The sequence below is a fragment of the Helianthus annuus genome, chromosome 9, assembly GCF_002127325.2.
Source record: "Helianthus annuus cultivar XRQ/B chromosome 9, HanXRQr2.0-SUNRISE, whole genome shotgun sequence".
Lineage (NCBI taxonomy): Eukaryota > Viridiplantae > Streptophyta > Magnoliopsida > Asterales > Asteraceae > Helianthus > Helianthus annuus.
The window spans coordinates 106,162,783-106,234,871 of NC_035441.2; the positions used below are offsets into that span (position 1 = coordinate 106,162,783).

At 37.6% G+C, this 72,089-nt stretch overlaps 1 protein-coding gene, 1 long non-coding RNA gene and 1 pseudogene across 3 annotated transcripts; 1 reads left to right on the forward strand and 2 right to left on the reverse strand.

Annotated features, from left to right (window-relative positions):
* Nucleotides 1-26,977: 26,977 nt before the first annotated feature.
* Nucleotides 26,978-29,035, forward strand: LOC110884766 (adenine/guanine permease AZG1). 2 transcript variants are annotated; one of them, XM_035977486.1, is made up of 2 exons: nucleotides 26,978-27,596; nucleotides 27,633-29,035. In XM_035977486.1, exons 1-2 carry the CDS (start codon nucleotides 27,172-27,174, stop codon nucleotides 28,924-28,926), a joined length of 1,719 nt encoding a protein of 572 aa, XP_035833379.1. In that variant the 5' UTR covers nucleotides 26,978-27,171; the 3' UTR covers nucleotides 28,927-29,035. The 2 variants fall into 2 exon arrangements, with proteins under 2 accessions (XP_035833379.1, XP_021988185.1); XM_022132493.2 differs by having other exon boundaries at nucleotides 26,979-29,035.
* Nucleotides 29,036-40,645: 11,610 nt separating this feature from the next.
* LOC110884767 lies at nucleotides 40,646-41,084 on the reverse strand. The gene is made up of 2 exons (XR_002561547.2): nucleotides 40,940-41,084; nucleotides 40,646-40,729 (listed from the first exon to the last, which is right to left on the reverse strand). It is a non-coding gene; the product is annotated as an uncharacterized LOC110884767 (long non-coding RNA).
* A 10,364-nt stretch (nucleotides 41,085-51,448) lies between these two features.
* LOC110881366 lies at nucleotides 51,449-54,323 on the reverse strand (annotated as a pseudogene).
* Nucleotides 54,324-72,089: the final 17,766 nt, after the last annotated feature.

Consider the following 72,089-nt stretch of genomic DNA (forward strand, 5'->3'; position numbering starts at 1 on the left):
ATCGCAAAGCAAATAAGCGACATGAAATGTCTAGTCAAAGTAACTGGGTCAGGATTAGTGTATCGCGAAGACATGCTCGCCTATAAGTGAACACTCACCCCAAGAGTTCCCAGGTAAGAGTGACTGGTCCGATTATGTGGATTTGTACGAACACTCTAGCCTTAGACAGAAAACCCAGGGTACAGGCATTCACTCTTCCAGTTCGCACATGTTCACACTATTAACCCAAAACTTTGACGGGATTTTTGAAAATCCAAAGGGGTTCAAAACCTTATAACAGAGGGTTCAAAACCTAGTAATCAATCAACCTAGAACAGATGATTAATTTTCAAAGCGGATTCGGAACCGAAGTTCGCGTTGTGGTTATCACCTAAGATGTGCATGTTTTAAACTCTAAACACAAGATAACTTGTGTTAGGGTCCTAGAAAGTTATAGTCTAGGTCAAAGCATTACTAATAACCTAATTCCCTATAACCAATGGCTCTGATACCAACTCTTCTGTCACACCCCGACCGCGTGTAACATGCAACCGCGGCGGAAAACGTCGGGGAGTGTTGTGGACAGAATTAATTGTTATACAACCATGGAAATTAAAGTTACATTTTATTTATTAAACATGGGTAGTACATTGTCTTAAACGGAAGTACAGAATTCAAATCACATTTATTCTAGTTCTATCTTCAGTTTTTAGTCTCTAAGGCACAGGTCCGCCCTAGTGTCGTGTTCATCGTCCTATGGAACAGCTCCTGAAAACACATGTGAAAGTAGGTACGTCAGCATAAAAATGCCTGTGAGATACATAGGTTTTATGAAAATGGGATTCATGACTTGAGTTTAAAGAATGTTTAATAACAGTCAGTCATGAACCTTGTAATTTGTCTTGCTTTGTAAACCATTTGAAAAACGATAACATCAGATGATATGTATAGATAAGTGCAAGGTTAAACGAGTAACCAAGTAAAATGAGTTGAATATAATAAGTTGTTTTGTAAGACAATATTTTATGAAAAGTGTGTTATTTGTATAAAATGTTATATGTCTAAACTGGAATGATTTAGATAACACGAAGATATGTAATATTATACAAACATTTATATATAGGAAGTACCAGCGGCGTCTCCACCATGTTTGCATCATATTACATACTCCTCGTTACTCAAACCATTTACCCAAACCAATCCACCATGTAAATTGTTCATGTATAAACCAAATGTCAAGTGTTATTGTGTAAACCATGTCAAATGTTTATGTTCAATGTAAACCACCAAATGTGTATGTAACTGTCAACGTGTTTATGTTCAATGTAAATCATGTAATGTGTATCCCAAAATGTATCATGTATGGTAAGCGAAATGTATCAACTTAAACCATATGTAAAATGCACAAAACAAGTCGTTGAAGTAACACGTGGTTTAAATCAACGTTATGTTCTGTGGAAAAATGCATGCTCTATTGATATTAACATTTATGCGGTATTGTAAACTATGCATACATCCAAGCCTTGAGACTGCGGCGATAAACCCTTAAACAAATTAAAGGTTTATCTAAGTTATGTATATCGAATTCGGTCACTCCTTCCAGTCCTATCAAACCCAGGACTTCAGGAATGGGAGTTGTCAATTCCTATGGTACCACTACCTACTAACGAACGGCGTAGCTAATGTTAATGAATGTATTGTCCCATGTTAAACAAACCAAATGTCATAACAAGATGAAGGCATGTGTTGTAAACAATTGAACTAAGTATGCTAAGTAAACATACGAAGCAGAAATGTTTATGTAAATCAATGTGCACATATGCTGAGTAAACATGTGCAGCAGAAATGTTCATGTAAATCAATGTGTCCATATGCTGAGTAAACATATGCAACAGAAATGTTCATGTAAATCAATGTGTCCATATGCTGAGTAAACATATGCAACAGAAATGTTCATGTAAATCAATGTACTAAGTACGCACACAATGGGCATACATAGCATGAAATGTAATGAAATCGTGTACTATAATGTACTAACAACATAGCAGGCATATGATGTGGAAACATGGAAAGCATGAATGTAACAGATAGGCACATGTGTTTCACCCCAAAATAGTTTAGAAAACAGTAAAAGAGGGGTTCAATGTACTCACCTGAGATTGCTTTGGAGTTCTTGTATAATAACCAGATAATGCTAAAGATCACGGGATATCAAACGACACCTAATAGGTAGCTATGTTAATATACCGGACCAAATCGGAAGGATCGGATAGTACGCGGGTTCGTAAACCAAACGAGTATGGAGACTCGTGTAATATGGTTTAACAAAGCCTACATACTAAAATGAAACTTAACCTAAGTGCTTACGGTCCATCACGACCCGTTTAGGTGGCTTATGCTACCCTAACGCGTCGTTCGCGTAGAACGCGTTCGGAACGCCTAACATCGCGACCACAAGGTATAACCTCGGAAGGTTATAGCTATGGTCACCTAAGGTGTTTGGTCGGATCCTAATGATCGACCAAATGGGTCGGGTTCGAAAGTATAAGCGATGGTTTAGATCGCTTACCTTACGACCCTATATAAGCACTAAACTAAAAGTGACGAGCTAAGCATGTTAGAACATGCTTAACTAAGTTTGAAAACAGGTTTGACATCAAAACAAACGGCTTTGATGCCCACGAGTAGTTTGGTTACAAAATATGCAAGAATGCACATTTTGGCCGAAACTACGACTCGTCACTGAGCCTAGATAACGTGGTGATCAGTAGGTATAGTCACTACGGACTATAACCATCGTGATCACGCTCACGTTATGAAGTTCCATGAACTTCGCATCGACCATAAGCTGGTCAATGCAGAAAGTCAACAAAACGTTGACTTTCGGACTCGAAAAGCGAATAAAAGAGCGAAAGAAGACTTACGGAGGGTCCCCGAGTGCTAATCTAGATCAAATAGCTCAGGTATGAAACAATGGTTCCAACTTAGAGCCTTAAGATCAGATTGTGTGGGTTTTGAGAAAAATGGGGGGGGGTATTTATAGGAAAAGTGGAACCGTTAGGATCGTTTTATCGAATATCGTGCCACGATCTTGTGCGTACATGTGTTACATTACTAGATTCACTGAATATGGCCCTTGGCCTTTGATTGGGTGAAAAGGCAATTGGACCTTTCGCCATTTGAAGAGCCAATCAGCATTAAATGTGGGTTCTGCTGTACTGGGGACCCCTTACGGACCGTATGGGCTTTGGCTTACGGTCCGTAAGCCCCTAGTTTGGCAGATTTACAGTTTTGGTCCCTGCAGCACCAAAACTTGGTATTTGATGCGTTTTTGGCACGTTTAAGCCCCGTTAACCTCATTTCAAAGCTCTAAAATGATGTTAAAGTATAGGGAACTGAAAATGTGCTCAAAAATATGTCGGTTCGTTTGGCCGTACGGTCGCGATGTTCGGTTAATTACGACGGAATGCGCATAAGCGCGAAAGACGATCCAAATTGCGCGACAAATGGATTTTTCTCATGCCAAACACTAAGGCATAATACTAGGATGCTTACATAAATTTTTGGATGTCCGGATGTATTCAGAACGTAAGTTACGCGCGAAAGTGCAAACTTGTGCACTTTTTGACACTTTTAGCCCTTGAATGATCCAAAAGTTTGTTTTAGCATACCAAACCCCTCAAAGCCTATTTCTAAGCTATGTAAAGGATATTTATGGTATGTTTAACTTATGGACATGTTCCGGAATGTTCGTTACAGTTTAAATTGGCATACTTTCGTAGTTTGTCAAGTTTAGTCCCTGTAAGCGAATTAACTTGTTTTTGCCATACCAAAGCCTTCAAAACTTATTTCTAAGTTATGTAAAGGTTATTTAAGGTATGTTGAGTATATGTTGATGTTCCGGAGTATTTGTCGCATTAAACTGAGTACGTTTACGTACTAGTTTGCGTATAATTCTCTAGAAAGCGATGTAGAGCTTCAAATTGAGCAAAAGTCAAAACATGAAAAATGTGAAACACAACCAAACAAACATTGGAATAAAATAACATTGTTTTATTGATAACTAAACTGTTCACAATGATTACAAGCACAAATGTTACAATTTTTTTCTTTGATGATGTGACCATCCTTTCACAACTATCCCACTAGCTAAGTAGTTGGCGTAGTCGGCGTACCATGGTTCTTCTCGGTATTCCACAATTTCTAAGGATTCCGTTGGGAACTTTTCATTGATGAGCTCGTCCCTAGTTGCCTCCAAAGCTGGATCTTCCAAGCGAGATAGATGATCGGCAGCGGTGTTTTCAGCTCCTCTTTTGTCTTTTATCTCTATGTCAAATTCTTGGAGGAGTAGAATCCATCTGATTAAACGTGGTTTTGCATCCTGTTTTTTAAAGAAATAACGAACGGCTGCATGGTCTATATAAACTATCGTTTTAGAAAGAACAAGATACGAACGAAATTTATCAAAAGCAAATACTATATCTAGTAACTTTTTTTCAGTTGTTGTGTAATTTTCTTGTGCATCATTGAGTGTTTTACTAGCATAGTATATTGGGTGAAAATGCTTATCTTTTTGTTGTCCCAAGACAGCTCCAACCGCAAAGTCACTTGCATCGCACATGATTTCGAAAGGTAATTTCAATCAGGTGCTATCATGATTGGTGTTTTGACTAGCATTTCTTTTAATGTTAAAAATGCTTGGTTGCAATCCTTTTCAAAGATAAATGGTGCATATTTTTCAAGTAATTCTGTTAAAGGTCTTGAAATTTTTGAAAAGTCTTTGATAAATCGTCTATAAAATCCGGCATGCCCTAGGAAACTTCTTATGGCTCTAACGGAGGATGGAGGTGGTAATCGAGAGATTGTGTCTACTTTAGCCCAATCAACTTCCATTCCTTCGTTTAAGATTTTATGACCGAGTACTATTCCCTCCGTTACCATGAAATGGCATTTTTCCCAATTAAGGGCGAGGTTAGTTTCCTCACATCGGGATAACATTCATTCAAGGTTATCGAGGCTTTGGTCGTATGAATCTCCAAAGATAGAAAAGTCATCCATGAAAACTTCCATGGTTTTTTCTATCATGTCATGGAAGATGGCCACCATGCAATGTTGGAAAGTTGCGGGGGCATTACATAGACCAAAAGGCATGCGTCGATAAGCAAAAGTTCCGTAGGGGCATGTAAATGTTGTTTTTTCTTAGTCTTCTGGAGCTATCGGTATTTGAAAGTAACCTGAAAAACCATCTAAAAAACAATAAAATTTATGACCAGATAGTCTTTCTAACATTTGATCAATAAAAGGTATGGGGAAGTGGTCTTTCCTCGTTGCCTCATTTAATCTACGATAGTCTATGCAAACTCTCCATCCGGTGACGGTCCTTGTTGGTATTAATTCATTTTTTTCATTAGTGACCACCGTCATACCTCCTTTTTTGGGAACTACTTGAATGAGACTCACCCAAGGGCTATCGGAAATTGGGTAGATGAGTCCGGCGTCAAGTAGTAGTTTGATGACTTCATTTTTAACCACTTCTTGAACATTTGGATTTACTATACGTTGTGGTTGTATTACTGATTTATAGTCATCATCATCAACATTTTGTGCGTGCACATGGAAGGATTTATTCCCTTTATATCTACAAGCTTCCATGCAATCACATTTTTATGCTTTTTTCAAAAGCGTAATTAATTTTTCTTTTTCTATACTAGTTAATTTTGAAGAAATAATTACGGGTAACTTACCATACTTGTCTAGAAAAGCATATTCCAAACCTTTTGAGAGTTCTTTGAGCTCAAGTGGTGGGTCTTTAGGAGACTCTTTATTCACTTGCTCTTTATTTTGGTCGAGAACTAAAAAGGTTTGTTCAATGGCGACCTCCTCTTCGACAAGTTGGTCGATTTCGTCCTCCGTATCGGGTGGTTCAACTTCATCTTCAATTAAGGGGTCGTCGTTGCCGATTGGATATTTCATTGATTGGTTAAGATTTACATACCTTTTGTCGGCCCCTAATTGAATTGGTAGGTTGTTTTGCTTCTGATTGATCAATGCTTGATGGGTTTTCACAAAAGGTTGTCCTAACACAAGTGGAGCATCATCAAGAATGACGAAGTCGGTTGGGACCACCGTTTGGTTTGTTTGCACTAACACATCCTCAACTACTCCCGTTGATTTTATTACCTTTTGATTAGAAAGAAAAATGGGGATTTGAAGTGGAGAGAAATCACTAATACTTAATTTTTCGAAAATATAGTTTGGCATTATATTAACACAAAGATCTTAATCAATTGTAATATTACTAATAAAGGTGCTTTGAAAGAAACATGGAACCCGTGTAATGTTAACTTCAAATTACTCATCTTTTATTAGCATAGTTTGATCGTTTGTCAATTTAATGCTAGCCATTTCGTCAATTTTAGTGTTAGTGTTTAATTCTTTTAAAAACTTATCATGAGTAGGTACCAAACAATGAAAGAGGGTGGCAAAAGGTTAATTTCTTGAAAAATTGACTCTTTTTGAAACTTATCGTTTTCGGACTTACCTCTTTCGTCGTTTGGTTCATGCTTTGGTTTTTCACTAAGTTGTTCTTCCATTTTTACTTCTTCAATTATCACTTCCTTAGTACAAATAGCCTCTTCCCTTTCGCGGGATTCTCTTATTAAGCCGTTCAAGATTTTTGAGACTTTGTATAAGGCTTTCGACTTCGGGGATGATAGTTTGTGGTTCGTGAAAGTTAGAGGGATAAGTGTACCAAAAGCTTGATTTTGGAAGTTCAAACCTTGGTTCCTCATAGTAATCGTATGAGGTGGATGGTTAGAAAAGGTCACAATATTGTACCGAGTGAGGATTACCGCTAATGGTACAATATTCTTCCTCGTAATCATCCTCTATGTAGTAGTGAGTGTAATCTCCTGAGTATTGATCCATGAGAAATCACTTGGCAGATTACAGAGTTTCGGGACCGGAAAACAAAACTAAAAGCTGAAACAGAAGCTCACCACGACCCCGTGCTGAGCAGACACGGCCCCGTAGTCAAACTCTGTATCTAGGAGTTTAAAAACTGTTACTGGTATTCTAGCAGCACGGGGGCGTGTACAATGGGCACGACCCCGTGTTCAGCTTGCTGTTATGCTAAAAATTCCTAAAAATTGAAAAACAAGCGCGCAGTTTTGAAAATGTTTTGAAAAATGTCACACCCCGATCTCCACGTGTCACCGGTGGGCCCGGCGTGGGGTACGTGACGTGGTTGGCGTCGTCATAGACAAACAACACAACATAATAATGCACAGCGGAAGCAGAAATAGATACATTTCAACTTTATTTAAAATGCAATAATAAACATCATAAGTAGTTGAAACGGATCCACAGGCGGATCAATAAAATAAGATAAATTGTTCAACAGTTTATTTGTCGTCCGAGCTTGCGAGACTATAGTGGACGCTCTTAGGAAACAGCCAGCCTAGTTCGTTTAGTACCTGCACTTAACCTTTTGGGAAAAATACGTCAGTTTACACTGGTAAATACAAATCAACTGACTCATTTTGAAAATGATTGAAAATTGATTTAAATGCACAAGGCATAAATATTTTTATTAACTTGGGATAATTATGCAATATAAACTTGTGAACGAATTACATGTACTCGTACTTTTGGTGGCCCGGGATCTGCTGTCCGGGCTAAAGATTAAATGACACACCACATTAAAGAGTTATACACGTCGGGTGTACGCCTACACCCCGTGCTCTGGTCGTGGCCATCTCGTAAGATAATGCCAAGGATATCCGGGACACGGTCAATAACCCCCCAAAGCCTAAAGTAAGACAAGACTGTTTAAACGAGTCGCACAAACTATTCAAGACTGTACACCCAAGGCGCAGGATTTGTGCGCTCGATCAAGCGGTATTCTATATACCGTACCTCAAGCCCATATAGGGAAAATAAGTCAAAATGTATTTACCTGAGCAAGTATGAATCACAATTGGTAAGTGTAGGTAGCTTTTACTGGGCCTCCTAATCTGGAACAAAGGTTTATAATAACCTATTAGATTTCTAACGGGTCTTTTATTTAAGCTTTAGCTTAGACCGGTTAGTTTTAAGGACGATACGGTACAAGCGCACGATTAAGCGAAAGACCGGATAGAATGTGATTTAGACCCGACAAGTTCGAATACTTGTATAATATGGGTATACTAAATACATTCTGGATTTTGAGATAAAAATGATAACGTTTGACCCGTTTCGGTCAATTTACGCAAACTAGTTACGTAAACCGAACCGAACGCAAAAAGGGCGTTACGGGTGGCCAAAAGAGTCAAATGCAAGTTCCCTGAGATAATATGCTTTAAATATGATATAATATCAGTAAGTTATGTTCTATTATGCCCCGAATAATTTTAAACTCACTTTATGCCTTAGAAGGGCATTTTGGTCATTTAAAAGATTATAAAAGAGTCAATTTGGAAATCTGAGTTATGGGTCTGAATTATACAGTAAATATACTTCATTTAACATATTATAACAGTAGGGTATGACCCGTATACGAAACTCATCATTTAAAATCAAACTATGAACTGTAGGGGTATTTTAGTAATTTCACAAGGGCTAAAACTGCCAAAACTGGAAATATGAGTTCAAACATTTATACTTACTGTTATTATATGAAAATATACTAAATACATCAGTAGGTATGAGTCTTATATGTTTAAAATGAGTATAACGCTTACTATGCGTTAAAAATGCTAAAAATGCGATTTAGAGCCGTTTCCGGGTTTTTAAAAGAAAGCTGAGATTTTTATATTTCCAGAATGCTCAAAATAATTTATTTAACCTATAAAATCAGTAGAAAAAGGTTTCGGGTCAAAAGGATGTATAAAACTCATTTTATGGCTTAAACGGTCAAAACCGGCATTAACCGAATCGACTTAGCGATCTATGATCCGATCAGCCAAAAATTAAATAAAAATCATCAAAATTCCCAAAATAATATATAACATCAGTGGGTAAAAAGTTTTGTATCAAAACGTGGCCTGAAATGGGTTATACGCGAAATGTGCCGCTTATGTAATAATAAGATATAGTTTTACGATATCGGCCATAACTCAAATTCTGGACCACCAACTGATCTCAAATTTTCGGTGCAAGTTTATAAATTAGAAATAAAGATTTCTACTCTTTCACTTTTCCAAAAATCACGTTTTATATCAAAAAGGGCAAAATAGTCAACTTTAAGCATAAATCGGAAACATGCAAATGAATCGGCTAAACATAGACTCAAGCAATAAAAATTCCAGAGAGTTTAACCAAAATAAAAATGGTCAAAAATAGGCTCCAATACAGATCTCAAACATGCATGTACGGATCCGAATCGATAGTCTACGAAAAAGTCGTTTTACAAGACTTTCGGTTCCGATTCGTATTTATACTAAAGATTGTCGAGTTGATTATGATAAAACACATTCTTATATTCATTATAGGTTATTTATGATGATCAAACTGATTGCATGTCATCTACATTACCATTTGAGCTATTTTTCGCAAAAACGATTTCTGTTGACTTTTTAGAAACAACTTTGACTCGACAAATAGCATGCTTAGAGTGGGAATCAGAGAATACCCTTTTGAGGGTTTGTTTCCCACATAAATACCAACATATATGTGGTTTCAATTTGAAAAATGACAGAGCTAAACTCGTTTAATCGAAAAGTCAAACTACAAGAACAACGGTTTTGACTTTTACTAATAATCAAAGCAAGAACGAATTAGAGACTGATATAGAAGCTTACAAAGGTCCTATTGAAGCTTAGTTAACACTTAGAGGTGGCCTTGTCGTTCAGAAATGCTCCAGAAAGCCTTGAGAGTGTTCTTGCAAGTTGAGAGTTCTTGTTTACAACCAAGTGCCCAAAAATATGAGCTTGTGATCTGATTTAAGGAGGGATTCAGAGGTTGTAGAGAGCTTACTGTTGTCCTAGGCATGCAAGGGAGTTTATTGGTGCAAAAGGAGGTGATATGAGCTGTTTACCACTTCAAATATGGACCAGATTGCAAATAATTCGCGAATTCAGCATCTGATAGGGTCACGTGGCCCGCTTGGGCATGTCCAGGCGGGTCGCCTGGCTTCTGCTGCTGTCAAACTTTGCCAAAAGTTGGCAGCTTTGGTCCCTGTCTTCGCAAACGATGTTTCGACTAGTTATCTTGACTCGTAAACCCACAAACTTGGTTTTTAAGAACCTTGGGACATTTACCAACATGGTAATGTCCTCGGATAACTTTGCGCTCAACCGAAAAGCCATGAAATTCGACGTTGACGCTTTTAACCCCTCAAGTACGGTTTTGGCCATAACTTTCTCATACGTTATCGAAACTTCACGAAATTTTTACCACATATTCTAGTGAGTATATTTTAGCATTACAATGCTTCGGGTCTGCCAAAAGTTCACTAAGAGGTATAAATTCAACATGTTGACACTTTTGGCCCCTATAGTTTGTAATTCCTCACTTTTGTGCAATTTCCGCTTCGTATGATCCATGAACCATCCGTTTAAGGTTATAAACATTATGTAGGGTTATCATAGAGTCTATTTATCCATTGTTGACACTTTGGACCCTTACGTTCCATAGTTTTCACCGTTTGTCAACTTTAGTCCCTCTAAAGTATGTTTTCACATACCGGAACCTTATGACACGTGTCAAGACATTATTGGACGAAATTTTTCGAGGTGTTACATCCTCACCCCCCTTAAAAGAAATCTCGTCCTCGAGATTTACTGAAATAATTTCGGGTATTTCTCTTGCACCGTGGATTCCACTTCCCACGTATATTCGGGACCTCTACGGGCATCCCATTTGACCTTAACAATAGGCACGTGCTTCCTTCGAAGCTTTTTCACCTGTCGATCCTCAATCGACAAAGGTTTTTCCACGAACTTCAAACTCTCATCTATGTGTATATCTGTATGCGGTATAACCAGTGATTCGTCAGCGAAACACTTCTTCAAATTACAGATGTGGAACACATTATGAATAGCGCTAAGTTCTTCAGGCAAGTTTAACTTGTAAGCGACTGCCCCGACACGTTCGATGATCTCGAAAGGTCCTATATATCTCGGGCTTAGCTTGCCTTTCTTTCCAAATCGCATCACACCCTTCCAGGGCGATACTTTAAGCAATACTTTATCACCTACATCGAAGTGAAAATCTTTGCGCTTAGGATCCGCATAACTTTTCTGCCTATCCCTGGCAGCTTTCAAACGATCGCGTATCTGCACGATCTTGTCCGTCGTCTCAAAAACGATATCTGGTCCTGACAACTGGACATCTCCAACTTCTGCCCAACAGATGGGCGATCTACATTTTCTACCGTATAAAGCCTCAAAAGGCGCAACCTTGATGCTGGAATGGTAGCTATTGTTGTAGGAGAATTCAATCAGTGGTAGGTTCTTATCCCAACTACCACCCAGATCGATCGCACATGCACGAAGCATGTCTTCCAAAGTTTGAATAGTACGCTCACTCTGACCATCAGTCTGAGGATGATAAGCCGTACTAAAATTCAAACGAGTGCCCAACGATTGTTGACGTATATCTAGTATCTCTATCGGAGATAATAGATACAGGTATACCATGCAACGCTACAATCTTATCGACGTATAATTGAGCTAACATATCGGAGCTATACGTCTCCTTGATGGGTAGAAAATGAGCTGACTTAGTCAGTCTATCTACTATGATCCATATGGTATCATTTCCCTTTTTCGTCTTCGTCAACTTGGTGATGAAATCCATTGTCACCATTTCCCATTTCCACTTGGGAATTTCAGGTTGTTGAAGCAAACCTGACGGCTTCTGATGCTCAGCCTTGACTTGCGCACAAGTCAAACATTTAGCTACATGCTCAGCTACCAACTTTTTCAAACCAATCCACCAGTAGTTTGCTTTCAAATCCTTGTACATCTTATCAGCTCCAGGATGAACGGAATATTTAGAGCTGTGGGCTTCCTGGAGGATAACATCCCGAAGTCCTCCATAAACTGGAACCCATATTCGTCCGTTTAGTCGTAGCATTCCATCTTTGTCGTAGGATAACTGCTCCTCAGTTACTCCTAACTTCTCTGCAGGATAGTTAGCTTCCAACACAGCTTCCTTCTGTGCAGCTAACACCCTTTCATTCAAATTATTTCTTATTTCAATGCGCTTGGCATTGATTCTGATTGGTTTCACCCTTTCCTTTCTGCTTAAGGCGTCGGCAACTACATTTGCCTTGCCTGGATGGTATCTTATCTCGCAGTCATAATCATTTAAAGTTTCCATCCATCGCCTTTGACGCATGTTCAATTCCTTCTGATTGAACAAGTGTTGAAGACTCTTGTGATCCGAATAAATTATACACTTGGTTCCATACAAGTAATGTCTCCATAGCTTCAATGCAAATACAACCGCACTCAATTCCAAATCGTGGGTGGTGTAGTTCTTTTCATGCACCTTGAGCTGTCGAGAAGCGTAGGCAATGACTTTGCCTCTCTGCATGAGTACACAACCCATACCAGTGTGTGATGCATCACAGTACACCACAAATTCTTCTACGCCATCGGGCAATGTCAACACTGGAGCATTGCTCAACTTCTTCTTCAAAATATCGAAGGATTCCTGCTGCTTAGGGCCCCAATCGAACTTAATCTTCTTACGAGTCAACGAAGTTAGGGGCGCAGCAATTCTTGAAAAGTTCTCGATAAATCGCCTATAATATCCTGCCAATCCTAGGAAACTGCGAATCTCGGTGGGAGTCTTCGGCTCCTGCCAGTTCATGACTGCTTCTACTTTAGCGGGATCTACTTGGATACCACGCTCGCTTACTACATGTCCAAGGAATTGGACTTCTCGAAGCCAAAATTCACACTTCGAAAATTTGGCATAAAGCTTTTCTTGATGCAGAAGTTTGAGAATACAACGAAGGTGTTTCTCATGGTCAGCTTGGCTCTTCGAGTAGATAAGGATGTCGTCAATAAAGACGATAACGAATTTATCTAGATAGGGCTTGCAGACACGATTCATGAGATCCATGAATGCGGCTGGTGCGTTAGTGAGCCCAAACGGCATCACTAGGAACTCGTAATGTCCATAACGAGTCCTAAACGCTGTCTTGTGCACATCTTCGTCTTTGACCTTCAGCTGATGATAACCTGACCTCAGGTCGATCTTGGAGAAATAGCTTGCTCCTTGCAATTGATCGAACAGATCGTCGATCCTGGGTAACGAATATCTATTCTTAATAGTGACTTTATTAAGCTCTCGGTAATCGATGCACAGACGCATCGATCCATCCTTCTTTTTAACGAACAAGATTGGTGCTCCCCAAGGAGACGAGCTAGGTCTAATAAAACCTTTAGCTAACAAATCATCCAACTGCGTCCTCAACTCCTTCATCTCCGTTGGTGCCAATCTATATGGTGCTCTTGCTACAGGCGCAGCGCCTGGAATGATGTCTATCTGAAACTCCACTTGCCTATCTGGTGGCAAACCGGGTAGTTCTTCAGGGAATACTTCAGGGTATTCTGAGATAACAGGGATATCTTCAATCTTCGGCTTCGGCTCATCAATGGTAACTTGTGCCATATAAATGACACATCCCTTCTGCATGCATCTGGATGCCTTGAGCATGGACACTTGCTCAGGCAATCCATGCTGGGTATCTCCTTGAATAGTGAGTGACTCACCAGACGGAGTCTTCACTACTACTTGCTTTCTGTTGCACACAATCTGGGCTTGGTTTTGCGCTAACCAATCCATGCCTATCACTATATCGAATCCAGCTAGCTTAAAGGGAAGCAAGGATAACGGGAAAGAATGATTCCTAATGGATATAACACATCCATCTAGAACAGTCGAGGCGGTTTCTATGGTTCCATCGGCTAATTCCACCTCATATTTCACACTTAAGGTTTTAACAGGAAGGTTTAACAATTTACAAAACTTATCATCTACAAATGACTTATCAGCTCCTGAATCAAATAGGACTCTAGCAAAAACATCATTTACAAGAAACGTACCTGTAATGACGTTGTCATCAAGGACGGCTTCCTTGGCGTCCATTCTGAAGACTCTCGCATTAGTCTTCTTTCCTTCATCGGCTTTCTTTGCATTCTTTGGGCAATTTGGCCGGATGTGCCCTTTCTCGTTGCAACCAAAACAAGTTGCATCCTTAATCTTCTTGCAATCTAAGGCTTTATGGTCTGTGGACTTGCAGATTCCACATCGTTTTTCGTGAGACTGGGATTTCGCTTCCAAACGACATTTCCCAAAATGGTGTCTCTTGCAGGTCTTGCATCTGGGTTTCTCACCCGATTGATGATCTCCTTTCTTAAATCCCGACCCTTTCCTATGGTCGTTGTTCCCTCTGTGTCGTTTCTCAGATCTTCGTGAGGTGTCATCCTCACGTTTCCTTTTGTTTTCCTCTGAGTTCTTCATAGCTCTCAATCTGACTACATCTTGAGTGAGGGAAAGGGATAGATCAGCTACTGATCTAAACATCGTAGGCCTTGATGCCTTAACGCTCGCCTTGATCTCAGGTGCAAGACCCCCAATAAAACGAGCGATCCTCCGCGGCTCCGGGATCACCAAATATGGCACTAATCGAGATAAGGTGTTGAATGTAGTAAGATATGCCTGACAATCGAGGTTCTTCATTACCAGAGATACGAAATCCGACTCAATCCTTTCGACCTCGTGCTGCGGGCAGAAATTCTCTTTGATTAGGGCTACAAACTGATCCCATGTCAAGCTGTACAGAGCGGCCTTACCGGCAGCTTGTAGAAGAGACTTCCACCATGCTAGAGCATCTCCCTTGAATGACTGGGACACGTACTTCACAACGTCCCTATCAGCACACCCGCTGATGTCAACAACTGTATCCATCTCATCAACCCATGTCATGCAGTCAACTGCTCCTTTTTCCCCAGTAAAATCTCTGGGTTTGCATGAAACGAAATACTTGTACGTACAGGACTTGCTGTGCGTATCATGCTTCAGCTTGATTTCTTGCTTAGGAATACTGCTGTGGTTGGAGGAGTGATTATCCCCTTCATCCTTCTTCGGCTCATTCTTCTTAGAAGGTGGCTTACTATGAGCCTCTGAATGAGTCTTGGGCTTGACATGCGTTACAGTTCGGGTTCTACTCCGAGTCCCGCTAGATTCCCTGAATTGCCTATCCATAGCTTTGGCAACAGCGTTTTCAACCAGTGCTTGCAGTTCTGCACCAGTGACGTGAATCTTTGTATCATCTGGGTGTTCTCCAGAATGACTGTTGGTCTCCTCCGATTTGGCCATGTAGCTTTAAGCTACATAAAAGGACAAGGTCTTATTTAGAAACCTAACAGTATTATCGTTCTAGACGATTTATTAACCATGATATTAAGAACCATAATAGTTAATTTATTTAATTTCATTCAGGGCTTTTATTAGCAACTATATTATGGAATGAAATATATATATTGGCACAATAGGCCTAGTCACTTCGGACAACTTCTAAATTATAAATTTAGATTTTTATAGGATTAGCATTGTATAATTAAACAAATAATCCTTTACTTGGCAGGGAGTCATAGACCACAACTGCCTTTTTGCTTTATATGACATAGTCATAACCCGTAGGTATCAAGTCACAATCAGACTTGTATACAGATATAATCTGTAGATAATTTATTAAAAAGGGTGACATGTGTGATTTTACGAATCACGCTTAGTCAAGAATGTTAACATGTTTTCAGATGTTAACAGAGAGTTGAATCTTTTCAACCAGGTTTTACCATATTGGCCAGGCCTTTTAATAAGACATTCAAGCTAGGTTTTACCTTACTAAGATTCTTATTAAATGGCAAATCAAATAAAATTTGATATTTTCCATTTATTTGAATATTATATTCATGCACATAAATAAAATGAAGAAAAATTTTAAATTAACCATTTAAATTAAAGTAAACTAATACAACTTTTGCCCTAAACGGGACTTTTCTCAAATAGCATGCCCACGCAGGGGCTAAACCAAACAACAACAACAAAACAAACAAAACAAACCCACGCAGGGGTTAAACAGAAACAACATACCCACGCAGGGGTAGAATAGGAGGAATATACCCACGCATGGGTAGAATACAGGAATAAATGTCCACGCAGGGACATGAGTAAAAGAGCTAACAACACAGGATTTAATAATCCTTCTTACTCTTACCCTTAATCAAGTCAACCGTCTTCTTGAACATACCGCGGTTGTGTCGGCGATCATTTTGCAATTCCCGTCGCACGTCGTGTATCCCTTGCAGGATTTCTTGGACTTGCGGTGGCGACATCATCGGCGCCGGCGGCGGTGGCTGATACTACGGTGGTTGTGGAGGCTGCGGCTGCTGGTATCCCTGCGGTGGGAATCCAAAAGCTGATTGTCCCGTAGCCCAGGGACCTCCAAAAGCACTCTCCTGGTTGAGAGGGTTGTAGCCTGAGGCTAACCAGTAGGGATCTCCCGTATAATCATAACCGGGAGGAAAAGTCGGCTCGAAAGGGTTGAACTGTGCTGCGCTAGCATACGCAGGGATGGGCTCTCCAAAGTTCTGCGGCGGTAGTGGCGCAATAGTCGCAGAAGTAACCTCTGAGACGGGATGCTGAGACTCTCCCATCTCTGACTCCTCGTGGAGCGGCGAGTAGCGGCCGCTACCTGAATGTCGAGGGGTGGCAATGTGAATCCCTCCTCGCGTAGACATACGCGCGTTCCTCCTTGGCCTCTGAGGCGGAGGAGGCAAAACCGGTGGTGGTGGTGGCGACGGAGTAATCACGTCGCGCCAAAAGGCCTCAGATGGGTCCTGCTGTAAAGGCGGCTGCTGAAGCTGCTGCTGCTGGGAGTGGTGCTGAGAGTGCATGGGAGAACTGTGATAAGACTGGTGCATGGGAGAGTTGTGGTGGCTGGGGGTATAAAACCAATTGTGCTGCTTAAACCTCTCCTCGTAGCTGTCAACACCATTGAATGGTGATCCCCTGTATGGTGACCCATCCGATATCTCAATGGGATGGTTAGGCGTGCCGGACGGTGGCAGGGAAGGGTCTGTGTCCTCGTCGACCTCCATCTCGTTACCACCAGAGAAGTGGTCTTCAGGTCCTAGTGGGTTATGACCCACTGGTTCATCCAAATAGGCATCAGGGTTATACAGGCCTTGATAAACTGGTGCTGGGTAGTGGTGAGGTGACTGGTGTAATGGAATGAAAGATCCATGGGAGTCGTGGGGCCCATTTTCAGAATGTGGCCCAAAGGAGTGGGGTAGGGATGGCGAGGTACTCAATGATACCGAGTGCCTGGCTGGCTCGGCGAATGATCTCCAAAGATCATGGGCTGCAGTGTTGTGCGATGCTGATGGGGCTCGCCTGTGCGAAGGCCCTGCCTCGTGGTCATGTGATGTGGCGAATCCTCCTCGTCCTCGCATACGTGGCGGCATGATGAACCTGTCAAAACCAAACAAGTTGCACAACAAAATATATAAGGCAAAGCTAATAATAAATAAAAATAGAAAAAACGAAATTTCGAACATTTCCTAAGTTCTTTGTCTAGACTCGAAAATCGAGGAATGTGCAATTGTGTAACTGAGATCAAACACAAAAGACTAGTGTTTAGTTCGCTCAGCGTTGGCTCTGATACCAACCTGTCACACCCCGATCTCCACGTGTCACCGGTGGGCCCGGCGTGGGGTACGTGACGTGGTTGGCGTCGTCATAGACAAACAACACAACATAATAATGCACAGCGGAAGCAGAAATAGATACATTTCAACTTTATTTAAAATGCAATAATAAACATCATAAGTAGTTGAAACGGATCCACAGGCGGATCAATAAAATAAGATAAATTGTTCAACAGTTTATTTGTCGTCCGAGCTTGCGAGACTATAGTGGACGCTCTTAGGAAACAGCCAGCCTAGTTCGTTTAGTACCTGCACTTAACCTTTTGGGAAAAATACGTCAGTTTACACTGGTAAATACAAATCAACTGACTCATTTTGAAAATGATTGAAAATTGATTTAAATGCACAAAGCATAAATATTTTTATTAACTTGGGATAATTATGCAATATAAACTTGTGAACGAATTACATGTACTCGTACTTTTGGTGGCCCGGGATCTGCTGTCCGGGCTAAAGATTAAATGACACACCACATTAAAGAGTTATACACGTCGGGTGTACGCCTACACCCCGTGCTCTGGTCGTGGCCATCTCATAAGATAATGCCAAGGATATCCGGGACACGGTCAATAACCCCCCAAAGCCTAAAGTAAGACAAGACTGTTTAAACGAGTCGCACAAACTATTGAAGACTGTACACCCAAGGCGCAGGATTTGTGCGCTCGATCAAGCGGTATTCTATATACCGTACCCCAAGCCCATATAGGGAAAATAAGTCAAAATGTATTTACCTGAGCAAGTATGAATCACAATTGGTAAGTGTAGGTAGCTTTTACTGGGCCTCCTAATCTGGAACAAAGGTTTATAATAACCTATTAGATTTCTAACGGGTCTTTTATTTAAGCTTTAGCTTAGACCGATTAGTTTTAAGGACGATACGGTACAAGCGCACGATTAAGCGAAAGACCGGATAGAATGTGATTTAGACCCGACAAGTTCGAATACTTGTATAATATGGGTATACTAAATACATTCTGGATTTTAAGATAAAAATGATAACGTTTGACCCGTTTCGGTCAATTTACGCAAACTAGTTACGTAAACCGAACCGAACGCAAAAAGGGCGTTACGGGTGGCCAAAAGAGTCAAATGCAAGTTCCCTGAGATAATATGCTTTAAATATGATATAATATCAGTAAGTTATGTTCTATTATGCCCCGAATAATTTTAAACTCACTTTATGCCTTAGAAGGGCATTTTGGTCATTTAAAAGATTATAAAAGAGTCAATTTGGAAATCTGAGTTACGGGTCTGAATTATACAGTAAATATACTTCATTTAACATATTATAACAGTAGGGTATGACCCGTATACAAAACTCATCATTTAAAATCAAACTATGAACCGTAGGGGTATTTTAGTAATTTCACAAGGGCTAAAACTGCCAAAACTGGAAATCTGAGTTCAAACATTTATACTTACTGTTATTATATGAAAATATACTAAATACATCAGTAGGTATGAGTCTTATATGTTTAAAATGAGTATAACGCTTACTATGCGTTAAAAATGCTAAAAATGCGATTTAGAGCCGTTTCCGGGTTTTTAAAAGAAAGCTGAGATTTTTATATTTCCAGAATGCTCAAAATAATTTATTTAACCTATAAAATCAGTAGAAAAAGGTTTCGGATCAAAAGGATGTATAAAACTCATTTTATGGCTTAAACGGTCAAAACCGGCATTAACCGAATCGACTTAGCGATCTATGATCCGATCAGCCAAAAATTAAATAAAAATCATCAAAATTCCCAAAATAATATATAACATCAGTGGGTAAAAAGTTTTGTATCAAAACGTGGCCTGAAATGGGTTATACGCGAAATGCGCCGCTTATGTAATAATAAGATATAGTTTTACGATATCGGCCATAACTCAAATTCTGGACCACCAACTGATCTCAAATTTTCGGTGCAAGTTTATAAATTAGAAATAAAGATTTCTACTCTTTCACTTTTCCAAAAATCACGTTTTATATCAAAAAGGGCAAAATAGTCAACTTTAAGCATAAACCGGAAACATGCAAATGAATCGGCTAAACATAGACTCAAGCAATAAAAATTCCAGAGAGTTTAACCAAAATAAAAATGGTCAAAAATAGGCTCCAATACAGATCTCAAACATGCATGTACGGATCCGAATCGATAGTCTACGAAAAAGTCGTTTTACAAGACTTTCGGTTCCGATTCGTATTTATACTAAAGATTGTCGAGTTGATTATGATAAAACACATTCTTATATTCATTATAGGTTATTTATGATGATCAAACTGATTGCATGTCATCTACATTACCATTTGAGCTATTTTTCGCAAAAACGATTTCTGTTGACTTTTTAGAAACAACTTTGACTCGACAAATAGCATGCTTAGAGTGGGAATCAGAGAATACCCTTTTGAGGGTTTGTTTCCCACATAAATACCAACATATATGTGGTTTCAATTTGAAAAATGACAGAGCTAAACTCGTTTAATCGAAAAGTCAAACTACAAGAACAACGGTTTTGACTTTTACTAATAATCAAAGCAAGAACGAATTAGAGACTGATATAGAAGCTTACAAAGGTCCTATTGAAGCTTAGTTAACACTTAGAGGTGGCCTTGTCGTTCAGAAATGCTCCAGAAAGCCTTGAGAGTGTTCTTGCAAGTTGAGAGTTCTTGTTTACAACCAAGTGCCCAAAAATATGAGCTTGTGATCTGATTTAAGGAGGGATTCAGAGGTTGTAGAGAGCTTACTGTTGTCCTAGGCATGCAAGGGAGTTTATTGGTGCAAAAGGAGGTGATATGAGCTGTTTACCACTTCAAATATGGACCAGATTGCAAATAATTCGTGAATTCAGCATCTGATAGGGTCACGCGGCCCGCTTGGGCATGTCCAGGCGGGTCGCCTGGCTTCTGCTGCTGTCAAACTTTGCCAAAAGTTGGCAGCTTTGGTCCCTGTCTTCGCAAACGATGTTTCGACTAGTTATCTTGACTCGTAAACCCCCAAACTTGGTTTTTAAGAACCTTGGGACATTTACCAACATGGTAATGTCCTCGGATAACTTTGCGCTCAACCGAAAAGCCATGAAATTCGACGTTGACGCTTTTAACCCCTCAAGTACGGTTTTGGCCATAACTTTCTCATACGTTATCGAAACTTCACGAAATTTTTACCACATATTCTAGTGAGTATATTTTAGCATTACAATGCTTCGAGTCTGCCAAAAGTTCACTCAGAGGTATAAATTCAACATGTTGACACTTTTGGCCCCTATAGTTTGTAATTCCTCACTTTTGTGCAATTTCCGCTTCGTATGATCCATGAACCATCCGTTTAAGGTTATAAACATTATGTAGGGTTATCATAGAGTCTATTTATCCATTGTTGACACTTTGGACCCTTACGTTCCATAGTTTTCACCGTTTGTCAACTTTAGTCCCTCTAAAGTATGTTTTCACATACCGGAACCTTATGACACGTGTCAAGACATTATTGGACGAAATTTTTCGAGGTGTTACAAAAAATGATTAGGCCGTCGATTATAAACTTTCTTAAAATCCTTGTGTCCCCGGCAACGGGGACAAAAACTTGGTGTGCGTTAAGCGTGATATGATTTTATTAATATTTTAAGCCTGTTTTATGCATTAATCAAGTTTTAAATTTATAAAACATGATATTGTACTAACACTAAACACACACTTGGGCAAGTGCATCCATCGCGAGCGTAGTATATAGTGTTGGTAAGATATCGAGGTTGTCCAAGGACACAAGAGCTTTTAGTACCGGTTTATCGTCAACGTCTAATCGATCTCACTTTTTGAAAAGAGTTTTTAAACATGAAAATAAATCTAAAAATTAAAAAGATAAATAAATGAAAAACAAATAGACAAGATAGAATCACTTGTATCCAACTCATCTTTAATGTACCCTTTGATGATTTGTGCACTTTCGGACTTTTTAAGAGATTATCTTAGTTATAGTAGTAGGCCCTTCTTGTGAAGGTGATGTTACCCTCAACCCAGTGGTTTGGGTCAGCAGGGATACAATCCCAAAGGGTCGGAATATTGAAAGACAATTAAGTAAGTTATTAATGCAAAAAGTGGTATGCCCCTCTTTTGAAGGTGACGTTACCCTCGGCTAAGTGGTTTGAGCCAGCAAGGATACAATCCCAAGAAGTCGGTTTAATATTTTAATAGTAGTTTACATATGAGAGGTTCAAGCTATTCGCACCCCCGCCATCCAATTCCTTTGGGGCATTGAAGGAGGTCCTAGTAAGCTTGAACCAAGTTCTCGCAAGATCTATACACTGAACGAGACAAGAACTTCACCAAACCATCCTCCTAACCCCTTTCCAGGTAGTTAACGCGCTTTATATAGACCGTAAAGACATGAATGAGCAAATCAATGACATCATGAAGAAATTGTAAAGAAAATTCACTTTCAACATAAGAAACTAGTTATTAAAGTCATTAATACAAAACTAATTAAAAAGTGCCAAAAGATTAAAAATCAAAAGTAATACATTAAAGACTTGTCTTCACCAGGTGATGTAAGAGATTAGCCAAATATGGCCTTTGATTGATAAGAACTCTTACGATCAACCTTGGATCCCGATACTACTACACACTCTAAGGATGAAAGATGGATGATGGTGGTGGGTGTTGGTGTTGTAGTGGTGGTGGAATGATGGCAAAGTGGGAGAGAAGTGGTTTGCCAAGGGATGCCTTTGAAGTGAATCAAGTACCCCTATTTATAGCCAGAACAAAGCCCCAGCCACGGCCCCGTGTCCAGTGAGCACGACCCGTTGCCATCTTCTTCTCTTCCTTCATTAATTGCATCTGTCAGCAGAGGGCCCCACACAACCCCGTGGCCTCTGGACACGGCCTTGTGGTCAACTCTTTTCTGTACTATCAAGATTCTGCAAATCTAAGAGTTGAACACGCCCCATGGTGAACTGGGCACGGCCCCGTGGTGGGCGTAGAAGCTTCTGCAGGCTTTGTCTCCCGTGGTCGGTTTCTGTTTTCTTGTTTTTGTCTTGGGAGATGCTACCGAGGGGCGGGCATGCCACGTTATTCCTTCTTTTTATATTTATGTTGGTTTTGGCTACTTATTTGTTCATTTTGTTCTTTTAAGCTCATTTGGTCCTGTAATTTCAAAAGGAAGAAAGAAATGTGCTTTTTCCAACATTAGTACTAAAGAAGGGTTGGTTTTATGCTTCTATTGATGTAATTATATGTTGCATTTTGTATACATCATACTGCTACTTGGTTGAGATCAAGTTCTACATCTGCATTTCCAAATATATGAAAGTTGGTTAGTTACCTATCCAGTTCTTCTTCCCATACAGGTCTAGCTACTGGATTTTGGGTATTTCTCTCAGCTCTATTCACTATTGCTCATTGTTGCATTTCCCTCATTCTTTTTCTCCTTTCCACTTTGGCTCTACTAAACCACCCTCGTTTCTTAGGGGGAAAAGGTTCTTCGGAATTGGCTTTAAAAACAAAGATTCCCTTGGAATCGCCTGTGTATCCGGAGGTTGGCTGGGATGTTCCTTCATCCATTGGAGAATGTGGTAGGTGACGATAAGCGTCAGAAGTAGCCTGATCACTCATACTGTAAACTTAAAGGAAATTGCCAAAATAACATAAAATAATAATATACATATTTACACAGAATAACACAGAAGTCCTTTCCTAACACAATCAGTTAAAATATTGGTATTTAAAAGAACACCAAAATGGCTTAAACCAGTGGCTCTAATACCACCTTCTGTCGCAACCCCCGATCCCATCTCGGGAGCGGGAGCCGCGAGCATGAGTCGGTGGTATTGGTGTTTATTAATTTGGCAGTGGAAATGAGACTTTAGGATCGTAGTTAGGAAATAAATTTCAGAGTTCCAAAACACCAAACTTTTATATTTAAACAAATGGGATAAAACCCATATTTTATTCATAATATCTTTATAAGGATAAGCCCTATTTGCTGAAAAACATAAACTTTTTATTTAGGTAACTTTATAGCCACTTTCTTTAAGCCTTCAGTGCTCCATAGCTGGCTTCTAATAGCTTTCACATCAAGTTACCTGAAACGCATTTTTAAATATATTTTATCAACAAGAAATACTGGCGAGTACATTCCAGTTTCCAAGAATAAGCTTTTATAACTTTACAGTATTAAGAGCGATTACGATGTTTATATCTACCCAATTACTCATTCAGTATTTGTCATGTTGGCAGTTACAATGACCGTGGTTATATTACTATTGGCTAACTCTTTGTCCAATAGTAACGCTTGATTAGTAGTGTATACACAACCCCACATACAGACAGTAATTGTAGAATACAAAGACTTAATCACTGTAAGTATAATTGACAAACATTTAGGGTTTTGCAAAGTATTTTAATATAATAGCTCACAAAGTGGGAGAAAAAGAGAATGACTCACATTGCAAACTTATGTTTTTCTACGGGCTTCCTGGTGATATTTCCTGATTATTTTCTTGAGTTTCTATTAAAAACATACAATGCACACGTTTTAGTAAAAATAATTCAAATCACATTAGCCATACAACACGAGACAGAACCCCAACGTACTTAGTCAGACAGAACCTTGACATGCGTTGCTAGGTTCTAGATCATTCGGGTAAGGTAACGAATTAGTGATCGGGGGTTAAAATACTAACAACGGGGCAGAGCTTCATGTTTTAGGGGGTATTTGTCTATAATTTTCGGATTATAGAGATAGAGAGAGAGGAAAGAAACATGAACGATTTGAGAATGCAGACTGAAGCTCAAATTATAGCTTTTCCGGGGTTCTCTCGCGCCCGCGACCTGCCCAAGGGGGTCCTCTTGCGCCCCGCGAGTGTCACTTTAGCTACGGTTAGGGTTGCTGAGTTAGCCCTAGGTCTGCCAGGTGTCATGCCACGTGGCACAATGGGTGTCCGGCAAGAAAAGGGCTTCTCGCGCCCCGGGAGAAGACTAGGGGAGTCTGTCGCGGCCCGCGAGCCACTCAAAATAATTATTTTATTTGTTTTTAATAAAACTAAGGTTATATGGGTTCGGTTTTGGACAAACGGCGTTTTCGACGGTTGTTATGCATCTAACATCTACTGGATTCTAAGGTCTATTAAGTACAAAGCTCTGATGAAGTGTAAAGACTGTTGAAGACCAATCCACTAAAGAAGTCAAAGAACTGCTGGAGGTCAAAGGACTGATCAACCTTTATGGAAAGCACTGCTAAAGCTTCATCAACGGTTGAGCCCATTAGATGATAACATCAACAACACTTTAGTAATCAGTGTTTATTTGTATCAGTGTTTTGTATTAAGCAGTTTTTAGAGTTAGTTAGTATTGTTAAATGTCATTGTCTAGATGACGTCAGCCAAGATGCCACAGTGATTAGAATTGTACTATAAATAGACAGTGTCCATTTCAGCCCCTCATGTTTTATTAATTAGAACAAAGAGACACTTTCATATGTTTATTATTTAACATTAAGCATCCAACAAATTCAAATTTTTTTATTAGTGTTCATGTGTATAATACTTACCATTTAGGTAAATATTAACATTAGATATTAAGTATTTTTAGGGGTGTTAACTATATAAAATTAATTTAAATTTAAAAGTGTATATTCGTTAATAATTTAACCTTCTATAGTTATATACAACAATAATTTATATTTATATTTAAATTATATATTAAAATATATTTATATTTAAATTACAAAATAATTTAAATTATATATTTATATATTAATAAAATAGCATTTGAATTAGATTAAACTCGTGCAAATTAGATCAATACCCTTATGTTATATATTAATTAATAATTATAGCTATATTCAACAATAATTTATATTTATATTATATATACATATATATATATTAATAAAATAATATTAGAATTAGATTAGACCCGTACGAATTAGATCAATATTCTTATATTATGTATTAATTAATAATAAAATTAGATTATTAGAAAATATCATTTATGCTATTACATTATATTAAAAATAATAATTAATAATAAAAGATCTATGTTAAAGAAGAAAATGTCACATGGTATAAGCTCGTTTATTACACTCGTTAAATATAAAAAAATCTTGACTGACTATATATTTTATTTAATTTATAGGTGTTATAAACCGTGTATTACATGGGGTAAATATAAAAAATATAAATCCTAAACTTTTATATAATCATTATCACATGGTTAAAGAATATAATAATATTATAATCTTATACATTCGTAATTCATGATTTTTATCACACGGGTTGAGGAAATATAAACTATATTATTATAAAAATGTGTAATACCGTTAATAAACATAAACTTAAAATGTAATAATATTATAAAGTTAAAATTAATTTATGATTTTAGTTTTAAAACATCTTGTTTTTCAATCTCTATATATTATGTATATTCACGTAACATATTTATAAAGATTTCTTCTTCTTAATCTTTATATATTATTAGTTAGTTATAATTGGTCACATAATGATACTTGATCAGTAATAGTCTCAACTAACTAGACACAATTGAAATTTGTCAAACATAACCATATTTGACCATGAGTAAGCATACGTTATCAAAATTCACCATTTATCAAAATGATTTTTAATGAATTAATGAACAACTGTATTAGTTTTATTTATAAGAGGTTAAATAAACCATAATTTTCTAATATCATTTTCTAATATTAGGAAGATGTTTTAATATATAATACTAATTAAAGTTAGATGGAGATATCATAAAAATTTAAATTAAGATAATTTATAGTAAATAGTAATAATATAATAATAAGGATGATAATAACAAAATTATTTTTAAATAAATTAAAAGTAAAATTGTAAGATTGAAAGAAAGATTGTCATGTGCCATTAATTAGAGTTTTTTTTATTAATATTTAGATTTAGATTTAGATTAGATTAATGTTGTATGTTCACATTAAAGTTGAAACCATGCATTTTGTGTCAAAAATTCAAATACGCTTATTGCATTGTTTATAAACACCTCCACTTTCATATTTAAAAATAATTTACTTTATCCTTCAAACAATCAGGTGTACATACATGTATCATTTCACAAGTTAAAACAAAACGAACTAAAAGTCCGAATCTCCCGTTGACCAAAGTTAAAAACCTATCCAAGTCAAATATATATAAACAAACAAAAATCTTAGACTAAAAGCATGTGAAATTAAACTTAGAAAAATAATCTTAGACTAAAAGCATGTGGAATTCAACTTAAAAAACTAAATAAATAATAAAAAAAGAAAAGAAAACCAAGATACCACCATTCATTCATTCATTGAGGTATAAGAATCATCCCTTCCAATCCCTCTCTTCCTAGTTCCTACCCATCAAATCCGTCACTATTTCTCCTTCTTCCGTCACTATTTCAATTCTCCCGTCACTATAAACTCACACGCTCCTCATAACTTCGTCACATATGAATAACACATACACGACGCTTTAATCTCCTACACCACCGGAAAAAAAAATGGAAACCGGCGGCCCACCAGAGCCAAAACCGTCACCGTTAACCCGACTCAACACGTTCGTCGCTAAAACCCGAGTCGGAAAACGATTCAAACTCACCGAACGTAACACCACCTTCACTACCGAGCTCCGCGCGGGCACCGCCACGTTCCTCACCATGGCCTACATCCTCGCCGTCAACGCCAGCATCCTCTCCGACTCCGGTGGCCCATGCTCCGTCGCTAACTGCATCCCACTCTGCTCCGATGCATCCGTTTCCGTCGCTAATTGCACCGGTCCAACTCAGCGAGTTATCCAACCCGACGAGTCATGCAAATTCGCCCCGGTTAACCCGGGGTACACCGAGTGTTTAACAACTATTAGAAAAGATCTTATTGTCGCCACCGTAGCATCTTCGCTTATTGGTTGTGTGATCATGGGCGTTTTCGCCAATTTACCATTGGCGTTGGCGCCTGGAATGGGCGCCAACGCCTACTTCGCGTACACCGTGGTCGGCTTCCACGGCTCGGGTAACATATCTTACGAAAATGCCCTCGCTGCGGTTTTCATCGAAGGGTTAATATTTTTATTAATCTCCGCCGTCGGCTTACGAGCTCAGCTAGCCAAACTAATCCCAAAGCCGGTCCGAATATCCTCCTCAGCCGGTATCGGCTTATTTCTCGCCTTCATCGGGTTACAAAACAACCAAGGAATCGGGTTAATCGGGTTCAGCAGTTCCACTTTAATAACCATCGGCGCGTGTCCAGCCTCGTCCAGAGTGTCAGTCGCGCCGGTGGTTACTTTCCCGAACGGAACCGTCGCACTCCTCCCTGGCGGTTCCGTTTCGGGAGATATCATGTGTTTACATAACCGAATGGAGAGCCCGACTTTCTGGCTCGGCGTGGTCGGGTTTGTGATTATCGCGTATTGTTTGATTAAAAATGTAAAAGGCGCGATGATATACGGCATTGTGTTTGTTACGGCCGTATCATGGTTCCGTAATACGGACGTAACGGCATTTCCGAAAACTCCACAAGGAGACTCCGCGTACGAATATTTTAAAAAAGTTGTTGATATTCATACAATTCAGTCAACCGCGGGGGCATTAAGTTTCTCCAATATCAACAAAGGGTATTTTTGGGAAGCGTTAGTAACTTTTTTATACGTAGATATTCTTGACACGACTGGAACACTATATTCAATGGCAAGGTTTGCGGGATTCGCGAACTCTAACGGTGAGTTTGAGGGTCAGTATTTTGCTTTCATGTCTGACGCGTCATCGATTGTGATCGGGTCATTGCTCGGGACGTCACCCGTGACGACGTTTATCGAGTCGTCTACAGGGATTAGGGAAGGTGGGAGGACGGGTATGACGGCGTTAACCGTGGCGGGGTATTTTATGCTAGCGTTCTTTTTCACGCCGTTACTGGCGTCGATACCCGCGTGGGCGGTGGGGCCGCCGTTGATATTAGTAGGAGTTTTGATGATGAGATCGGTTGTGGAAATTGATTGGGATGATATGAGGCAAGCGGTACCGGCGTTTATAACGCTGTTATTGATGCCGTTAACGTATTCGATTGCGTATGGGTTGATTGGTGGGATTGGGACGTATATTGTGTTGAATTTTTATGATTGGGTTCAGGGGGTGTTATGTAAATATGGGATTGTTAAGGGGGGTAGGAGTAATGATACTGTTGTTATTAATGGTAGTGCAGGGGGTGATGGGGTAGTTGTAGGGAATGGTGTGAATGGAAGTGATAAAAGTGTTGAAGTTTAGTGGTTTTTTTTATTAATATATTATATTTGTTATTTTGGCTTTTGATTAGTATGTATTTTGAATATAATGTCCATTTTAGAAACTATATATTGTCTTTTTCTCATGTTAATTATATTAGTTTTTATTTAATTAAACGTTATAATAATGGATGAAAATAAAAATTTCCACATCAATCTTCATCTAGTGAATAGACTTCAAGTTAAAACGTGTGAGTTTGTTTTATAATTTATCAAGATCAAGATTAAGATGTGAAATGACATCTATTTTGTAATTTACTCTCATTAAATGTTATATTCTATTAAGGTTTCTTTTAAGTTTGTTTTATTGGACGTAATCTAATCCAATTGTTTTCGGTAATTCCAAGTTCAATTTTGTCGTGCCGAAACCTATTGGTACCTTTTTATTTCGTATTGAAGGTTGCATATATCAATAAGAACCAAGATTCTTTCTATCTTCGTATGTTCATATTAGTTAAAGTCCATGGTATTATAGCGTAGTGACATCTTAGAGGTGAGATAATGTTTAGGAACCATAAGGCACTAGGTTCGATTCCCACAAATGGGTTTTTCCAAAATTTATTGGGTTTTCTTCTGAATTTGTGTATATGCGCATTATAGCCTAGTTGAGATGAATATGATCGGATGATTTCGCTACTAGTGTTTCGTTAGTGATAAAATATTTGCCGTTCAAAAAAATATGCTAAAAAATCTAGGTGTTATTCATAGAGAAACTTTAGAGTTAATTACTGTTTTCGTCCCTGTGGTTTGTCAAAAATCACTATTTCAGTCCATTAGTTTAAAAATTGCGATTTCAGTCCCTGTGGTTTCACTTTCGTAACCATTTCAGTCCCTGTGGTTTCACTTTCGTAATCATTTCAATTCATTATTCTGTTAAGTACATGGACTGAAATGGTTACGAGCTGGACTGAAATGGTTACCAAATTGAAACCACAGGGACTGAAATCGCAAATTTTAAACTAATGGACTGAAATAGTGATTTTTGACAAAGCACAGGGACGAAAACAGTAATTAACTCGAAACTTTAATTAAAATAAACAGAATTAAATGAGGTGGTCATAGACTCCTATGATTTAGGTTATTTCCAGTTTGACATGTACAAAGAGATGGAAGAGAAAAGACCCTACCTTGATGGATTGCATTAAAGTCGAAGGTCAAACATATATTGGCCAAACTGGTGGGACTCTTTGTGGGCCGATTGCTTCTAGTGTTTTTGTTCAACATGGGCTTTAAAATGATAACGTGTGTTTCTCTCTCTCTCTTTCTATGTATATTTTATCATATATAGGAGTGACCTGTAGAATATAAATTACTGTGAGAACAGCAATAAAAAAGAACTTATTCTTTTTTCAATTCTAAAGAGTTGTAAAATAAAAGAAACGTTTATAGTTTGTTACCCTTAACTTCACAAAAAAGACGTGAGAATACTGTAAATAAGCTACGTATTGTATATTAAAAGTATAGTATTTAGACAGCAGGACAATCGTCTTACCCTAACGCAATTAAAATATCTTAGATCACAACCATAGATATAAATTTGACAAGATATATTCGACGGAGATGATAGTGGCGGAACTAGCCTAAAGATTTAGGGGTATCCCAAAAAAAAATTGGTATCAGGGGTATCCTTTGTATAACGAAGACGGAGTTGAGGGGTATTTTTACACTACGGAAACAGAGTTAAGGGGTATTTTTACACTACGAAAACGAGATTGAGCCGTAGCCCGTGCTATCCCTGCTAACACATTAGCTCTGCCCCTGAGAGATGATGCTTTCCTTATCATCAACACATAGACGACGGTAATTAGCTACATGTTTTATTCGCTTTTGAAAACGAGGATGACAGTGATTTAGGTTTGAGGTTTTGTAATTAAATGCATAATTTAGTTCGATTAGTTATCAAGTAGTTGGTTCAATGATTGTTCCCCTAAGAAAAGTTTTACCTTTGAGCACACAAATAATTAGGATTACCTTTTGTTTAAAAGCATTTATCTATGCACTTATGGCCCAAAGGTGTCCATTAACACAATAAGGCACATTAACAAAATATAAATCTTCAAGCGTTAAGTAATCAACGTATTTCTTAAGCCATAAGCACCAAAAGTAATACCATACACATGTTTCTCCTTTCATTTTTTTGGTTTTTTTAAGGAACAACGGTTTCATTTAAAAAATATAGCCTTTTGTTTTCTAGTATTGGTTCTTGTTTCTATCACTTAAAAATGTTGCTACTTTTTATAGTATTATGCTAGGAGAAGGATACGTTAGGAACCATCCTTTATTGCAAGAGTCGTGAGAATCAATATGAACACAACCAAATATATCTAAAAAAACCTAAAAACACACAATTTTTTAATATTTTTTTTTATAAAAATCGCTACTTTTCGTTAATAAAAAAATTAAAAAAATTTTGGATACTAAAAGTAGCGTTTTTTTATAAAAAAAATTAAAAAAAATTGTGTCTTTTAGATTTTTTAAGGTTTTTTTGGGGTTTAGCTTTATGGTTTAGTTTTTAACATTTAGCTTGGGGGTGTGTGTGTGGGGTGGGGGTGGGGGGGGGGGGTTAGTTTTTTTTTTTTTAGGTTTTTGGGGGGTTTTAGTTTTTCGTTTTTAGCTTTAGCTTGGGTGTGTGTGTGTGTGGAGTGGGTTTAGGTTTTTGGTAGTGTAGTGTGTTTATTTTGTTGTGTTTACATTGGTTCTTGCGATTCTCGCAATAAAGGTGATTCTCACATAAACCCTACCCTATTCTGCTATCATATAATATTTGTTTTCTTGAAAATTTTCATTTTTTTTAATTCAAAGATATGATGTTGTGGAAATAGTTGAAATTTTAAGATAAAGTTTTAAAACCTCATATCACGATCCAAAAACCATGTGTATTACGCGAGTTAAATAAATATCATTTTATATATTAAATAATAAAAAGTTATATCTTTATGAACCCCGTATATTGTACGGGTTAAATAAATGTAATTTTATATATTAAATAATAAAAAATAGTTATATCTTTAAAAACCATGTGTATTACACAGATTAAATAAATGTAATTTTGTATACTAAAAACGTCGTATCATTAAAAAATCCGTGTATAATCGGGTTGAATAAATCTACCAAATAATAAAAATATTACATCCTTAAAATCCCCGTATGTTACACGTGTTGAATAGATCTAAAAAAGAGTTATATCTTTAAAAACCATGTGTATTACACATATTAAATAAATGTAATTTTGTATATTAGATACTAAAAACGTCGTATCTTTAAAAAACTCGTGTATAGTTGGGTTGAAAATCTACCAAATAATAAAAAAATGTATCCTTAAAAACCCCGTGTATTACACGTGTTGAATAAATCTAATTTTACATAGCAAATGATAAAAAGTTATATTTTTAAAAACTTCGTGTATTACATGTTATATAAATGTAACGTTGTATAGTAAATAATAAAAAAAGTTATATTTTTAAAAAACCCGCGTTTTACACGAGTTGAATAAATATAATTTTGTATACCAGTTAATAAAAAATTATATTTTTAATAAATTAAGATAACATTTAATATTAATTTAATATTTATATATTTAATATAAAATAAGTAGGAAAGAGAGGTATTTGTTTTAAAAATATATTAAATTAACAATTTAAATTTGATGATAATATTTTATTAAAGTATGATAAGATTTAATATTAATTTATTATTTATTTATTTAGTTAATATAAGATAAGTATAGATTTGAGGATACCTTCTATGAATGATACGTGTCCAAAATTTGGTTTCTTTTATTATAGTAGATAAATTTTAAGATAAAGTTTTAAAACCTCAAATCACGATCCAAAAACATTACTATTACTATATATTATTACTATATATTATTACTTTACTATATATTAATAAACGAATTAAAATAAATAGTGATTTCAATATTATAATAATGTATAGTTTTTTTAATACTTTTATTATTTTAATATTATAATAACAGTTATTTTCTTTACTTTTTAATTTTAATACTTTTTTTTTTAATATTAGAGGTTGGGATAAGCTTGGTGTTAACCGGTATCGAACCAGTACTGGTATCGAAAATACCGCGATGATCCTGTTCGGTATCAGTACATGAAGGTAAAAATTGTCACACCCCAACCGATGGCGGAAACATCGGGGCGCGGCACTAAGCGAACCAGATTACTCAACAGAATCCATAACAACTATTAAATGTCAATATTTAAAAGGTTAATTGTCCCATACCAATGAACAAACATTCCACAAATAATTATTACAGACCGCGTGTTCTCAAAAGCAAAACAAGTCCGACAACCTATATTTGTATTAGTGGAGTTTCTAGACTGCCTATCTTGATTTCCAGCATAGCATAACATCAACCTGTCACATATGTTAACATAAAGTCAATACATAAAATGTAAAGGTGAGTACACAAGTTTGCATAGCATATAGTATAAAAAGCGTTTAAACATAACCAGCATGTATCACGTAATGGGCGAAGCAAGTAACTATCACACAATGATTACAACTTAACCACGAGACTGTGTTGTAGAGTATGCGCGACACATGTTCAATGAACACGTGAAGTAAAGTGATGTGATCCCTTGTAACCCCTGTCCACGATAGGTGCTGAGTCCAAACTATAGTACTATCGTTGCTAGAGGCAGTATAGTGTAACACTGTATAAGCGTAGTAACAAGCATTCATAGATCACGTATAACATGCGAGAGCGGTTAGCGTTCATAAAGTGTTTACGTTGTGTGTTGTTGTGTCTTGATAGAGAACGTATGTAACACCCAAAGTGCGTTAAAAGAAAATGGGTTCGAGTATACTCACAGTTCGTGTTTAGCTAGTAAACACAGACTTGATTGGATTGAAGGAAGCGCGTTGGAGTTAGCCTAATCACATAACAGTAGCGTAAGCGTTGAAGAGCGTGTCGGAGAGTTAAGTGTTCGAATGGTGATTCGAACGGATGGGCCTCCATTCAAGCGGATGGTCATCCGGACGGATGATCCTTCATTCGAGCGAATGGTCATCCGAGCGGATGACCATTCGAACGGATGGCCATTCGAATGAGAGATGTGCTTTGTTTGGAAAATTGTTAAAGTTTGAAGTTTCGTCAAATCGTTTAAACAATGGAAATTAATAAGGGACAGGTCACCGATCGGATGGCTATTAGAGTGGGCGATCTGTTATTTGAAATTTGTAAAATTTTCTAAGTTAAAAAGTTTGAGGTTTAACGGAGACGACGTGACGACGTGTCAAACAACGGAAACACACCAAGTCCAGCTCATTCGATCGAGTGGTCTCAGCCCATTCGATCAGACTCACTGTTATTGATGGAATTTCAAGTTCAACACGTTAATCGGACATTTCTTCGGTGAAAATCCATTTTCAAGCCGGCTCTCCACTAAGGATTGAGTAGAGAGTCTGAATGAACCCAGATCCCATCGGTTTTCGTGTGAAAGTTGAAGAAAAGTTGAAAACAGTTGAAAAGTGTTGAGATCTTGTTGAGATTTGAGTTAAAACGTGTGAAATCTTTCAGATCTAGAACCATTCTCGATCAAATGGTGTTCCTTAACCGTTTGCTGGAGCAAAACGGTGGAAACCACCTTCAAGAGATCTAAATCAACGATTTCAGAGAAAAGTAAGTGTTTGTGTGTGATTCTGATGGAGAAGATGATGTAGAAGTGATTAGTGATGATGATTGTACAAGATTTGAGGAGAAATACTTATGAAATAGCCTTGAATCTCGATAAAAAGTGACTGAGAGCGACTTGAGTGCGTGTGGTGGATGGAGGTGTCAAATCAGTGAAAGGAGGTGTACGGGTAGTATTTATAGGGGGTGAGAGAGAGAGTTAAGTCGGTGGAGAGTGGCGTTCGGTCGGATGGCTCGCCCAGTCGAATGGCCACTCGGTCGGATGACCATCCGATCCGGACGGAAGTCCATTCGATCGGTTGCTCATTCGATCAGCCGAGTTGGGTTTTGTTAGTTTTCCAACTTTCGTTTCGTGTGTTAAGCGTTGCGTTGCGTTTAATCGAGTTGCGAGTGAGTGTTGAGCGTATAGCGTTGCGTTGAGGTAACCTCATAACATCAAACAAGTAATCACACAAATAAACACACATAACACAGGTAAAGGCATAAAATAAATCCGCATTTCGAGTTTGTGTTGCGTTTTGCGTTGCGATAGCGTTGTGATAGCGTTTAGTCTAGACAAGTGATGCAATATGCGATAAAATGCGTTAAGTAGCGTTGTAATATGCGTTTTAAAAATAATGTGTTGTAAAATATAGTTTCAACCCTTAGCGTTAATCGGAATCTCGGGAGTACAAGCGATTACAAACGAAAAGATGATGATTGGTAACGATCCGAAAAGTCGGGTTGTTACAAAAACCGGCACTAATACAGATAGCGCCAAAAGTTGGTGCCGAATTGATATTGGAAATCTTTTGGTTCGGGAAATTCAGTGCTGCTACCCGGTACCATTTGCTCATCCCTAATCACGGTTACCGTACGATCAACGGTACCGTACAACTTTTTTTTGTTGATTTTCTTTAACTTTTAATTTTTTTTCTTGTTTTAGTTTCAGGGGTAGGGATGAGTTCGGTGCCAACCGATACAGAATCGGTACTGATACTGAAAGTACCGGTTACGGTACCGGTATATGAAGGTAAAAAACGGTAGTGAACCGGTACCAGAAACGCCAAAAGTCGGTACCGAATTGGTACTTAAGATCTTTCGGTTCGACAAATTTGGTACCGGTATCCAGAACAATTTGCTCATCTCTGACCACGGGTTTCATACGAACAACATCGTTACCATACAACTTTTTTGGTTGATTTTCTTTCGGTTATCTTTTAGTGTTTTTTTCTACATTTTCTTTTTATTCTTGTCAGCAGTTCCGTTCGCAACACGCTCGTAGTGATTTCAAAACACATGTAAACATAGACTAAATAACAAAAGAAATTCGCCGCAACGCGGCGAACTTCTTTAAACCTAGTTGGGTGTAAAATTCAAAGATGAAGTTTTAAAACTCAAATCACAATCCATAAACATTATATGTCTTCAAGAAACTTGATTTCTAATTTACAGGACACCGTTATGTGTCATTTTCTAACATAGTCACTTCCCCTGTATACAAGGCATTCAATACAACCTATAATATGAAAATTGATAATGCATCTAATTGTGTGTAATTCACAACCTCTAAATCATTCTCAACACCTCTATTATTTGGAATCATAAGGTACATATTTGTATAACAAAATCAGATGCATTTAATCATATTGTGACGTTCAATGATCTCAATATCCATTTGATGAAAACCTTGCTTTTCAACTTAGTACCTTAAATAATCATTTACAAGTCTGCATGTGAAGATTCGAAGTCTTTAAACCCAAGTAGTGAGACAACATTTACAACCATAACTATCTTGTTCCTCTTCGAACATGCAACGAAACCCACACTCTCTAATACCTACAAAGAATAGACACAAATATAGAACATTTTCATTTTACATAAATGGTATCTTTACATCCCTATTTATACCTACTAATTTGATAGTTATACAGGCCGGCCCAAGCCCAAGTATTTTGAGGCTTGGGTTTTAGGCCTCCAAATCAATAAGGCATTCAACTTAAAAAAATATTATATATGATATATGTGCTGGGTTGAACTTAAACTTTTTAGTTTATTTTGCTGGTCTCAAGTCCGGGTAAAGGATGATTTTTCTCAAATAATGTTTTCTTTTGGAAAAAAGGCCTCAAATTGTTAATTCGCTTTAGTCCACCAAAATGGTAGAGCCGGCCCTATAGTTACATGATGGTTATATTCAGTTATTAACGCAACTTGGCGGGTATAATAAGTGTGCCCATATCACCTACCTTATCCATATGTACATACTTCATAGTTTCAAATACTCTATATTCACGTACAGTAAAACCTCTATAAGTTAATACTCAATAATTAACAATCTCGATAAATTAATAATTTATCTAGTCCCAACTCGAGACCAGCACAAATTTGGACCATAATGGATAAAATAATAAGATAATAACTTTTTTGAAATCGCAGTGTATATATATTGGTCCCAGCCAAACTATAAATTAATGATTACTAAAATATTCCAAATTCTAAAATTGTCTAGTAAAAAATAAATCTGTAGTCACTTGTTTTTTGTTGAATTTCAAAACTATATTGAGCTCATCTTTAAATCTCCTCATTGTACTTAAGAATTGGGGCATTGTCTTCTCGTATTGCAGCAAATTCAATTAATTTGTGAATGTACATCGGACTTAGAAATTTAAAGGTCATATGTAAAACTACTTTAAATTAGTAAATTATTAATTTATCGATATCACTAAAATAATAAAATATCTTGACCCCCCCCCCAACATTACTAATTTATAGAGATTTTACTGTAATCACATAAATGTAGGTCCCTATAACAAACTTGGATCTGATCACTAACTTTGGATCTAGTAGGTAAACGGCTCTGTGGAATCCACGTGTTCAACTCTCATGTGTGTGTAAACTAGGGGTGTGCATAGATCGGTTTGGGTTCGGTTTTGGATCAAAACCATAATCATAATTGAGATGTTGGTTAATGGATAATCCTAGCCATAACCGATCGGTTATGGTGGTTTCAGTTATTTGGTTTTGATGGTTATAGCGACCGGTTATTATCGGACAGTCGTGATTTGGGCATATCTAAAATTAACACAAACAATATAATTGTGCATTATTTGGGTCTAAAATTTTGGATTGAAATTTGTGACCATAAAATTACACATTTCCATATATTACTATATCACATAGCATAATAATACATATAATATATTATATTAATATCGATTATTATCGAATATTCAAACAAAACAATATGATATAACCCATAAAATTAAACAAATGGTCAACCAAAAACATCAAATATTGAAAAAAATGATGAAAAGTCCAAATCCAACAAAGGTTTTACTATACCTCGGTTCGGTTTGGTTAAAGTGGGTATGGAAACCTTGATAACCATAACCGACCCGCTATTTTCGTTTTCAGAAAAACAATTAACCAATCCACCGATTTATTATTTGATTCAGTTTTTTCAGTTCGGTTTTATCTGTTAATACGGTTATAGGTCTGTTAATTTGGTTTATTGCACACCCCTAGTGTAAAAGCTAATCAATACAGAATACTAACAAGATGAACAAACCGATCACATCAACACCTTTAGATCATCATTCCTATTTCAAATCAAGCATTTAAAAGGGTTTCTCTCACTAGTTTCCCTTTCTATAACTCTATCTTGTGAGTGTTAGAGAAACCCTAATTATAAAAGAACTATTTGTTTATACCTAACTTGTGACCGATGATTATCAATGTTTTTCAGAATTGATGCTATTGTCTAGGGGGAGTTTGTTCGTACAGTTTCTGTGAGATATTAGATCAATTCATATGGTAGTTGGGAACTTAACTAATGGTTAAGAATCACGAATTTAAGGTCATGCGAATTTGTTAAATTCGCATGTGGTATCTGATGCAACTTTAGTCGCAGTTAAATGATGGATTCCAAAGTACAGGTTTAGATAAAAATAAGACATGTTGTCTTCATTTGTCTGTGAGCAAAATAAGAGAGAGTGTTTTAAAGAGAGATTGAAATCATACTATGTGAGAGTGTTGGTTATGAGTCTCCAACCCAAGGGAGTTCACCTACAGTTGGCAACAATTCCTAAATTTATAGATGTAAACTATTTCGGTATTGTAATTGCGAGGACATTAATGAAACAAGTTTCTACATCTTATATCATGATTTTTTATGTATGAATGACTCACATGCTCCCGTCTTTACATGTTGTTTGATCAAGAGTGATGTTCTTGTTAGGTTTACCGATTCGAGAGGGGTTTCAGGGACTTTATGTAAGAATATATTTAATATACTAGGCTATCACCCGGGAACATCCCGGGTTAGGAGAATTTAGTTTTCGATAATAAAAGGTAAACAAACAACATATTGAAAGTCGTTAGTATCTTCTTTCCCTTCTAACAATAATTTATTTGTTTCGTTTCATCAGTATCCTAAGTTTGTCTACATGTGTATTCATAGTTTTTGTGTAAAGTTTATTACGTTTTAATTGTTATTGAGATCTGAGTTAAAAGTTGTTTCGTAAACCCATAGAAAATGTTATATTGTTTGTTTTTTTAATTATGTTATATTACTCTTTTGATAAATGCACTGAAATCTGTACACGACAGATCATAAAAGGATAGATTTATGATTAAATTGAAAGGAGAAAAAAATATTGATTAAAAAGGATAGATTTATTCATAGATATAAAAAAAACATATAAAGATCAAACAACCACGTCAAACAAACTGAAATATTCAAAATACCCATTGGTAAAAACGTAAAAATCATAACAACTGCTTTAAATTAATAGAGATATGAGCTAAGTATATTTTTGCTAACTTTCTCTGAATTCTTGAAATTACTTGGAGTTGAAGACTTGTAAACGTCAACCAATTTACGTTTGTTGATTTTATTGATATCACAACTGGTGTTAACATCATCATCCTTAACACTTGGAATGTGACTTTCTTTTTTGATAAATTCTTTATGGTTTCCCTGAAACAAAGGTCAAAAATTAAACATGAATCATCTATTGAAATAAAAAATACCTCACTAATCTTCATTTTTATTAGAATGTTTTCTAAACCCATACAAAATGTTTTATTGACTTATGTTTTTTTTAAATTATATTAGAATACGTTGTTACTTGAATTTGCAACGAATTATTACATTAATAAAGAAATTATAATCAACGTCTTTTATGCAATCATATGTAGTTGGTTTTAGTTTTTCTTTTATTGAGATTCATAAATTAATGTTAAATAGAGTGCTTTGATCATGGTGATCAAAGTCTTAAATATCAAATGTCCAGGTTGATTAATAATAGAATGCTATAAACTATAAATATTAATGTATTAATATGAATACTTTGATTGTATTAAAAAATACCTCAGTAATCGTATATATAACAATATCTAAACACATCCAATTCAAACTTTAGATTTGTATATTCGTGTATTTTAAATGCTTATTCGTAATTCTGACCAGACAATACAAAGGCATACACATAGCGAGAAGATTTGGTGACTTTGGCAGTAAAGTCCCTAGGGTGGTGGTGGTGAGAAGTCATGGAGAAGTGGTGTTGTACGTTAGCGTCTTTGAGAGAGGGAGGATTTGAAAAAAACAATGAAAACGTGAACATATAAGATGGTGACACATGGACCAATTAAGGTGAACCACATTCACCCAAGTTGCATCCGCATATCAGTGTTTAACATATACCGATTACAAAAATGTCAACCCGATAGCGGTCCAATACCTCACGCGGAGGTGGATGATGAATTTGTTGATATTTACTTTGATGATACTGATCTGATAGATTGATCTTGAAGTAATGTGTTTAAAGTTTACATATATTTCATGCTCGAAATGAATACGTCGTATTTATGTAATACAAAAGAATATACTGAACACATAAATAAAAACAAATTATAAAGAAAAACCTCGAAACCTAAGAAAAAAATGACATTTGTTCAGATTTGCTGAACTCTTAGCTGATAATTAAGTATTCAAATGAACCATGAAAATAAAGAGATCAGTCTATAAATGTTCGTAGTCTACAATGTTCGTAGTCTACAATGTCCGTACCTGATACAGATGAAAGAGCGATCCTATCTCACAAAATCACAAGTTCAGCGTACTTTTAAGCACTATATCTCTTCTGTCCAGTATCTAAAGGAAGGACCACAGTTTTCTCCACTAAATCTTGACACACATACACATACTTCTTAGCAGAGTTTATAATATATGTTTCATCTTCTAAAATTATGACTCGTTTTGAGTCGACTCGTGACTTGTCTGAGTCTAACAACTATGACTACATCTATCATCCATCTTACCTTAAATTAAACTGTTACTATAAGCTTAAATATCAACCCATACCTGAGTAACTGACAAAAACACATCCCACTCTACAATGACCCATTCGACGAAAATATATTCTCTGACATCTCGTTCCGATCACCTTGTGACATTTAGTGCATGAAGATTAATATTCATAAGATAGAATATTCAGGTATATATATATATATTTTAACTTATAAACAAATTTAAATGGGCCAGCACAACCCAGTCCGGCCTGCATCCACCTGTACTAAAAAATATAGCCCGTTTCAACCCCAACGTGTTTTGACTTACCCCAACCGCATTGTGTTGTACCCTTCATCCTGAGTGGCTTGTTTAAAAGGGCAAACTTTGTAAACATATCTGGAATGAAATCAATCAAAAAAAAAGGAACAATTCAAATTTAGAGAGAATAGATAAAGAAATTATAGCTCAATATGGAAAAAAAAGGAAAACATAAAGTTGCAAAGGTTGTAACTTGTTTTATTTGCTTTCAAAACATTGACCATATCACGAGTAGAATTCCTTCTCTAGTCCTGCAAAGTCAAACACGGGTCACAGAAAGAACCATAGAAAAGACGAAAAACTACTGTAATTTACAAGATTAAATAAACAAAACATACCAAAATCATGCGCTAGCTTCTTTGTTAAGCGAGATATCCTTGATTTTAGTTTAGATAACTTTCTGTTGGCCTCGTCATATTATTTTCAACTTCTTTCTAGAGCATTTGGTAGGAAAACATCAACAACAAATCAATTATGAGCATCTACATGATAGAAATCTTGCATCAAATGTGTCACACCCCCAAAATCCACCCGCGGAGTATCACCGCTTGGGAGCGTGACTGACCAGGATCAAGCCACCAATCATACAGAACAATACATATAATAAAAGTAATTGTCATTTAAACCAAACCAAATCCATATGAAAGGTGTTCCAAACCATAAGAAAGTTATCATTGTTTAGCGGAAACGTATTAATAAAAACCCATCGTAAATAAGTATCATATATCAAAAGTGTTTAACAAGATAATCACGATCCAAGCCCACAACGACCTGCTCCTCCCTGTGTAAGCTCCATATACCTAACGACCTGCAAGGCATGTAACAGAGGATCAACAACTAGTTGAGCGAGTTCACAGAAAGTAAATGTGTAATAGTAAGTTCGTTTGTAACAGGTGGCTCTACTGGGCCGTTAGTACGTTCTATTTGTGGGGGCTACCCATGTTGTATAACCACTAGACTACTCGTAACCATAGGTATCCTTCACAACCGAGGATAGTAATAAGCATAAGTATCCTTCACATCCGAGGATAGTAATAAGTATAAGTATCATTCACATCCGAGGATAGTAATAAGTATAGGTATCCTTCACAACCGAGGATAGTAGTAAGTATAAGTATCCTTCACAACCGAGGATAGTAGTAAGTATAAGTATCCTTCACAACCGAGGATAGTAGTAAGTATAAGTCTACGTAGATTATAAGTATGTGTCCTGCACAACCGAGGACAGTGAATAGCATAAGTATGTGTCCTGCACAACCGAGGACAGTGGTATGGTAGTCTAGTATTAGTGTCAGTACGAATCTATTCAACCTTATTTCTTCAATCCCATTCCCAAGCCCTTGGGAATCCCATGCCTTAGTAAGGGTGTGAACTCACCTTGGTTTGCTCGGTATGCTTAACTATGTGCTTGCAATTAATCACTCGAGTCCTATAGTATGCATGTATATTAAATCAGTTCATGTTCGTAACGATGTGCAGATAATTTATGTCACAAGGCGTTTGACAGTTATCATCATGTATCACATAAAAAGCTAATCACATCTATGCAGCTTAAGCTTTACAATCAGGGTTGTTCTCAGTCGTTTTAACTCGGTTATTCATCAACAGTCTTAGTAATTTTAATCGTGTTATATCGTTGCTCAGAATTACAGGACTAGCAAGCATAGTAGCGTTAACACACGTAACAGGTTTAACACATCAACAGGGTTAACATACTAACAAGGTTAGTGTGCTTTAATAGTTGCGGCTCGAACTTGACCTCATTGAAACTAGCTAAACCTTTCTGCTTATGAAACCCGATTACCACACAAGGCCCAACAGAGTATATATTTCGACAGTTTACACATCAACACAAACCATCAAGGGTCCGATTTCACCATTTGTTATACTCATACTAATCAATATTTGATATAACCTTAATGCATAATTACCTGAATAATTCTTGCTACACATTATTAGCATATACTGTTAATGGCATATACTAAATTAGTATCATTTATCAGTTAATATTAACACAAAATAAATACATTTGAGTGGCTTTGGGTGCGGCCCAATTAGAGCACTTGGCCGACCATATTCGTTTTTTTTTTAATTAAATAACAAAAGTCACCAAACCATCTAAGTTGCAAGAATTCTGATTAACATATAATATTCCTGACAATGCACATGATGGCCGCCCAAACTATTGCTAGCTCACACGGGATTGGGCCGATTCTATGGCCAATACCCTTCTTTGGCCATCCACTACTACCAATAATATAGCTCCTCAACATTGCTTCTATCACTATATATACTTTATAATATTCACATCAATGTCTGACATTATTTACCATGAACATTTTGTGATGGCACCATAATATGCAAACACATGAATTATCAAATCACTAATACACATCATCATTCAAATCGGTAGTAGACCATGCCCAACCATCGACCACCGATTTGACCCACTCACTTAAAGTGAACCGACCATTAATGGCATTTGACCTAATATAAGTGACAACTCCCTGCTATTGGACCGATTATAAAGGTGGGTCAATTCTCAATAACCTAGCCGACAACTCCTATAACTTTTCAATAGGTCACATGTTGATCAATTTAATAAGATCTAATAGATTCATGCAAATCAATTCAATCATATGTTCATACATATCTAATAATAGCCGTTAATACAGAATGTCAACAACAAGCAATAATGATTTCGATGACTAACCGAAATAGAAGAGACAATAATTTGGTTGATGTACGGCTCAAGTCTTTCACAGCTGCCGTTCGTTTTCAAGGAGAGAGAGAGAGAATGCGAGAGATGGGGTGGTTAGGGTTTTAGAAAGTTATCAACGTCGTGCACGGTTTAAAACCAAACTCTTATCCGATAGCCACTGGGCCGAGGCCCATATATTGTTTTCGTTGGTGAGCAGCGGACGAAAACACTTAGATGTTTTCGGACATGATGTGTTTTCGGGTGGGGGCATTTGAGTTGGGATGATTTCGTGATGGATGGTGTTTTCATGAGGGATGTTCGGCATGTGCTCCATTAATACTCAAACAACCCATATATTAACCAACATACAACCTTATATAAACACAAAACAACACTTGCATTGCACATCAAGTATAACATATCAATCACAATATGATTTAACGTATCACACACGTGTACAGTTGTGAAATAAACAAGTCGTGTCAACTAACAACTTACACGATTAACGTGCAATAGTGCGAAGACGGAAATCTTGGAAACTCGAGTTGTCACATTATCCCCAACTTGAAAGAAATTTCGTCCCGAAATTTGGTACGCACTCACTGAGGAAGCTAGGTAAGTTGTATCGTTTACTGGTTTCCCTGGGGTGTCACATCATCCCCCCGTTGATTTGGAATTTCGTCCCGAAATTCAGTAGTAGTAGCTTCAGCCTCAGTAGTGGTTGCATTGGTTTCGAATAATTGGGGGTACTTTTCTGTCATCTGGTCTTCGCGTTCCCAGGTGTACTCTGGGCCACGTCGGGAGTTCCAACGAACTCGAACAAGAGGGATTCTCTTGTGTTTTAGGACCTTATCATCCCGGTCCGTAATTTCAACAGGTTCCTCGACGAACTGCAACCGCTCGTCGATAGTGAGTTCTTTAAAAGGAATGATAAGGGTCTCATCTGATAGGCACTTCTTCAGATTCGACACGTGAAAGACATTGTGAACTGCACCGAGTTCAGCTGGTAGGTTCAATCGGTAGGCTACTTGGCCTATTCTTTCAGTGATTTCGAACGGTCCAACATACCGTGGATTGAGTTTGCCTCTTTTACCAAAACTAACCACACCTTTCCAGGGTGAAACTTTGAGTAAAACCCGGTCCCCGACCTGAAATTCCAATGGCTTCCTACGCTTATCTGTGTAGCTTTTCTGGCGATCGCGAGCTGCCGCCATGCGTTGTCGTATCTGTGCAATTCGTTCAGTAGCGTCAACTACCATTTCTGGGCCTGTAATCTAACTATCCCCCACCTCTGCCCAACCGAGAGGTGACCGGCATTTACGTCCGAACAATGCCTCGAATGGAGCGGCTTGAATGCTGGTGTGATAACTGTTATTATACGAAAACTCCACCCAAGGGAGGTGCTTTTCCCAGCCGTTGCCGAAATCGATGACACATGCTCGAAGCATGTCTTCAAGAGTCTGGATCGTTCGCTCAGACTGCCCATCCGTCTGAGGATGATATGCTGTGCTCATATCTAACCGTGAGCCGAAAGATTTGTGCATCGCTTGCCATAACTCTGACGTGAATCGTGCATCGCGATCCGAAATGATGGAGGTGGGCACCCCGTGCCTTGAAACAACTTCTTTAAGATAGATGTCTGCGAGAGTGGAGAACTTATCCGTTTCCTTTATCGCTAGGAAGTGTGCAGACTTGGTGAGTCGATCCACGATCACCCATATGGTATCATTCCCGCGCTGGGATCTAGGTAAGCCTGTAACGAAATCCATGGAAATTTCTTCCCATTTCCATTGCGGTATCTTGGGTTGCTGAAGTAGGCCCGCTGGTTTCTGGTACTCGACCTTGACTCTCGCACAAGTCAAACATTTGCCGACGTACGTTGCGATGTGGGCTTTCATGCTTGGCCACCAGTATGTTGTTTTGAGATCGTGGTACATTTATCCGACCCTGGATGTACCGAGTAGCGAGACTTGTGAGCTTCATCCATCACAAGTTCTCGTAAACCGCCATAAAGTGGGACCCAAATACGCCCCGTTACATAGTAGGCGCCGTCTTCCTTTTGTTCCATTCGTTGCCTTGAGCCGCGTAAGGCTTCAGCCATGACGTTTTCGGGTTTCAATGCTTCTATCTGAGCAGCTCGTATCTGTGCAGGAAGACTGGACTGAATAGTAAGCTGTAGCGCTCGCACGCGCTTAGGTAGAGTGTCTTTCCGACTAAGGGCGTCAGCCACAACATTGGCCTTGCCTGGATGATACTTGATGGCGCATTCGTAGTCGTTCAGAAGTTCAACCCATCTCCGTTGACGCATGTTCAAATCCTTTTACTTAAGAATATGCTTGAGACTCCTGTGATCGGTGTAAATCGTGCACCTGGTACCGTACAGGTAGTGTCGCCATATCTTAAGCGCGAAAACAACAGCTCCCAGCTCTAAATCGTGCGTCGTATAATTCCGTTCATGAACTTTGAGTTGTCGCGAAGCGTAGGCAATAACTTTATCCCGCTGCATCAATACACAACCAAGCCCCTGTATCGATGCGTCACAATAGACCACGAAATCTTCCGTGCCCTCTGGCAATGAGAGAATAGGCGCGCTGCAAAGCCTATCCTTTAGGTACTGAAAAGCCGTTTCCTGAGAATCTCCCCAACGGTAAGTGACACCCTTCTGTGTCAGCATAGTGAGCGGCTGAGCGATCTTAGAGAAGTCTTTAATAAATCGCCTGTAATAACCCGCCAAACCCAAGAATTGGCGTATTTCTGTCGGTGTACGCGGTGCAGGCCAGTTCCTGATCGAATCTATTTTGGATGGATCGACATGAATCCCATCCCTGTTCACCACATGGCCTAAGAAGTGGACTTCACGAAGCCAGAAGTCGCGTTTCAAAAACTTAGCGTACAGCTGCTCCTTTCGAAGAAGTTCCAAGATAAGACGTAAGTGCTGCTCGTGCTCCTCCTGACTCTTGGTGTAGATCAAAATGTCGTCGATGAAGACAATGACGAACTTGTCAAGATAGGGTTTGCACACCCTGTTCGTAAGGTCCATAAATACGGCAGGTGCGTTCATTAATGTCAAACCATCCATCATATCAATCATAAAATATAGAAGGTAAAATAATTCATAAAACCCAATACGATTAATGTTCAAGCCAAACTTTGTTTGAGTAGTGTAAACATAATAATGAAAACCCAAGATAAGTTATAAGTTCAAATATCGTTCATTGCGTCTCCTCCTCCTAACACGAAAACTCGACCTCTTGCCTCGTTGCCATTGTTGTTGTTGTTTCCCCCGTTGTTGTTGTTGTTCCTGTTGCCCTGGTTATTGTTGTGGTTCTGATTCTGGTTCAACTGAGGGCAATCGCGTTTGTAATGACCTTCTGCCCCACACTGGAAACATCCCCGGTTTCCACGCTGTGGTTGCTGCTGCTGGTTCTGTGGAGCTGGCGGTGGGAGTTGCTGGTTCTGATTTGCTGGCCGTGAGCTTCTACAATCCTTAGCCTCATGACCCATCTTGAGGCATCTTTGACAACGTTCCCTGCGACATCTTCCGCTGTGGTGTCTGTTGCACTTATTACACAGTGGGTGAATTCCCCGATATCCACCCTGCCCCTGACTGCCAGATGATTGCTGACTCGAATTCTGGTAGTCATTTGTCTTGCGCTGCTGAGACTGAACAGAAACCGATCCCTTGCTGGAATCCCCCTCCCATTTCCTCTTGTTGTCACTGGGAGCAGTAGAAGTAGTGACAGCAGTAGCAGTAGCCTTGACACGTTTTGGCAGCCTGTTCTGATCCACTGCCTGATCTGTAATACGATGAGCAAGACGCTGGATAGCCTGGATATTATCAAGATTAGCCGATGTAACATGGCTCTGGATCTCTGGCGCCAAACCCTTGAGATACAACTCAATACGTTTCACTGGAGGGTCCACCATAGTTGGGCATAGCACGGCCAGTTCATTCGACCGTTTGGTATAGGCTTCGATCTCTGACCCAACCATTTTCAAGTGATACAGTTCATCTTCCAGCTTGTGAATGTCTTCACGAGTGCAGTATTCCCTTTTGATCAATTCTTTGAAGTCATTCCAAGGGGTGGCGTTAGCAGCTGCCAACCCTAGGATCTGTACTTGCGCGTTCCACCAAGTCAACGCGATTCCTTCCAAAGTGCCAGTGGCGTACTTAACCCTACGAGCCTCAGGGCATTCGCACATCTCGAATACTGACTCGAGCTTCCCAAACCAGTGGAGTAGTCCCACTGCTCCTTCTGTGCCACTGAATGTGCTTGGACGACAGTCCATGAAGTTCTTGAATGTGCAGACAGGTTTCTGTGCGTTCTGATTCGTTGCGCGAGAAAGATAGGTCAAGGTTAAGCGCGAGAGTTGGGTCACGAGAGTAGGATCTAACATCCTAAGATAGGTCTGTAATAGCAGGTTATACCTCCTGCTTGTGCGGCTGCAAGCGCCGCAGCAACTTGTTTGTTAATAAGAGCCGCCAACTGGGCTTGAGTCATGTCAACACGTCCAGACATGATCGAACAGTAAAGGTAGCATAAGTATGAATGGTTCGCGAGTAGGGCGATGACAGAAAAGTGTAGGCACATAGGTGTTCTTAAGCAGTAACAAGTAGTGAGCAAAGTAATGTAAGCATACTACGAGCAAAGTTCTATGCAATTCTAGCATGTAGGCAATAAACATAAACCTTATTACCTAGGATGTCGAGTCTTGCACGTGGAGCGAAGCGTCGCTGTGGATCGTTGAGAGCTCTGTTCTGGTTATAGTCTGGTTTTAATAAAAACGTTTTCCCATATTAAAACCTAGTTCTCTATAACCAATGGCTCTGATACCAATCTGTCACACCCCCCAAAATCCACCCGCGGAGTATCACCGCTTGGGAGCGTGACTGACCAGGATCAAGCCACCAATCATACAGAACAATACATATAATAAAAGTAATTGTCATTTAAACCAAACCAAATCCATATGAAAGGTGTTCCAAACCATAAGAAAGTTATCATTGTTTAGCGGAAGCGTATTAATAAAAACCCATCGTAAATAAGTATCATATATCAAAAGTGTTTAACAAGATAATCACGATCCAAGCCCACAACGACCTGCTCCTCCCTGTGCAAGCTCCATATACCTAACGACCTGCAAGGCATGTAACAGAGGATCAACAACTAGTTGAGCGAGTTCACAGAAAGTAAATGTGTAATAGTAAGTTCGTTTGTAACAGGTGGCTCTACTGGGCCGTTAGTACGTTCTATTTGTGGGGGCTACCCATGTTGTATAACCACTAGACTACTCGTAACCATAGGTATCCTTCACAACCGAGGATAGTAATAAGCATAAGTATCCTTCACATCCGAGGATAGTAATAAGTATAAGTATCCTTCACATCCGAGGATAGTAATAAGTATAGGTATCCTTCACAACCGAGGATAGTAGTAAGTATAAGTATCCTTCACAACCGAGGGTAGTAGTAAGTATAAGTATCCTTCACAACCGAGGATAGTAGTAAGTATAAGTCTACGTAGATTATAAGTATGTGTCCTGCACAACCGAGGACAGTGAATAGCATAAGTATGTGTCCTGCACAACCGAGGACAGTGGTATGGTAGTCTAGTATTAGTGTCAGTACGAATCTATTCAACCTTATTTCTTCAATCCCATTCCCAAGCCCTTGGGAATCCCATGCCTTAGTAAGGGTGTGAACTCACCTTGGTTTGCTCGGTATGCTTAACTATGTGCTTGCAATTAATCACTCGAGTCCTATAGTATGCATGTATATTAAATCAGTTCATGTTCGTAACGATGTGCAGATAATTTATGTCACAAGGCGTTTGACAGTTATCATCATGTATCACATAAAAAGCTAATCACATCTATGCAGCTTAAGCTTTACAATCAGGGTTGTTCTCAGTCGTTTTAACTCGGTTATTCATCAACAGTCTTAGTAATTTTAATCATGTTATATCGTTGCTCAGAATTACAGGACTAGCAAGCATAGTAGCGTTAACACACGTAACAGGTTTAACACATCAACAGGGTTAACATACTAACAAGGTTAGTGTGCTTTAATAGTTGCGGCTCGAACTTGACCTCATTGAAACTAGCTAAACCTTTCTGCTTATGAAACCCGATTACCACACAAGGCCCAACAGAGTATATATTTCGACAGTTTACACATCAACACAAACCATCAAGGGTCCGATTTCACCATTTGTTATACTCATACTAATCAATATTTGATATAACCTTAATGCATAATTACCTGAATAATTCTTGCTACACATTATTAGCATATACTGTTAATGGCATATACTAAATTAGTATCATTTATCAGTTAATATTAACACAAAATAAATACATTTGAGTGGCTTTGGGTGCGGCCCAATTAGAGCACTTGGCCGACCATATTCGTTTTTTTTTTAATTAAATAACAAAAGTCACCAAACCATCTAAGTTGCAAGAATTCTGATTAACATATAATATTCCTGACAATGCACATGATGGCCGCCCAAACTATTGCTAGCTCACACGGGATTGGGCCGATTCTATGGCCAATACCCTTCTTTGGCCATCCACTACTACCAATAATATAGCTCCTCAACATTGCTTCTATCACTATATATACTTTATAATATTCACATCAATGTCTGACATTATTTACCATGAACATTTTGTGATGGCACCATAATATGCAAACACATGAATTATCAAATCACTAATACACATCATCATTCAAATCGGCAGTAGACCATGCCCAACCATCGACCACCGATTTGACCCACTCACTTAAAGTGAACCGACCATTAATGGCATTTGACCTAATATAAGTGACAACTCCCTGCTATTGGACCGATTATAAAGGTGGGTCAATTCTCAATAACCTAGCCGACAACTCCTATAACTTTTCAATAGGTCACATGTTGATCAATTTAATAAGATCTAATAGATTCATGCAAATCAATTCAATCATATGTTCATACATATCTAATAATAGCCGTTAATACAGAATGTCAACAACAAGCAATAATGATTTCGATGACTAACCGAAATAGAAGAGACAATAATTTGGTTGATGTACGGCTCAAGTCTTTCACAGCTGCCGTTCGTTTTCAAGGAGAGAGAGAGAGAATGCGAGAGATGGGGTGGTTAGGGTTTTAGAAAGTTATCAACGTCATGCACGGTTTAAAACCAAACTCTTATCCGATAGCCACTGGGCCGAGGCCCATATATTGTTTTCGTTGGTGAGCAGCGGACGAAAACACTTAGATGTTTTCGGACATGATGTGTTTTCGGGTGGGGGCATTTGAGTTGGGATGATTTCGTGATGGATGGTGTTTTCATGAGGGATGTTCGGCATGTGCTCCATTAATACTCAAACAACCCATATATTAACCAACATACAACCTTATATAAACACAAAACAACACTTGCATTGCACATCAAGTATAACATATCAATCACAATATGATTTAACGTATCACACACGTGTACAGTTGTGAAATAAACAAGTCGTGTCAACTAACAACTTACACGATTAACGTGCAATAGTGCGAAGACGGAAATCTTGGAAACTCGAGTTGTCACAAAATGTAATATATATTATAAAATGTAGCAAGAACAAATAACTAATCATTTAAGAAAAGTACACAGAAACATGATGAAAAAAGAGCAATTCTTTTTCATGTACCTTGAAATATCCCCTATTGCGGTAATTCCATGTCGACCGAAGATGGATTATGCATCTGATTACCGGAAGAACTCGCGAATTTTCACTTTTTAGACCATAACCAGATCTTTGAAACAGAAAAACTACCTGTTTTTGCATCAATATTTATCTTTTTCCCTTCAAGATCTTCATCAAGCGAATGATCCTCAACCCGTTCGATGTTTTTCACAAACTTTGCATCTTGCAAATCTCTCAGATGAATCAGAGGGACCCGGAGATTCGTTTCTCCGACCACGTACTCATAAGAACCCATCGAATAACATCTTCGCGCATCTAAATTGCTTCTACTCGTTTCACCTCCGGTTTCACTTCCACTTTCACCTTCCCCTTCATTCATATTTCTAAACTTACCAAGTCTCACCAAAAACCCCCCTTTTCAACTTGGGTTTGTTCGGGTTCAACGGTTTTCAAACCAGCAGGAATCCCACTTTCATCTGCTTCGTGTGGATCATCAAAATCGAACATCGGGTTATCCATTGAAAACCCAGGGTCAAAAAGTGTATTTCTACAAAGAGGGCAAGTCGAATTCGATAAAAGCCATGTATCTATACAATTGATATGGAACGCATGGCTGTAAGTTGGAGCAATCTCAATTTATCATTCTCCGAAAACTCACACAAACAAACGGCATAATCGAACGGTTCATTCGCACCCACTACTTTATTACACATAAAAACAGGTAAATCATCTATGAATGTTTGATCTAAACCAGAATCATGTAAATGAAACAGTTGTTGCAGCTGTCTTTGTAGTCCATTAGATGGGGAACCCTCTGGAAACCGATTTGTTCGATGTGAATTCGATGAAGAATTGTGTTTTGTCAAGAATCTAAACAGCAAGTGAAGCAAACCATATATGAAAAACAAGACTGCCAAGATTACTATAATGAACAGAACAGTAATCAAACACATAAAGTTGAACAGTGGAACTTACAAGGTTCTGTAGAAATGTCTCCTAAATCAAATGAAGGGAGACTTGATCTGTAGAAGATTATACATTTTCACTTTCAGATTCGTAAAAACCCAATATTTAACCCAAACAATAGACTCTATAGAAGACGCTTCAATTTTGGCATTCAATCAGGAATTAAAAGACGCAAATTGAAAAGGGCAGTATGTGATCATGAAAATGCAAATTGATTCAAGTAAGTGTTTAGTAGTCATAATTATTACTTGAATAGACCGTGAAGTTTTGCAAAATTTTAAATCGGAACCAAAAAACTATTTCATACCACCATAGACGGATTCTTAAATATTTTGTTCCAACTCGAAGAACTTGTCACAACATATAGTTAGCCACCTAAGAGATATGGCAACATAAGCGGGTTAGGTATCAAACGGGTCAAAATGGGTTCATCTTCTACTACAGTGCTACACGTTCAATTTTTAAAAAAACTTTTATTCTCGCAACAATTTAGGAGGTTAAATACATTAAAATTAAAATTTGAGCTCAAAACGCCTTTCAACACGTTTTTAAGCAACCCACACCCCCTTTAGCAAGAACTTTTATTTGACCCGTTTCATATACAACACAACCTAGATCGGCCTACTCATAACTATAAGGATAATTGAGGGTTGAAAAGTTGTAATTAATTTGTATACCTTGGCTGCTTTTTGCGAGGGTAAGAGCGACAGCAAGAGCACCATGACAAAAAGAAAAACCCCTTGCAATCAGACCCGTGAGACGAATAAAAAAGATCAGAACCCAATCAGAGGCGAGATGTATATGAATATTTAAACAACAAACCGACTAATTTTTCCATTTTACATTAATAATAATATAAAAAACTGGATATCATTACAATGATAAGATCTGATATTACCTGAAACTTATCCTCTATCTTCAGCCACTTTTCCTCGGTTTTCAGCAGAAGGTGCGGTTGATGATGGCCAAGAGTCAAAATTTGACCTGAATGCATGTGTCTCATAGCCTTGAATTAGTCGGGTTATAAGGGTGGCTTTCGGCTGATTATTACTGGTGAGAAACTCCTATAATTGGTTAATGATGAAGATGAGTAAAAAAATTTATTTTTGGTATTTATATATTTTTACCTCGGCAGCCTGTGTGGCAGCTTTTCTATCATCCACCTGCGTTGCTCGACCAACCCAAACGAACACCTCGAAACCACAATCCATTAGATAGCATTTGTCGGTTTCGAATGACGATTTTGAATATTCCTCGATTTGATCCCCAACCTTCCCTCCATCGATGCTGCAAATATAGATCAATGTTGTTATGCAAATATATATACAAAGTTCGTGTTCAAACACACAAAAATAAATATAATCTTGAACTAACAAAAACATATTCATTCCTATAAAGTTTGCCAGGCGTCCTTTTGGGGATGACATCATCATCACTTAGAACCTTTTTGCCAATAGGAGCAAACCCGCAAAAAATAACCCAAAATTCACCCGAATCTCCCTCGGCTTGTAGTTTTCCATGGTCTAAAACGTTCAATAACATATAAATAACAATTAACACAAGAAAAAGAAATAAAAACTACGCATATATTAGTATCAGTATCAATAGCAAAAGGCCGTATCGACAATTGCAACATTGCATGTCCCTTCATGATATTTATCCTTCAAGAACTGTATAACCTCCAAAGCCTTAGCCCTTTCTTGAATATTTGAATTTGCTCCCTTAAATTGAAGTTGAAAGATCTTATCTTTAGTGTCCAAGACAAACACATCATCATGATTCATCATGATTTTTTTGAAACCCGTTTAACTAAACCAAAGAACACCCCTTGACCAAAGCTTTAATTTTTTTTTATCTTTTTTTATATCTGACAGTAAAAGCCCCAATTTTATCCAGAACCCTAAAAAAATATAAAGACCCAAAACCAAAAAATATACAAAAATGTATATAACGATTACCACATGAAGATCTGTGCTAAAACCAGCATCATCAGATGCTTCAAATCAACCTGCAGTTCATTTTTGTAACATTAATAATCACTAAACAACAAAAAACCCTAAGAAAAATCAAGCGTACACCTACCGGCCAAAAATCATCGTCTCCATCCACAAAACAAAACCCTCCTCCGCCTCTAGGGTGTCTGAATGGTTGAAAACCCTCCTCCGCCAAGGCAACCAGAATTCATAAAATAGTTTCACAAGATTAGATTAACCAAAGCAACAACAGATCTGAAGATGAAATGCTTACCAAAACCACAAACCCTAGCTTCTCAAACCCCCAAAATTCCTTAAATATCAACTGTTTCATGTTATAAAACCATAAAATAATCAGAATCAAACGCTCAATCTCGTAAACACGTTCATCGAACATATTACACGAACTGATTTTTCGAATTAAGATGTTGATGATGGAAGTCTGATGAAGAATCAGGGACAAACGGCATTGAAAATTGGTTAGGGTTGAGAGACTACGGTAGAAAGAATAGAAAGAATGAGAAGTTTCACAAATTAGGGTTTTTTAGTTCCTTATATACCCGGGTCAATATCCATGTGGGTTTGGATAGAATACACGGATCCCGTGTAGAAACATCACATTTCTCTAATTTTCCCGCCTAAAACTTTGTGAGGTTGCACAATAAAGTGACACGTGTCCCACATCTTGTTTATTTATTATATATATAGATATTCAATATGACCACTTTTATCATTTATATTATAAACTGATCATTAACTTTATTGCCCATATTCCGTTAAATGATAAATATTCGATGTATTATTAGGGAGGGTTTATAGTTGACACAATCACCACCATACCATCTTCCTCTAATGGCTACTGACGTGGCATGAGGGTGTATGATTTTTATTATATTTTTTAGTACTTTTTACTCTTTTATCAAGCTTTAAATTTATAAAACACGATATAACATTATCACTCTCTACAACACATTAGGGCAAGTGCACCCATCGTTGGCATAGTATAGTGATGGTAAGATACCGAGGTCATTCAAGAACACATGAGCTTTTGATACTAGAATATCGTTAACGTCTAATCTAACCAAATTTTGAGAAAATATTGTTAATAGTAAAATAAAGAAAGAAACTAAAGTAATAAAAGAAATAAATTCTGACTTATCTTTTACGTATCCTTTGATGATTTCCGCACTTTGGGTTTTTTAAGAGATTATCTTGGTTTAGTGGCATGTCTCTCTTTTGGAGGCAACGCTACCCCCGACCATATTGGTCTGAGTCAACAGGGATACAGTCCCGCAAGGCCGGAATATTGAAAGATAATTAAGTAAGTTATTAATATAAAATGTGGCATGTCCTTCTTTTGGAGGCAACGCTATCCTCGGCCATATTTGTAACACCCCAACCCGGAACGGGCTGACGTGTCACTTTTACAGAGTTAGATCAAAAACATAATTCCATTAATACTTAAATGTATTACAAGGCTTTACAACTTAATGGAAATAGGATATCTAATCCAGTATATTATTTCTACGGTCTTTTTTTCATATACTCGAGCACTCTTCTGTATCACGTCCCAAATTGTCTTGATAACCTGACGTAAAGAAGAAAACACAAAAAACGTACGTCTGAGCAAAATTTGAAAGTTTTGCCCAGTGTGCGGATAGAGGAAAACAAAAGGCTTATTTTATTTTTAGAAAAAGGCTAAGTTCTTCAAAAATCATTTGTTTTAGCAAAAACGCTAAGTTTTCATAATTCAAAATATACTAAATAAGTATAACAAATATTATCATATTATGATATACAGATTTACCCGAAGTCCAGAAGGTTCATTTTATTACAGAGGTTGATACAGGGTAGCTAGCCCATGTATCCAGACACGAATGGAGTGTGGGCAAATCACACCGACCATTCACCAGATATCAGACATTATTTACTTTTTCCTAGGATCGATCCATACGCCTCTGAACAGAAGTCTGTAGACTAAAACAGAAGAGACGTCATGAACTCAACTCACCTCATGGATGGTGCCACATCATTTTATGCCACAATGATGGGTCTGTCGTCATCCTCACAGAAAAGGGACTGACTTAGGTAACATAATACATGTACATATATAACCTTAAACTTGTATATTTATAAACACGTAAACTTTATAAACTCATAACATTTTTATAACATAAACTTATTTCATAATTTAAAAATCAGGAATCAGATGCCCGAAGGCCAAATGACATGTATTGAAGGAAGGGATTCTATCCGTACCTTAAGCGGTGATCACAATTATTAATATGATAACAAAATGCGCTAGAGATCACGAAATCCTTCCTGAAGTAAAATGAAACCCGAAAAAGGAGTCGCCGGAAAACGATTAGGTTCGTTGGAAAAGTGTTTCAAGCTCTACGAGATGTTTCTTAAACACGGATCTGGTCAAAGATTACTAACGAGGTGGAGATTGGTAGTAATGGCATTATTTCGGTGTTTTGGGTTTGTTATGGGTTCGCCGGAAACGTGAATCTAAGCCGGAAATTTGAAACGGAAGGTGTGAAAATTGAAGCTATCGAGACCGGCTTTTATAACCATAGTTCTTGTTTCCTTGGTGAAGAAGGTAGAATAAACCACATATAGTGAATTGACAGATGGTAACCATAAAAGAGGCCACGTTTTCAAATCTTTACGTTAGCATATGACTCATGTTCCCATCTTTATCTTAATTTTACCCATGTTTTGATTGGTCATCAAATTTATTTTATTTTTTTATTTCTTTATTTTTTTTAAATCTCGGTATTACAAAACTACCCCTCTTAAAAAAAATTTCGTCCTCGAAATTGATACATATATATAGTTATAACATATTAAGAAAACAACTGATTATTATTTCATATATGTCGCTAGTAACCTGGTTTTATATCACATGTGTTTTAGGGAAACATAACTTAGCATAAACTTAAACGAGATTTTCTAACGATATATACATATGATTAGATTATATAGTTATTTCTATAGATAATAGATGTGTAGTTTTCTCGGATAGGTTTATACTTATAGCATTTTTCAAAAGTGGCGCAGTAAAAACTTCTCGTCTTCTCTCAAGGTTCTCGACCAATCAATTCATGATGCTTAAGATGTTTCTTTGCTAGCTCCGCTTCCGTTGATGCAATGCCGGTGGTTAAAGCAAACACCCTTCCGCCAGTTGTGCGTGTTACAACACTGGTGGGCTCAGCATAATTTCCGATAACATATCCTTGCGGCTTAGGGCAGTTTTTAACCATGTGATCAGATTGTCCACACCTGAAGCAATTACCTGTGGCCTTGAAACAAACACCTTTATGAAATTTCCCACAGGTGTTGCATAACGAACTAGTGTGGTTTTGGTTTTGGTTTTGGTTTGGAGACTTGCGATTGGTTTGATAAGGATGATTAGAAGTTTTAGGCTTCTGATGTGTTTGTTGCCAGTTTTGGTGTTGGGTGTTACTGTTTTGATTGAAAGGGGGTTTGTGATCTTTCGTGGATGGGGTTTGGTTTTTCTTGTGAATCTCGTCATATTGTAGTTTCATGTCTTTGTTTGCTATCTCCAAGTTTTGGACTGCATTTGCAACCTCCGTGATATCCTTGAACTCTTGGTTTACAATTAACCATTTGATCTTTTCACATACGGCCCACTTTAATTTGTTGGCTTGCATCAATGGGGTTCCGGCAGCGAGTCCCATGAAACTAGCCAATCTTGTGAATCGAGCCATAAACTCAACCATAGGCTCATCTTCCCTTTGTTTAATAGATGCGTACTCTCGCTCATATTCTCCTCTACGGGCAGAGGGAAAATACTGTTGATAAAACAAAGTTTTGAAATCGTTCCATGAAAGTGTAGCCACATAAAAATCTCCTCCTCGTGCATGCTTCACGGTTCCCCACCAACTTTGGGCATCATCTTCTAACTTATATGTAGCTAGCCTTGCTTTGAACTCATCATCGACCCCCATAACTTCAAAAATCTTTTCGATATGGTTTATCCAGTTTTGTGCCTCTACTGGAACAGTCGCATAACTGAATGAACGTGGTTTCTGCTTCTGAAATTTTGCGAGCCAAGTGTAGATATCGACAGACGGGGACATAGTCGTGTTGTTATATGATACATCGTTTTTGGGTGGTGAGATGTGAGGTGGAGACAGTGGAGGTAACGGAGAACGTGGAGGAGGAGAAGGTGGAGCTTGAGGTGGTGTAGGCGTTACGTTATTCTCCCGATTATGAATATGTTGATCAAAAGTTTGTAGAATATTAGGAAGCATCTTTTCGAAAGCACGTTGAAATGCCTTGTCAAAGCTACGTCGTTTAGAAGACTTTGATTTCCGACGTGAGTGACTTGGATGAGACATTTGAGAGGAAAAGATACATAAGGATGACGAAAATGATTTAGCGAAAGATTAGATTTCCTAGCCCAACTTCTACCCATAATCTCACAGGTCTTAACTTATGTTTTAAGTTTTCTACAGGAAAGAGCCTTTGCTCTGATACCATAACTGTAACACCCCAACCCGGAACGGGCTAACGTGTCACTTTTACAGAGTCAGATCAAAAACATTATTCCATTAATACTTAAATGTATTATTACAAGGCTTTACAACTTAATGGAAATAGGATATCTAATCCATTATATTATTTCTACGGTCTTTTTTTCATATACTCGAGCACTCTTCTGTATCCCGTCCCAAATTGTCTTGATAACCTGAAGTAAAGAAGAAAACACAAAAAACGTACGTCTGAGCAAAATTTGAAAGTTTTGCCCAGTGTGCGGATAGAGGAAAACAAAAGGCTTATTTTATTTTTAGAAAAAGGCTAAGTTCTTCAAAAATCATTTGTTTTAGCAAAAACGCTAAGGTTTCATAATTCAAAATATACTAAATAAGTATAAAAAATATTATCAGATTATGATATACAGATTTACCCGAAGTCCAGAAGGTTCGTTTTATTACAGAGGTTGATACAGGGTAACTAGCCCATGTATCCAGACATGAATGGAGTGTGGGCAAATCACACCGACCATTCACCAGATATCAGACTTTATTTACTTTTTCCTAGGATCGATCCATACGCCTCTGAACAGAAGTCCGTAGACTAAAACAGAAGAGACGCCTTGAACTCAACTCACCGTCACGGATGGTGCCACATCATTTTATGCCACAATGATGGGTCTGTGGTCATCCTCATAGAAAAGGGACTGACTTAGGTAACATAATACATGTACATATATAACCTTAAACTTGTATATTTATAAACACGTAAACTTTATAAACTCGTAACATTTTTATAATATAAACTTATTTCATAATTTAAAAATCAGGAATCAGATGCCCGAAGGCCAAATGACATGTATTGAAGGAAGGGATTCTATCCGTACCTTAAGCGGTGATCACAATTATTAATATGATAACAAAATGCGCTAGAGATCACGAAATCCTTCCTGAAGTAAAATGAAACCCGAAAAAGGAGTCGCCGGAAAATGATTAGGTTCGTTGGAAAAGTGTTTCGAGCTCTACGAGATGTTTCTTAAACATGGATCTGGTCAAAGATTACTAATGAGGTGGAGATTGGTAGTAATGGCATTATTTCGGTGTTTTTGGTTTGTTATGGGATCGCCGGAAACGTGAATCTAAGCCGGAAATTTGAAACGGAAGGTGTGAAAATTGAAGCTATCGAGACCGGCTTTTATAACCATAGTTCTTGTTTCCTTGGTGAATAAGGTAGAATAAACCACATATAGTGAACTGACAGATGGTAACCATAAAAGATGCCACGTTTTCAAATCTTTACGTTAGCATATGACTCATATTCCCATCTTTATCCTAATTTTACCCATGTTTTGATTGGTCATCAGATTTATTTTAGTTTTTTATTTCTTTATTTTTTTTAAATCTGGGTATTACAATATTGGTATGAGTCAGCAGGATACAGTCCCGCAAGGCCGGTTTAAAGTTTTAATTGTAGTTTATTTATACATGATTCAAGTCGTTCTTACTTCCCCAAACCAATGTTATCTGCCTCAAAGGAAGTCCTAATAATCTTGAATCAAGTCCTTGCAGGATCTATACATTGATCGAGGCAAGAACTTTACCTAGACCACCCGTCTAACCCCCTTTCTAGGCAGTTAACGTGCTTTATATAGACCGTAAAGACACGAATGAATGAATCAACAAAACATGAAGAGATGATAGAATAAATTTCACTTTCAATATATAAAAATAGATATTAAAGTCATTAATACAACCCAATTAAAAAGTTAACCAAAGATTGGAAATCAAAAGTAATACATAAAAGATTTTGTCGTCACCAAGTGATGTAAGAGATTAGCCAAGCATGGCCATAGTTTGACAAAGGCTCTTACGATCGATCTTGGATCCCGAGACTACTACACACTCTAAACTCTAACGATGGTGTTGGAGTTGTGAGAAGAGGCTGACAAAGGGTGGCAAAAGTAGGAGAAGTGGTTTGCCAATGGATGAATTGCAATTGAACTAAGCACCCATATTTATAGCTGGAAACAGACGGTTTACACGGCCTCGTGCCCCCTTCCTCTCTGTCTTAATTTAATGAGCTATGTCAGCATGTATGCTTGCACGGCCCCATGGCCATTGTACTTGCTGTACTATCTAAGATTTGCGTATCTGGGAGTTGACCACGGCCCGTGTCCATGGGACACGACCCTGTGTCTCTTGTCCGTTTATGTTTGTCTTTTTCTTTCTGGAATCTTGAGTGGGGCACAGCCCCATGCTTGTCATCTAATTTGTTGTTTTTGGTCTTGAGGTGAAGCTTGGAGGGTCGGTATGATGTATCAACTTTCCTTCTTTTGTATTTATGCTGGTTTTTGTCGTTAATTTGTTCCTTTTGTACATTTAAGCTCTTTTAATCCTGAAAATCAAAAGTATACAGAGAAACACACTTTTTCCAACATTAGTACTAAAAAGGGTTGATTTTATACCTTATTTGATATAATTTATATGGTGCGTTTGGTGCATATCACTACATCTATCTCTATAACTTCTAGATTAACAGGTACACATATTCTTTCATCTTCTTTTTTTCGGTCATGTTTATATAAAGAATTGATCAACATATGATATTAGAGTATATGTTGATTAATCAATTCTGTTTTGTTAAGAAAGAAAAAGATTTGATGAAAACACATTATAAAAATCAGGTTCTTATGGTTTTTTAAATGTAACTTTCATATCTAATGTCATGGTTATGTTTCATGGATTATTAGATCTGATTAAAACATGTATAAACCTCACTAAAACGGTTACTTTTTTGAAGTTTTGATAAACATTTAATTAAGAACAAGTTTGAATGTTCGTAAATTGTTCTTGGTGTTCTTGACTGTCTTCATACTAAGTTTGATTAAAATCATACAATTTGGTGATTGATTTATTACAACTTGTTTTTCATATATTTTTAGGTAACCATGTATCCAAGTTTTCTAATTAAATAAATAAGTTAATTTATTAATTAATTTGGAATCTTCAGAATCTTTGACATGTCTAATAATCCCAAAAGTTTGAAATTAAATGCACTTGTAGTCCCTTAAGTTTATGAAATTTTGTTTGACATGAGGTGACACTGAGTCGACTGGCATTAAAGTCACCAACAGTAATGTCATCAGGCACAATTTCCATCAGGCGATACTCTTGTCCGTCGGCACTGTGTTGGCGACACTCTTGTCCAACTGATACAAAGTCAGCAGTCGGTGGATCCTTAGATCAGTGGCACTTGAAGTTGGTTAACTCTATTGACATTGGTGTCACTAAATTGGCGGCATTGAGAGTATACCGGATTCATAGTCATTAACACAGTGACATTATCATTAACCTGGCGACACTGTCATTAGCCCGATGATACTGCCTTAATTCTTCACACAAACCTAAATGGTCCTTTAAGTTACATACACACACACACACACACACACACACATATATATATATATATATATATATATATATATATATATATATTACAAAACAGGTAGTTTGCTATTAACTAATTGATTAGTTATATTAGACCTTACGTATAAGATGTTTTACAAAACTAAGATTGTTTTACTTGGATAATACTTTGATGTCTCACTTCTGCCCAAATGTGATGTGCTACATCTACTTCGTTGTTCAAGTCTAAATAAGTATGACCTTTTTTCCTAATATGCCTGAATGTTTCACTTCTGTCTAGAGGTGATGTGTGACTTTTATGTCTTGCAAAAACTAAGTAGTGCCTAACAAATTGATTATCACACTTCTACCTTAAGGTAATGTGTTACACTTAATTTGCACCTTTTATAAAATGCTTGAATAGTTTCACTTCTGCCCAAAGGTGAGATGTTATTTCTTAGGTAGAACTTAACTTAGTCTATTAGTTTGATGTTAATAAAATACATATCACAACTTCATTACTAAAATGGTCCTAACTTATGTCTGCCTTTGATTAATAGCCCCTTAGATCTTTCTAAGTTCTTCTAGCTAAGTAACTTATTATTCTCATCTTAAATCTAGTTATAGCTCCTAACTATGGCATTCCACCATTGACTAGTGATAACTTTGTTGCTTGGAAAGACTAACTTATGCTAACTCTTGCTTTGCTAGATTTTGATTTCATATTAAGGGTCTGTTTGGTATGGGGTAATGGAATGGACGAGTGAATTGAATGCACAGGGTAATAGAATGGCCAAAGGAATGAAATGGATCATTATCCTTCCATGCTCTTATTTGGTTACCATGTGGATATGAAATGAATCATTATCTTTTGTTGTTTTGTAAGTAGGAAAAGATAAAGGAATAAAATCAACGATAGGTGCTTGTAGTGGGTGGTGGCGCTGGTGGTGGTCGGTGGTGGTGGCGGTGGCCAACGGTGGCAATGGTTGACGGGGGAGCCGGTGATCGATGGCAGTGGGTGGTGACGGTGATAGTCGCTGGGGTGGTGGTGACGCCGGTTGGTGGCGGCGACGAAGGTGGGTGGTGGAGGGTGGTGGCGGCTGTAGGATCGGTTTTTGTTGACTTAACAATACGTGGTGATATCTAGGCTTCAAATATATGTGTGGAATCCATAAAAATGAAGTAGAACAAGCAAGAATTCCATAATTTCTCAATTTTCATTAATTTAGACAGCATAACAGGACATACTAATGTTTTAACAAAATCTAAGCTCTAGAGTGAAATCCCAAGTTATGTAGTTATGCGCCCCAAACATCCTCTTTATAGACATTTGGTTTGGGGCGGATGACTAGTTCTGGCGAATGACTCATCCATCCGGATGTGTTCTTTCACATTACAAACCTTTCAATCCTATTACATGTTACGCTCTCCTATAAATCAACTAGACACGATACACAGACGTAGGCAATAGACATATGTACTAACAGACTCCCCCTTAGATGTTGCCACAGTTTTTTTCGGTCTTCAAAAACTTCATCCCTTGCTTCCAAAGAAATTCTTCCGATATTTCGGCCGTCTTCTCTTGAAACCTTCTATCAATGTCTGATCTGTCTTTGGAGCCCATTTCATATACTTATATTGACGTGACTGTGTCGTCCCGATCAGTCAAAAACCCAATTAGACCTAGGTAGCTAGGGTAAGTCGGGTATCGAATCCACGAAGAGCATGTGGTCAGTATCGCATGACCTGTTCGACTAGTTAGACTATTTACAAAAAATGTACAAATTGATTATGAAGCTTGCTTATTTTTATTTGTTTGTTAGGTTTTGAAAAGGAGTCGGACTAAGCCGACAAATTGATATTATTTAAAACTACTGTTGATTAACTAAGATTGCAAACTAAATTACTAAATGATTGAAACAAGAAACTAGAAACAAGTTCCACACCCGGTTTCGGTGATTGCCAACCTAGGGTTTCTACAAATTTTAGATTCAACTCAATTGCATACGATTAGCGGATTTAGTGTACCGTGACTTAGGTGCCAATAACTATCAGCGTTTCGAAAAACGGACAAGAATGCACTTTGTAATTAACACAAGTAAAACCTAACCACGACAATGCATAACTACACATAACCATTTCGTAAAGTCATAACTTTTAACATCGTTCGACAATTTACGAATACGAAACAAATGTAAACTATTGTCAATGGTTTCAAAAATCAAATACAATTTGTCACAAAGTTGAAGCAAGAAACAATTCGAAACCCTAAATTAAACAACTACCTATACCGGGGTGAAACCGGGGAGACTAGCCGTTCATAGTCGAAGAAGCACGATCACCGGAGGATGAACACGAACCCCGAACCATAATCTTCAAGTCTTGAGGAGAGGTGGAAGTTAGGGTTTGAAGATAAAGGTGGAAGAGGATGATGGTGATGGTGATTTGATTAGGGTTAGGATGAAGATGGTGTTAGTGGTTGTGTTAGGATTGATTAGAGATGAATTGGATTATCAAGAATGGTTCCAAGGAGGTGTTTTTACCTCCCAAGGTTCGTAACCCCCGAAAAATGGTCAAACAAAACGTTATAACTCGTCAAAGATCAACAAGAAACAGTATTTCGCGACTCAGCAAACGGAGGCCCATCGCCGACGGCCATAGGGGCGTCCCCGACGGCCTCTGGTTTTGCCGGTTTTATCCGAAACTGTTTTCTTCATAACTTCTTCGTTATAGCTCCGTTTTACTCACCGTTTTCGCCCACGTTCTCGTAATTCAGCCCTCTATCATGCCATCTTCCAATATATTCATTTTAAATCCATTAATATTCCACAAAACACATCCAATCTTCGTGATTAACCCGGTTTTGTTCATTTCACATCCCCGGTTGATCCGATTCGCGTCCCGGTGCTCCGTTTAGCTCCCGATTAGCTCCTTAAACTCTTTCAGACCTGTAAAACACAAATCCCATTAAAAGTAGGCTATTCAAGATTAAAAGCTATGTAAAACATCAACTTAAGCACAAACGATCACCGGTTTTCGACCACGTATCACATATCTTGAGGTTGAAGCTTTCGATCATCTTTCTTCAATCCTTTGCTTGTTCTTCTTTACTTTAACATCTTCTTTCTTTTCTATCAACCTCCATTTAGAATCCTGTTGGTGCATATTTGTGACAACAGCTTAGATTTGGTCTTTGGATATCTTGTAATTAGTTTAACGATAAACAGTTAGCGGGTTTAGCTTTGTGTTAGTGAGATTATAGAGTTTGGGCTAAACAAAACCCATTTGGGTCAAGGGGAAACGAATTGGGCTTTGCCCATGTTGCAAACCCTAGCCCAAATAGCAAACCTTGTGTTATATAAACAAGGTTAGGCTTTAGGGTTTAGGTTAATCAGCTAAAACAGTTGTGTGAGAGAGCAAATTTCGTGAGAGCTTAGTCTTGGACGAAATTAGGGTTGTTAGGGTTTTGGATTGATTGTAATTCGTGAGATTGATAATCAATAGAAAACCCGGTTTGAAAGTGATTGCTGAATTTCTGTTCCTACACGTTTTCTGCTTATTCTGATCAAGAGGATTCCGCACTCTTGATCGGATTGACAATTCTGTGAAGATCCATACACATCAAGGGGACCTACAATTGGTATCAAAGCATTAGGCTCTTGAAGGATCGGTTCAGAATTGTGCTTGGCAGAAACAGGGAGTTGTTTTTCGAATTTTTGAAGATTAGGGTTTTAAAATTTTTGAATTTTTCTGTTTGGTTTGATAAAATTTTCGAAATTCTTGGCTGTTTTGATCTTCAGGTTGTTTGTTTGGTAGTTTGCAGGATTTCTGGAAAGTTTTTGGTTGATTCTGGAAGATTTTTTTGGCTAAATTTCTTGAAGATTCGAAGATTGTTCTTCGTGTTCTTCACGGTTTTCATTCTGTTATTCACTGTTCTTCGCAAAAAGTCTGTTGATTTGCTATTTCGATTCTGCAGGAAGGTGTTAGGAGATCTGGAAAATCATCAAAATTTTCGAAAATATTGAATTTCCATATTTACTGATCTGCGAAATTAATAGACCTGCGAAATTAACTGATCCAGCATATTTACCAGCGAATTTGTGACTTAATTACTCGGTGACCGGTGAATTTAAACCCAAAGGCGACTTTGGTAACCGTATAATTTTCCACAACGAAATTATTACGGTTTTTGGCGACTGTACTGGTCGTCGTAATAGCGAACTGGTTTCCCGGCGAATTTGATAGACGAAATTGACCAGCGAAATTGAACTGTTGAGCGAAATTGACCTGACAGCATAATATATCATTGGATTCGTCTTTTCGAGACGATTCTAATGGTGTAATTTGGTAATCACTGTTTTCGGAGATATTTTGTACGGTTTTCTCAGTCTGCAACGTTTAAAATGTCGAACATGACCAACTTGAATGCACCTAAGATGATGAAGGTGGAGAACTATCTTACTTGGAAGAATAGCTTCAAATCCTTTATTAAATCTCAGGATGCACGAATGTGGATATGTATTGAAGATGGGTACGTAAACCCAGTACATGATTTTGAGGGCAGACCACGAGTAATAGCCTATGTCAACATGAAAGCTGATGATAAAAAGACGTACGAGGCTGAAAAGAGAGCCTTGGCTGCAATAAAGACATCCTTACCTGATAGCATCAAGCATATCTTCAAGAAGTACACAAATTCAAAGGATATGTGGGATGCATTACAAAAGCGATATCAGGGAAACGAGAGTGTCACTCAGGCATTTATGGCAGAGATAGTGCCAGTTGATGAGGCTGAAACTAGTGTGAGTGATGTTGAATCTCAAGTGGAGAATGCTGAAGCAAAAGTGGATGCTGACGTAGAGAAGGAGAGTGAAGCTGAAAAGGTTGTTGCAGATGAAACTACAGAAGTTCATGAGGAAGAGGTAAAATCTAATTTTGTGTGTTTGAGGTGTCGTGAACTACAGGGTGAGGTTGACAGATTGTCAACACAAAATCAAAGTCTGGCAAGCGAGATGTCGAGCATAAAAGAGTCAAACTTTTTCGCTAAAAGAAACGAAACTTCATACTTGAAGAAGATAAAAGGGTATGAAAGTGAAATTGAAGCTTTAACATGCAAATTAAATGAAAAACTTCAAGTAATAGACTTAGCTCATGAAATGATGGCTGAGAAAACAAAAGAGATTTCTGATAAATGCAAAGAGTTGTCAGATGCACAACTCAAAATTGTTGAACTTGAACAGAAATTAAGTCAATTCAGAGATTCGTCTTTTGTTATGAAACACATGATGGGTGGGTTAAGGAAAAGTAATGACAAGACCACTGTGGGCTTCCAGGGATTTAATGAAGTCCCACCTCCTCTTAATCATGACTATTCTTTCCTCCCTGATGAAGATGAGCTAGTAGACTATATGTCAACCGCACCAAGTAGTTTCGCATCTACATCAAGTCAAGGTGAGGGATCTGAGAGTGGTGATGCTCGGAAGAACAATAACAGGGAACATTTGAAAAAGCAAAATTCACCTCCAAAGGGCAAAAATCAAACTTTTGTTAAAAAGATTAATTTTGTTCAAGGTAGTGATATGAAAAATGAAACTGCTGTTATTGAAAAAGAATCAAATGTAGAGTTTGAAAAAAAGTAAGAACATAGAAAAATCTGAAATTAAGCAAACTGAATAAAATTCTTCCAAGGCATCATCACCATCTGATAAGGGATCTACCTCAGAAACTCCAGCTAAGAAGTCTTTGAAAAGGAGATCGTGCTTCAGGTGTCACATAAAGGGACATGTAGCTAGCTGCTGTCCTAACAAAAATAGTGAAGCACAAATGAGTGACAAACAGAGAGGGAAATTACCAGAGAAGAGTGGTGATAGTGAGGAGAAAGGTTCAAATTCTCCAAAGAAATCTGCTCCTAAGCAACCACAAAATGTTGCTGTTGGTGTAGATAAGGCTGGAACAGGAACTCCACAAGTTCCACTTTTTCAAAGAAATCAACAAAGATTTCAGCCTAGATCTCCACCAGGCAGATATCAGAGACCTAGAAGCAGTTCACCTAGAATGAACAACTTTAATTCTAATAATTTCAGAAGTCAATGTCAATATCAAAATCGATACCAAAATAATGGTGGTCGAACTTTTTATAACAATGGCTTTAGAAATTACAACAATAATGCTTCTTGGAATCAAAATTCAAGGTTTCAAAATCAAAATTTTCAAAGGTCTGATAGTTCAAATGTATATAGGAACCCTCAGGACCAGAGACCTTATGGAAATCAAAATCAAATTCCATCAACAGGCCTGAGATCCAAGACTCCAGTTAGGAGTAATGGATATTGGATGGATGTTCAAATAGTTGGTGAATTTGGACGACCCAAGACCATTAAGGCTTGGGTCCCCCAATCTAACTAATTTCTTAAGTTAGTGTGTGAGGAGCTGCTAAGGAGGATTATCAACTTATGTTGATAGTGGCTGCTTCAGGCACATGACGGGGGATGTGAGAGTGTTGATATATATAAATTAAATGAATTAAATTGAAGTTCAAAGTGCTGAGTCGACACAGAAGATAACCTGGCAGATCTTTATACTAAAGCATTTGACAGGGCTCGTTTTGAACACTTAGTCGAACTCAACGGGATGAGGAATCCTGAATAACTGGTTTTTCATAAGAATTTTGTAAATAGTTTATTGCTTTTCTTAAAAATCAAAAATAAAAAAAAAATTGAAAAATCAAAAACATAAAAAAAATATAAAAATCAAAAATGAGTTATCACTGTATGAAAAAGAAGAAATGATAGTACATCAGCAAGTTAGACTGTCACACTGAAATTGAACCAAAATTGCTTAAGTGTGATAGCAGCTTCATCATACGATGTACCAGTAGGCAAAAAGCATGAAATAATCAACTTACCAATGTGATATAAACATAAATGAACTGAATATGAGTGGGGAACACATCAGTGGTGTATGGTTTAATGACCTTAATTCTTGCGTTGATAGATTGCCAAAATCTGAAGTTTTGGGTCGTTATACTGTTATTTCATCTAGGGATATCTTGGCTGTCTTTCTGTTCAGAACTAAAATTGTACATGACCCCAGGAAAGAAAGTCACTTGGAATTAGCTCATTTCTATTTGAATGTCTGTGTGTTTTCCCGATACACACAATTTTGATCTGATTCTGAAATCTTTTCTGAAAAAAGTCGTGTACCTCCTCTGCTGCATCCAGATATATGCTGACCTGGAGGTGCTAGGCAACGACAGCTTCTACTGCATCCAGATACATGCTGACCTAGCTATACGTTGTCGCGCTATAGATCTAATACACCCGAAAGAGGCCCTCAAGTGCCCAAAAGAAACCCAAGAAACCTATATCAAACTGAGTAAAACTCATTTGATCTGTATATTATACCATCTCCACTAAAGATCTATTCTGTTCTCTTCTCAACCTATTCCCAGTTAAGATTTCAGAAATCTGGACTGGACTTGTGAAATATGTGGTAGGGAAGATACTTGCATGATAGAGTGTGCTGTTTATATTTCCAGGATTTGATTAGTATTTATTTGGGTGTTCATAGTTAAGCAATCAAAACATGATAAAACAGTTTATAAGCAGACCTAGACACACTCCAGATATCTTAAAGGATGACATCAGTATACTCACCTACTACGATGAATCTTTGTGCATACCTTGATCGCGGGGGTATATCCTGAAGTGGGACACGCTAGTATATCAGTAATAAAATTACCTTAACATATCATACGGTAATGGTACTTGAAATGTTCATGCATTTTGTTTAAGTGGACAAACATACTGGTAATCGTCTTGAACTGCTTTTCACTAAAACATTAAATAAAGAATAATCTAATTGTGTGAAATAGTTTGATTGTGCTGATATGATCTTCTTACCAGTGATTCTCACAAAAATAGAGTGTTTATTGTTTTTGTTATTTACTTGCTTTCAGAAAAATATAAAAATCCAAAAATAGTGTCATTTTCTGTTTAAAATTCTTAACGTACGGAAAACTGTTATTCTTGGAGGAATTGTTACTGATAGGGGGAGACGGTGTTAGAAAGTGAGTTCGAAATTTTAACTTCTGCAGGTTCTTGTGTGTTGAACAAAAAGTTTTGCGTGTTGGTGATGAAATTGAAAGTGCTTAATCTGTGATACAGTTTAACTGTCTCTTGAATAATAATAATTTATTTAACTTTGTTGAAAAATTCTTATGGTTTCTCGAGATGTTTGTTTTATAGTATACAGATTGAAGCAGTTTGTTGCTGAGAAGTTGCTGTGAAGTGTGAAGATGAGAGTTTGATTGGATGCATGGTAGAACCTTTTCTCTACATTGCAGATAAAGTTGAAGAGTTTGAAGATTGCTGTGCAAATGCTAAACTGGAGTTTACTCAAGTGCTAACATGTTGAAGATTTGGTGATTGGATGCATCAACTTAGGGGGAGTCTGTTGCTGACAGAAGCTATTGAAGCTGAAGCTATCCAAAGACCAAAGACAGTGCAAGATTACTTGAAGATTGCAAGAAGACTGGAGACAAAGTTCTGACTGATGACAAAGTTTTTATGAAGCTATTGTCAAGGGGGAGTTTGTTGGTGCATATTTGTGACAACAGCTTAGATTTGGTCTTTGGATATCTTGTAATTAGTTTAACGACAAACAGTTAGCGAGTTTAGCTTTGTATTAGTGAGATTATAGAGTTTGGGCTAAACAAAACCCATTTGGGTCAAGGGGAAACGAATTGGGCTTTGCCCATGTTGCAAACCCTAGCCCAAATAGCAAACCTTGTGTTATATAAACAAGGTTAGGCTTTAGGGTTTAGGTTAATCAGCTAAAATAGTTGTGTGAGAGAGCAAATTTCGTGAGAGCTTAGTCTTGGACGAAATTAGGTTTGTTAGGGTTTTGGATTGATTGTAATTCGTGAGATTGATAATCAATAGAAAACCCAGTTTGAAAGTGATTGCTGATTTCTGTTCCTACACGTTTTCTGCTTATTCTGATCAAGAGGATTCCGCACTCTTGATCAGATTGACAATTCTGTGAAGATCCATACACATCAAGGGGACTTACAAATCCCACATGCGTCCAGAGTGTATATCATAAGCATATCATACTTTGACTGCCTTCTACAACTGCATTTCTTGAACTTTATCATCAAAAGAAAAATAGATCTTGTTGTAAAACAACATTTCAATATCCTTCTATAACATATCTACAATCCACATTGGATCATAAACCCTTATATATCTCCAATTCCCATATTTACTCAGAACAATAACTACCTCTCCGGTCTGTTGATCATAATGCCACCATCTGAATTCTCCATGAAAATCTTGTTCCATCTTAATTAACGACATGTTTCTTATCAACTTTGGTCGTTTATATACCAATTTCACCTTCGGCTTTCCTGTTTCTGGATCAGTTTCATCTTTGGATACTGTTCTTATAGGTTCTTGATTCTTCCACTGTGGAAAGTGATGCTTTGATTGATATTTGATAAACCTCAAAATCTTCTGACTGTACTGACTCAGCTCATAGTTTATCATTCTCGTTCTGCACAATTCAGTCACGTCCCACCATGGTAAACTTTTTATATCATTGAGCTTTTTGAAATATTGAACCCCGTATTCTCTCTAGATAGCAAACACTTTCAGTTCTAGTATCCATCCCC

Bases quoted from the DNA above. Each gene is read 5' to 3' on its own strand.
- LOC110884766 (XM_022132493.2), top strand. From the start codon at position 27,172: ATGGAAACCGGCGGCCCACCAGAGCCAAAACCGTCACCGTTAACCCGA.